At 34.9% G+C, this 72,089-nt stretch overlaps 2 protein-coding genes and 1 long non-coding RNA gene across 3 annotated transcripts in view; 2 read left to right on the top strand and 1 right to left on the bottom strand.

The window, feature by feature from the left end:
• LOC123538354 (ankyrin repeat and SOCS box protein 8-like) overlaps positions 1-15,316 on the top strand; it is an 18,486-nt gene extending 3,170 nt beyond the window's left edge. The window contains exons 3-4 of the mRNA XM_045322390.2: positions 1,030-1,133; positions 12,130-15,316. Of these exons, the coding sequence (XP_045178325.2) occupies positions 1,030-1,133; positions 12,130-12,756 (731 nt within the window). The 3' untranslated portion in view covers positions 12,757-15,316. The remainder of the gene's footprint in view (positions 1-1,029; positions 1,134-12,129) is intronic.
• Positions 15,317-23,146: 7,830 nt separating this feature from the next.
• Positions 23,147-34,351, bottom strand: LOC123539005 (cadherin EGF LAG seven-pass G-type receptor 1-like). Its single transcript, XM_045323459.2, has 5 exons — positions 34,143-34,351; positions 30,362-30,608; positions 28,113-28,234; positions 26,403-26,471; positions 23,147-25,207 (listed from the first exon to the last, which is right to left on the bottom strand). Exons 1-5 carry the CDS (start codon positions 34,204-34,206, stop codon positions 24,978-24,980), a joined length of 732 nt encoding a protein of 243 aa, XP_045179394.1. The 5' UTR covers positions 34,207-34,351; the 3' UTR covers positions 23,147-24,977.
• Positions 34,352-34,577: 226 nt separating this feature from the next.
• LOC123539426 (uncharacterized) lies at positions 34,578-39,519 on the top strand. Its single transcript, XR_006683974.1, has 3 exons — positions 34,578-34,943; positions 38,699-38,772; positions 39,164-39,519. It is a non-coding gene; the product is annotated as an uncharacterized LOC123539426 (long non-coding RNA).
• The last annotated feature ends 32,570 nt before the right edge of the window (positions 39,520-72,089 follow it).

Raw genomic sequence — 72,089 nt, forward strand, 5'->3', positions numbered from 1 at the left:
ACTCTAGAGGTCACAATTTTGACCCAATCTTAATGAAACTTTGTCAGAATGTTACCCTCAATAAAATCTTGGACATGTTCAATATTGCTTCATCTGGGATTAAAAACTAGGTCACCAGGTCAAATCAAAGGAAAAGCTTGTTAACACTCTAGAAGTCACAATTTTTGTTAACACTCTAGAAGTCACAATTTTGGCCCAATCTTAATGAAACTTGGTCAGAACGTTACCCTCAATAAAATCTTGGACGAGTTCGATATTAGGTCATGTGGGGTCAAAAACTAGGTCACTGGGTCAAATCAAAGGAAAAGTTTGTTAACATTCTAGAGGCCACATTTATGACTGTATCTTCATGCAACTTAGTCAAAATGTTAATCTTAGTCAGAATGTTAATCTTGATGATCTTTAGGCCAAGTTCGAATCTGGGTCATGTATTTTGTTGTATTTTATAAAACTCTTTTTTGTTCATTGCGAAACTATTGTATCTGCATGTTATTGTAAAACAGATCAATTTAGTTAAGTCTGAGATGGATTTATTTTCACTTTTAGACTCTAGTTATTGGAATATAATTGAAAGAGAAACTATTTCAAATAGAAACTGCTGCCAAACTTGGTCCTATGGATGGATGGGTGGACCCTTAGTATAATTATTTTTATGAGTAGTCTCTGATTTGTTCTGGTTTTTACTGTAGTAACTTACTAGAGATACAAGTTCTTAAATCATGTCAGTTAGCGTAATTGTTTTAGTAAGTTTAAATGTTAATTATTTCTTTGATTAACTTGGGTAATATGAACTAAATTCAACTTGTATTTAAGAAATAATAAAATTAATGTTTTCCTGTATTTTCTCATTGAATAAAATATAGTGAGTAGTTCTGATGCATAGTTACTAACTGAATCAAAATTGCATTGAATTTTTCAAATTCAAATGATGGACTGATTTTATTCAAATATAAGAAATGGAAATATTAATATTAATTATTTTGATTCTAACATTTTCTTTAAAAATACCCTTTACGTTTTATTTGACAGGAGCAGATGTAAACAGACTTCATGGCACTCTACTACCCCTACATTGTGCATGTATGGTCAGTGACAGTTGCGTGTTGAGGCTGCTGTTAAGGAAGGGTGCTAAGGTATTTATCTATACTTTCAGAGAGTTATAAATGTTATATTTATTGTATTCAGCTCCATTTATTGAGAGATAGAGATACTTTGGTTACCTTCCCTTATGGTTAGAAACCTCCAATTATTTTCCCATAGGTTTCCATTATAACATTATGGCGTGTATGGCCTTCCATAAATTGAAACAGGTATAATATCTAATCACATTTCTTTTAAGCACTATCACTATCTAACAGTGATACTTTATTTGAGTATTTTTCACATGAATGAGGTGATGACCCCCTTTTTACATTGTTTGTATAGTGGGAGAAAAACGTTGGATAAAACTTTTTTCAATACACTTAAAATGGAGCAAATATTGTCAAAATGTATAATAAAATGCTGCATACACGCAGTAAAAAAATTCAATCTAGAAAAAAAAATTCTTCCAATGTTTGTTTACATTACTGACTAATCAGAACAGACAAGGTTTAGCGCAATACTATTGTAACATCACTTTTTACCAAAAATGACTTTTTAATAGTTTTGAGATCACATATATCAATCACATAACATGTAAAAGTTACAGAGTTACATTATATTTATTGGTCATCAAAATTAAATATTTGCTATACTATTGCAACATCCATGTTAACTACTGCTTTACGCAAGACTGTTGTAACAAATGTTACAATAGTATTGCCACCCAAAGTAATGTTTTTCAAAAAAAAACATTTTTTGCAATACTGTTGTAACTGATGTTACAATAGTCTTGCAAATTTTCTAGCTACCAAAATATACAATCGTTTCATTACATTTGCAATAGATCTACTATTGTAACATCATTCAGTCTTCTAATTATGACATCACAAGTGTCAAAATAATAACATCATAATATGCATTGTTGTTGTTGTCATTGTATACTTGGAAAAATATATAGCTGTTGTCTTGTATAGTGACAGATGAAAATCTTTCAATATTGGAAGAAATCATAAGTGAATAAAAGGTAAGTTACACATATGAATACATGAAATATTTCTATAAGATATTATTTATATACAGTAAATACTACCATTAAAATTTTATGATTGGGTTCATATTTTTGCATAGCTTTTAAATCCAATGTGTACTTTAATATATTAATGTTACTAAGTTGAGAGCTATTGATGCTTTCTCTACCGCTCTGTTTTTATGCCCTTGGTAACTGTTCATCTGTCTGTCTGTTTGTCTGTTACAAATTTGTCCACTCAATAACTTTTGATTGAATGAATTAATAGTTTGAATTTATTTTTGGTACACAGCTATATATCCATAGAGTGCAGGTTAAGTCCAATAACTGATGACAGAGTTATTGCCCTTTTTTGCCTTATGAATGGATTAATGGATTGAATGTAGTTTTGGCACACTGGTATAAAAAGCAGGTCAAGTTCAATTTATGCTTAGATTCAAAAATTTTTGAATGGGTTATGGCCCCTTTTTGACGTAAAATTTGACAAAAATGCCTTGTCCGCTAAATAACTTTTGAACAAGTTCGCGGATTGAATTATTTTTTGTACATAGGTATATATCAATAAAGTGCATGTCAAGTATAATTTTTGCTTCGGTTCGAAAAATTTTGATGAGTTACGGCCCCTTTTCATTTCTTTCCCTAACAGAAAGTTTAGTGCGTGTATACACAATGTTTTTCATTGATAAAATCTAGTTTATTTGATTTTATTTTCTGGAAACATAATGTTAATTAATAATTTCAATTAATTTTAGGATGTTGTCAGTCCAGGCATCAAGTCATCAGGGTGACCAAAGGTTTTTTGGATCTGGCAGGCAGTGTACTGCTATGTCCTACTGTGCCATGCTATACACAAAACTAAAGCATCCATCAAGTTGGTGTAGTGGGGATCTTGATGAAATCCGTCTAAAAGGGGACACTCTCTATAAAGAATTCTCTGCTGATTGTTACCTGCTAGTATCACAACTTCCCGTCAAGTATGAGGGCTATATCTTCAGGCCAGATAAAAGTTTAGGTTGTGTAGTTGGAAGACAAGTGACAGAAAGTTCTTTCCTTACATTATATAATGCGCTGAAAGAAATTGACAAATTGGCTTTCTTCACTGTAGGCTGTTATACAATGAGCATCATGTATTGTAATGTGAACAGCAATTATAAGGTGTTTGATTCACACCGTCGCAATGTATGTGGAATGTCCTATCCAGAGGGGTTTGCTACCATGACCACACACAAAAATCTAGAAGATATCTGCACATTTATTCAACACTTGTGTGCAACTTTGTTTGCGAAAAAAGATGATAAAATGTTTGCAGTGACATGTGTTACCTTTCATGAAGATACAGACAGTGAAGCTAGTTTGTCCTTTGATGGCTTTTCAGAAGTAAGCATCAGCAGTGGAGAAGAAGCATGCTGACTGTACCTAGCAAGACAAGTCTCCTCTTGCACAGTTAGTGACATTTCAGAAAATGATAGGGATTTGTCAGAAACATTGAGTGAGAGTAATTCAGATGTTGATAGCATGATAGACGTTGTAATTAGTGAAGCCATAACAGATTTGAATAACTAATTTATTAGTCCCCTACTGGTTGAAAACCAGTTTTGGGGACTATAGGAATGCTCTTTTCCGTCATTCCGTCATTCCGTCTTTCCGTCATTCCGTCTTTCCGTCATTCCGTCATTCTGTCTTTCCGTCATTCCGTCATTCCGTCCGTCCGCAATTTCGTGTCCGGTCCATAACTCTGTCATCCATGAAGGGATTTTAATATTACTTGGCACAAATGTTCCCCATGATGAGACGACGTGTCATGCGCAAAACCCAGACCCCTAGCTCAAAGGTCAAGGTCACAATAGGAGGTCAAAGGTCAACAGGGCTTTTTTCCTGTCCGGTCCACAACTCTCCCATCCTTGAAGGATTTTAGTATTACTTGGCACAAATGTTCCCCATGATAGATGATGTGTCGTGCGCAAATCCCGGACCCCTAGCTCAAAGGTCAAGGTCACAATTGGAGGTCAAAGGTCAACAGGGCTTTTTTCCTGTCCGGTCCATAACTCTCCCATCCATGAAGAGATTTTAATATTACTTGGCACAAATGTTCCCCATGAGGAGACGACGTGTCATGCGCAAAACCTGGACCCCTAGCTTAAAGGTCAAGGTCACAATTGGAGGTCAAAGGTCAACAAGGCTTTTTTCCTGTCCGGTCCATAACTCTCCCATCTATGAAGGGATTTTAATATTACTTGGCACAAATGTACCTCATAATAAGACGATGTGTCATGCACAACTTTAAGACCCCTAGCTCAAAGGTCAAGGTCACACTTAGCAGTCAAATGTTAACATAGCATGAACAGGGTCTGTTTCGTGTCCGGTCCATAACTCTGACATTCATTAAGGGATTTTAATATTTCTTTAGTACAAGTGTTCCCCATGATGAGACGACGTGTCATGCGCAAATCCCGGACCCCTAGCTCAAAGGTCAAGGTCACAATTGGGGGTCAAAGGTCAACAGAGTTTTTTTCCTGTCCCGTCCATAACTCTGCCATCCATGAAGGGATTTTAATATTACTTGGCACAAATGTTTCCCATGATGAGACGACGTGTCATGCGCAACACCCAGTACCCTAGCTTAAAGGTCAAGGTCACACTTTGAGATCAAAGGTCAAGAGGATTTTTTTCCTGTCTGGTCTATAACTTTGTCATGCAAAGCAGGATTTAGATATCAGTTGGCACAAATATTCCCCTGGATGAGACAACATGTCATGCGCAAGAACCAGGTCCCTAGGTCTAAGGTCAAGGTCATATTTAGAGGTCAAAGGTCAAATTCAAGAATGACTTTGTACGGAACATTTCTTCTTCATGCATGGAGGGATTTTGATGTAACTTGGACCAAATGTTCACCACCATGAGGCACCCTTGTTTTTTAGAATTACGTCCCTTTGTTGTTACTATAAATAGATTTTATTGTAACTTTTTTATTACTGGCGGTAGAGAAAAATCGAGACCACTTTTCTGTGGTACAGCATGCATGTTACATCCAATTTTTAGGTGTATTTTGACCTATCTCTACCTGGTAAAGAGTTTCTTGTGGACTTATATTATTATTTTTTTTTTTCTTTTTTTTTTTTTTTTTTTTTTTAAAGATTAATTTCCCTTTGTTGTTACTATAAATAACTTACATGATAACATTTTTATAATCAGCCAAAAAAATTCAATATGAAAACAACTGTGGGTTTTTATATATGCACATTTTAATCCAAGTGTGTTGTTATAATGTTATAACATATTGTATATGTAGTACAATATTGTTTATACATCATTGACAGATATCAGTTCATTATGTTATACTGCAGTAGAAAAAATCAGGTGCCTTCCAGTAGGGGACTTTGTATTGCATGGCAATACTTCATTCACTTGTTTGTTTCAGGAATTGATCTGGATGTGTTAAATGGTGGTGTAGGATCAGAAGATATAGTCAGTGAGAATGGGGTTGGGAATGGTGGTGTAGATTCAGAAGATATAGTCGGTGAGAATGGGGTTGGGAATGGTGGTGTAGGTTTCGAAGGTATAGTCAGTGAGAATGGGTTGGGAATGGTGGTGTAGATTCAGAAGATATAGTCGGTGAGAATGGGGTTGGGAATGGTGGTGTAGGTTTCGAAGGTATAGTCAGTGAGAATGGGGTTGGGAATGGTGGTGTAGATTCAGAAGGTATAGTCAGTGAGAATGGGGTTGGGAATGGTGGTGTAGATTCAGAAGATATAGTCGGTGAGAATGGGGTTGGGAATGGTGGTGTAGGTTTCGAAGGTATAGTCAGTGAGAATGGGGTTGGGAATGGTGGTGTAGATTCAGAAGATATAGTCGGTGAGAATGGGGTTGGGAATGGTGGTGTAGGTTTCGAAGGTATAGTCAGTGAGAATGGGGTTGGGAATGGTGGTGTAGATTCAGAAGGTATAGTCAGTGAGAATGGGGTTGGGAATGGTGGTGTAGATTCAGAAGATATAGTCAGTGAGAATGGGGTTGGGAATGGTGGTGTAGATTCAGAAGATATAGTCGGTGAGAATGGGGTTGGGAATGTGGTGTAGTTTTCGAAGGTATAGTCAGTGAGAATGGGGTTGGGAATGGTGGTGTAGATTCAGAAGATATAGTCGGTGAGAATGGGGTTGGGAATGGTGGTGTAGGTTTCGAAGGTATAGTCAGTGAGAATGGGGTTGGGAATGGTGGTGTAGATTCAGAAGATATAGTCAGTGAGAATGGGGTTGGGAATGGTGGTGTAGATTCAGAAGATATAGTCGGTGAGAATGGGGTTGGGAATGGTGGTGTAGGTTTCGAAGGTATAGTCCGTGAGTCTCATGGGGTTGGGAATGGTGGTGTAGGTGCGACAGATACAGTGAGTGAGAATGGGATTGGGAAAGGCGGTGTGATTGTGAAAGATAGAGTGAATGAGAATGGGGTTGTTGGATTTAACGTCGCACCGACACATGATAGGTCATATGGCGGCTTTCCAGCTTTAATTGTGGAGGAAGATCCCAGGTGCCCCTCCGTGCATTATTTCATCACGAGCGGACACCTGGGTAGAACCACCGACCTTTCGTAAGCCAGCTGGATGGCTTCCTCACATGAAGAATTCAACGCCCGAGTGAGGCTCGAATCCACATCAATGAGGGGCAAGTGATCAGCGACCTTAACCACTCGGCCACAGAGGCCCCCGAGAATGGGTTTGGGAATGGTGGTGTAGGATCAGAAAATATAGCGAGTGAGAATGGGGTTGGGAATGGTGTAGGATCAGAAAATATAGTCAGTGAGAATGGGGTTGGGAATGGTGGTGTAGGATCAGAAAACATAGTCAGTGAGAATGGGGTTGGGAATGGTGGTGTAGGATCAGAAGATATAGTCGGTGAGAATGGGGTTGGGAATGGTGGTGTAGGATCAGAAGATATAGCCAGTGAGAATGGGGTTGGGAACGGTAGTGTAGGATCAGAAGATATAGTCTGTGAGAATGGGGTTGGGAATGGTGGTGTAGGTTTCGAAGATACAGTCGGTGAGAATGGGGTTAGGAATGGTGGTGTAGGTTCCAAAGATACAGTGAGTGAGAATGTAAATGAGACTAGGGATGGGAAATCATGCAATTCTGATGCAACATTATCGTCTAATCATGAAGGAGACCATGGTGTTTCTATCACTGACTATGAATCTTACAATAATGACAGTGATAGTGATTATTCACCAAGCTCTCTTCCAGGGTCAGATGAAACTGACACTGACAATGATGTGCCACTGGCCCAGACAACATGCATATTCATTATGTCCCTTTGAAAAGCTAATAAAGCATAACTTTTTTCATTGAAATCCAACAGTTAAGTATAGTAAAACACTCAGTGTTACACAGTACTGATACTGGAATTTAAGCTAGCAAGTTTATCTTGAAAAAGAATTATTAACCATGCTGAATATTCTTCCTTCAATAGTGTAATAAATAGTGGATATTACATGGGTGTCTTTTCATACTGAATTTATTTAATGAGTTGAATAAAATAATAAAATGCCGAGCATTTTATCAATTTTATTCAACGAGTTCAATAAATTCAATGTGGAAAGTCACAAATGTCATATTCTTTTTATCACATGTTAGCCTTTCCTTACTGTTCCCTATTTAGTCAAAACAGATATCTTGAGATATAACGGGAACAGTATGGATCCTGAGATCAAATTGCGCAAAAGTGCTGGCTAGTTTGGATCCATTCTGGTCAAAAACACCATATATATAATATATATTTTATGATCTAGTCATTAGAATGTGTATTTATGATTGTAGAGCAAAAGTTTGATTACTATAATAATGCTGTTATGAAATTAAATTATAAAGAGTTTAATTTGAATAAAATATTGTGTTATTACAATGTTGTTTTTCTTTCTATTTGTAAAAGAAATAAAGAAAATCAATCCCAGATACTTTCCTTTATTAGTAATAACTATAATTTCAAAGAAAGCCAATGATAACTCAACAATTAGTAAGTTTCTGTTGATAATTTACTTACTTTAATTAGACTTACAATAGTCTTGCAGATATATTGTTAATGAAAAATTATTCAATATTGTATGCAATACTATTGTAACAGATGTTACAATAGTATTGCACTAACATTTTTATTTGAAAATATGCAAATTTAGAGGCAAGACTATTGTAACATCATCTTTTACAAATATTTCATTTTTAGACGAGTTGATTAATAAATTACAATTTGTAACATCATAATAAACATTTTATGGATATAAATGCCAAGTATTTCCTTATTTGGCTGAACAATGGTATATTAAGATAGTTTTTTGCCTTTCTTGAATAATTTTGAAAAAGAGGGTTACAACAGTATTGCGCTAAACCCTCGAAGTATTACCTTATTCCTAGGTATACAGTTACCTTATTCCCAGTAAGTTCTCTGTACTTTTTTGTACCCTCCAAACAACGAAGTTTTGTACCCCCGAACAACGAAGTTTTGTACCCCCCGAACAACGAAGTTGTAAGGGCTGTGTATACTGGCTTCATTTTGTCTGTCTGTCCATCTGTCTGTAGACACAATCTTGTGCGCAGGGTATCTCCTCATCCCCTTGACACAGTTTAATGAAACTTCACACAAGTGATCAGTAACAATAGTAGTTGTGCATGGTGCATGTTAGGTTCTTTCATAAATTTTTTTTGCAGTTACGAGACTTTGTTTTTATGCCCCCGAAGGGAGGCATATAGTTTTTGAACCGTCTGTCAGTCTGTCGGTCTGTTGGTCTGTCAGTCTGTCCGCAATTTTCGTGTCCGGTCCATATCTTTGTCATCGATGGATGGATTTTCAAATAACTTGGCATGAATGTGTACCACAGTAAGACGACGTGTCATGCGCAAGGCCCAGGTCCATAGCTCAAAGGTCAAGGTCACACTTAGACGTTAAAGGTCATTTTCATGATAGTTGGGCGTGTCCAGTCCATATCTTTGTCATCCATGGATGGATTTTCAAATAACTTGGCATGAATGTGTACCACAGTAAGTCGACATGTCATGCGCAAGACCCAGGTCCGTAGCTCAAAGGTAAAGGTCACACTTAGACGTTAAAGGTCATTTTTCATGATAGTTGGGCGTGTCCGGTCCATATCTTTGTCATTCATGCATGGATTTTAAAATCATTGGGCATGAATGTGTACCACAGTAAGACGACGTGTCATGCGCAAGACCCAGGTCTGTAGCTCAAAGGTCAACGTCACACTTAGACGTTAAAGGTCATATTTCATAATAGTGCATTGATGGGCGTGTCCGGTCCATATCTTTGTCATTCATGCATGGATTTTAAAATAACTACGCATGAATGTGTGGCACAGTAAGACGACGTGTCGCGCGCAAGATCCAGGTCCATAGGTCAAAGGTCCTAAACTCTAACATCGGCCATAACTATTCATTCAAAGTGCCATCGGGGGCATGTGTCATCCTATGGAGACAGCTCTTGTTTGTTACTATACTATATACATAGAGTCTGCATATGCAATCTTGTGCACGCTAAATCTCCTGAAATCATGCACACAATTTAATGAAACTTTATACAAGTAGTAACCCTAGTTGTGCATGGTGCATGTTAGGTTCTTTCAGATTAAAATTCTGCACAGTTATGTGACTTTGTTTTTTGTTACTATACTATATACATAGTCTTCATATGCAATCTTGTGCGTGCCTAATCTTCCGAACAATTGCACACAATTTAGCCCGCCCGCTTAGCTCAGTAGGTAGAGCGTTGGTCTATGGATCGCGGGGTCATGAGTTTGATCCTCAGGCGGGGCATATGTTCTCTGTGACTATTTGATAAACAACATTGCATCTGAAATCATTAGTCCCACAACTCTGATTCATGTGGGGAAGTTGGCAGTTACTTGTGGAGAGAAGGTTTGTACTGGTACAGAATCCAGGAACACTGGTTAGGTTAACTGCCTGCCGTTACATGACTGAAATGCTGTTGAAAAACGGCGTTAAACCCAAAACAAACAAACAAAATTGCACACAATTTAACAAACTTAACAAAAGTGAGTGAGTACCAACCATACTTGTGCATGGTACATGTGAGGTTCTTTCAGAAAAATATTCTGCAGAGTTATGGGACTTTGATTTTTTGCTTGACTATTCGAAGAATAGGGGAGCTATCCTACTCGCGTTGGCGTGAGTGTCACATAAATGTTAAAGTTTGCGTACCACCCCAAATATTTTCGAAGTCCATTGAGATATTGCTTTCATATTTTGCATACTTGTTGACCATCATGACCTCAGTATGAATAAAGGAGGAGGCAACTCTATCAAGCATTTTGACTGAATTATGGCCCCTTTTCGACTTAGAATAAATTTTAAAGTTTGCGTACCACCCCAAATATTTTCAAAGTCCATTGAGATATTGCTTTCATATTTTGCATACTTGTTTATCATCATGACCCCAGTCTGTAAAAAGGAGGAGGCAACTCTGTCAATCATTTTGACTGAATTATAGCCCTTTTCGACTTAGAATAAATGTTAAAGTTTGCGTACCACCCCAAATATTTTCAAAGTCCATTGAGATATTGCTTTCAGATTTTGCATACTTGTTTATCATCATGACCCCAGTCTGTAAAAAGGAGGAGGCAACTCTATCAAGCATTTTGACTGAATTATGGCCCCTTTCGACTTAGAATAAATGTTAAAGTTTGCGTACCACCCCAAATATTTTCAAAGTCCATTGAGATATTGCTTACATATTTTGCATACTTGTTTACCATCATGACACAGTACCGCCTCGGTAGCCTAGTGGTAGAGCGTCCACTTCGAGTGTGGGAGGTCATGGGCTCGATCCCTGGCCGTGTCATACCAAAGACTTAAAAAATGGTACTGGTAGCTTCCTCGCTTGGCGCTCAGCATTAAGAGGATAGTACTAGGACTGGTCAGCCCAGTGTCAGTATAATGTGACTGGGTGGGGTATCATGTCCCGTGTCTACGGCGTGATATTCCAGTGAGGCAGCACTATAAAGTTGGGCATTGTGCTCACTGCTACAAGTACTCAGACACCGTCGTTTATATGACTGAAAAATTGTTGAAAAAGACGTTAAACCCGAACACACCCACACACCATCATGACACCAGTCTGTAAAAAGGAGGAGGCAACTCTATCAAGCATTTTGACTGAATTATGGCCCCTTTTCGACTTAGAATATGCTTATTGTAATGTTAAAGTTTTACTCATTGCTTATATTATACTATCAAGCACTGAGAATAGTCGAGCGCGCTGTCCACTGACAGCTCTTGTTATTACTGTACTATATGCATAGTCTGTATACATAGTTACAGTCCACATAATTATGCAATCTTGTGCGCGTCAAATTGCAATGTACAGTGTCAGTGCCTGTGGGGGGTACATTCATCACCTTCAGTGATAACTATAGTTTGAATTGGTGGTCTCTGACCCTATGGAGAGATAGGGATACTTTATTTACCATAATTTGTGGAGAGATAGAAATAATTTATTACCTCGATTTATGTTGAGATAGAAGGTCTTTGTTTACCTCCATTTATACAGAGATTATGGAGAGAAAAAGATACTTTATTAATCTCCATTTAAGGAGAGCTATAGTGTAATAAACATGAGAAGGTAGTTAAACTCTTCTTTGCAGGTTATAAGTACCATGAGTAAGAAGTTACACACTTAACTTGCTGGTTAATAAGAGTGAAAAATTTGCAGTTAAGCTTTTTCTATAAAATAACGAGTGCACTGAGTAAGCAGTTATGTTTTTTCTTGCCGATTAACGAGCGCATTGCTGGACACAATGGATTTTGCCTTTGCGACCAGTGTATATCATGATCAGCCTGCACATCCCTGCAGTCTGATCATGATCTGTACTGTTCGCTATTCAGCCAGAATCTTTTTTGGTAAGCACTCCTTTTGGTACTGTCCAAATTGGAAGATGGAAATGTTCATGAAAGAAATTCAGCAGGGTAATGGTTAATGAGTGCGTTGAGACAATTATGCTCTTCCTTGCAGGTGAACGAGTATGATGGATACGAGAGGACAGCTCTTCATTATGCTGCTGAGAGAGACATTTTCTGTGTAGAAATGCTGCTAGAAAACGGCGCCAACATCAATATAGGCGATGGAAATTATGACACTCCGCTACACTGGGCCACTTTCAAAAATAATATACAGTGTGTGAAACTATTACTTCAAAGAGGGGCCAAAGTAGATCCTCTAGATTTTAACAATGATACTCCGCTGGCGTGGGCTGCTCGGAAAGGACATACAGAGATTATAGAAATCCTTCTAGACTATAATGCTGATGGTCATATCGTTAACAACAAAGAAGTAAGGCCTGTTGAAAAGGCAGTTCAAGTCCAAACCAGTGGTCTCAATACTGAAAATGATAACAGAAGTTTGGACCTTTTATTAAAGGCGACATGTAAAATGACGGTTACAGAATCTCAGAGACAGACTATTAAAGAGGATAATCGGCTTGGAGAATTGTTGGCAGCTAGGTTGGAAAGGCCGTGTTCGTTGCAGGGGCAGTGCCGTTATTCTATACGCAGGTCGCTAGGATACCGTTACCTGCCCAATGTTATACCAAAACTACCTGTACCAACAAGATTACGTGATTATATTGCTTTGAAATGTTGACAGTATTATAGACACCTTAAGAGATATGATGCCTGATAAAAGGGATGGAATTGGTGGCAAATGGACTTGAATGAAATTGTAGACCTGGGAATTGGATCTCAAATTTAAAGCAACTCCATAGTTTGCAGTTTAATAAAAATGTTTATCTAAGGAGAGAAATGTAAAAATAATTGTAAACCTTTATCAAAATTCTTGAAAAAATGTTAGTTTTGCATTTATTTTGATTTGAAATGGTCCCTGATTAAGAAAGGCAGATTTTTGAACACTGGTTATTTTTTGCAGCATTTTTTTTGGCTCTTTGATAGAAAATGGCCATGTATGTGCTGAGAAAGTTCACTGTATGAGTGTTGATAAGTACCTGTGTGTAAATAATGTGGTATTTCACTAATTACTAAGTGGGTCCGTGTTGGGGTTTTTGGTTTTTGTTTGGTTTAATGTCACATTGACACGATTTCAGGTTGAATGATGACTATCCAGTATTTGTTGATTGTGGAACACCCAAGGTGCCCCTCAGAGAGTTATTTCAGGCATGAGCAGGTACCTAGGTAGAACCATGGACCTTCAATAAGACAGCTGAATGGCTTCCACACATGAAAGAATTCTTTAGCAAAATCTAGGTTTCAAACTTACAGCAGTAAGAGGCAAGCCATGACCGTAACTACACGGCGTTAGAGGCCCCTTGCAAGAAAGTTACTGATACAAGTATTTGATCAGTGTTTTGAGTGTTGCATCTACTTTGGAGGGGGCCTTCACGGCAGAGTGGTTAAGGTCGCTGACTAAATCATTTCCCCCTCACTGATCTGGGTTCGTGCCTCACTCGGGGCATTGAAATCTTCATGTGAGGAAGCCATCCAACTGGCTAAATGATGGTTGGTGGTTCTACCCAGGTGCCTGCCTGTGATGAAAAAATGCAAAGAAGGCAGCTGGGGATCTTCCTCCACCGTCAAAGCTGGAAAGTCGCCATATGACTGTGTTGGTGCGATGTTAAACCAAACAAAAAATCTACTTTGGAACATCATGCATTATTTTAATTTTATTGATATTTTCCATTTGCAAGTACATCACAAATATTTCCACATTGCAAAATTAACCTGTTATAAATACGGTAATTGATTAACTACCATGATATGGTCATTCTGAGTTTCCATACTTCAGATTTGTTGTTCTTTTACCAGAATCTTGTTTAGTTTAGTCTGAAAGCTTGGCTTTTCCAGATTTATGCTAAACTAATTTAGAAAAGGTTTTCTTTGAAACTTAATTGGTAATGCACTAGAAAGAAATTTTATAGCGATTCCATGTTTTATAGGAACTTATTATCTACATGAATTCCCCTTTAGTCAGTAAAGTGCGAAGAAAAAACTCAAAATTGTTAGTAAAGCTGTCGAAATTTTGTGACCTAGGGCCATCTTGGCCCTCTTATTAGATGATAGTATGTTTAGCTGCATATAGCTGGTAAGGTTTGATTGTTTAGGGGGAAAAAACAACAGATCTACAGATAGAATTAATTCAGAACATAACTCATTGAAAAAGCTTTACACTTGTTCAGAAAAAATCCTTACAAATGAAGATTTTGAATGAATACTAATTTTGTTTTCCTATTGTGGGTCTATGGGAAAAGTACAAAATTTTGATGACATTTTTCATGTATTAAAAATATCCTTTCAGTGTGGATATGAAGATAAATTTTGTCACTTCCAGTCACAGGATCCAGTAAAATATGAATGACTGTGTATTTGATATCCTGTAAATTTTGATATACTAGTTCATGTTTTAAAAGAGCGGTGTCAGAGTTAGAACTTGATTTTGTAATATTTATTTGACTTAATTTTTAAAAGCATTATATTTCATTGTAAGAAAAATAGTATTATTGCAAGTGTATTATTTTTGGATGTCAGTAGGTTAAAGGTAAAGGTCACAATGACTAAGAGACTGAATTAATATCCAGTAAATAACTGGAATGCACAAGGTTACCGACAATTTAATTAAACAGCAACCTTGTTCAGATAGCATTATGTTTAATGGAATCAGAATAGTTTCAGTTAATTGTGTCGTAGATATATTATTTTATCAGCAGCTTTAACTATAACATGATTGTGTATGGTCAGTAGATGATCTCTGTTGTTTTGGAGGTTAACTGTCAAGATCATTGTGACCTTGAGACTAAAATGGTTTATGGTGTATAGCTGAGAAACACTTATGCCTATTGTGATCAAACATGTATACATGGCTATAGATGGTCAGTTGATAGTAGATGACTCTTATACTTTTGGGTCTAAGGTCAAGGATACCGACCATACCTAGGCATACATGTTTAACAATCAGCTTGTGTTATTTCTTTAATTTGGTAATTTGAAAATTATATTTGTGATTGTTTGAAAAGTTCCGATCAAATTAGTTAGAAACCATAACATTTTGTACTAAAAGAAATTGTTGATTTTACAGTGTTTTTAATTATACTTTGTTTCTTCCTTTGATGTATATAGTAACTGTTATATTGTTGTTAAATTTGTTAAGAGTACAAAATCTTGATTTTACAATAAAATGGAAGTGGTGTAAGTTATGAAGCTGTCCCTTTTCTTTTGCTTTTAAGTACTGGTATTATTTTTTTTGTTGAAATAGCATCGTTGTCTTAGTTCAAGTTGCTACACATGCTTTTTGGGAAATAGATTTTAGTTTTGAGTGCTTTGTTGGCAAATAAAACATGACTTTGAGTTTAGATGCATAGTAATCTAATCACAAAACCGTGTTTTATTTGCCAACAAAGCGTGCAAAACTAAAATCTATTTCCATTCTAACATGTTCACACACCAGGAAGGGATACTAATATGGAATCCCGTGTTTATAGACACATTACTTCCCTTGGCTGCAAAAAGTATGTCTTTTTGTGAAACATGTTTTAATCGGCATGACAATACAGGGTAAAATCCTTCTTTGTTTATTATGCCCCCCTTTGAAAAAGGAGGGGTATATTGTTTTGCAGATGTCGGTCGGTCGGTCTGTCGGTCGGTCGGTCGGTCGGAATGTAGACCTATCCGTTTCCGGATGATAACTCAAGAACGCTTGGGCCTAGGATCATGAAAGTTGATAGGGAGGTTGGTCATCACCAGTAGATGACCCCTATTGATTTTGAGGTCTGTATATCAAAGGTCAAGGTCACAGTGACCCTGAATAGTAAAACGGTTTCCGGATGATAACTCAAGAACACTTGGGCCTAGGATCATGAAAGTTGATAGGGAGGTTGATCATGACCAGCAGGTGACCCCTATTGATTTTGAGGTCAGTATGTTAAAGGTCAAGGTCACAGTGACCCAGAACAGTAAAACAGTTTCCGGATGATAACTCAAGAACGCTTAAGCCTAGGATCACGAAAGTTGATAGGGAGGTTGGTCATGACCAGCAGGTGACCCCTATTGATTTTGAGGTCAGTATGTCAAAGGTCAAGGTCACAGTGACCAGGAACAGTAAAATGGTTTCCAGGCAATAACTCAAGAACGCTTGGGCCTAGTGTCAGGAAAATTGATAGTTAGGTTGGCCATGACCAGCAGATGACCCCTATTGATTTTGAGGTCAGTATGTTAAAGGTCAAGGTCACAGTGACCCTGAACAGTTAAACAGTTTCCGGATGATAACTCAAGAACGCTTAGGCCTAGGATCACGAAAGTTGATAGGGAGGTTGGTCATGACCAGCAGGTGACCCCTATTGATTTTGAGGTCAGTATGTCAAAGGTCAAGGTCACAGTGACCAGGAACAGTAAAATGGTTTCCAGGCAATAACTCAAGAACGCTTGGGCCTAGTGTCAGGAAAATTGATACTTAGGTTGGCCATGACCAGCAGATGACCCCTATTGATTTTGAGGTCAGTATGTTAAAGGTCAAGGTCACAGTGACCCTGAACAGTAAAACAGTTTCCGGATGATAACTCAAGAACGCTTAGGCCTAGGATCACGAAAGTTGATAGGGAGGTTGGTCATGACCAGCAGGTGACCCCTATTGATTTTGAGGTCTTTAGGTCAAAGGTCAAGGTCACATTGGCCAGGAACAGTTAAATGGTTTCTGATCTTCTTGTCCAAAACCATAGGGCCTAGGGCTTTGATATTTGGTATGTAGCAAAATCTAGTGGTCCTCTACCAAGATTGTTCAGATTATTTCCCTGGGGTCAAATATGGCCCCACCCCTAGGGTCACATGGTTTATATAGCCTTATATAGGAAAAAACTTTGAAAAACCTCTTGTCCAAAACCACAGTGCCTAGGGCTTTGATATTTTGTATATGACATCGTCTAGTGATCCTCTACTAAGATTATTCAAATTATTCCCCAAGGGTCAAATATGGCTCCACCCTGTGGGTCACATGGTTTACATATACTTATTTACAGTGTGCATATAATTTCTGTTCCTTGTGCAATTACTAAATGCATCAAGGGGGGCATTTCGTGTTCGACGAGCTCTTGTATAAAAGAAACTCTTAAAAGTGTTAGAAAGGATAATCTATTATGTTCACCTTTCATTCATCATCACGACACAAGTGTCCATTTTCAGTTTGACTTTTCATCTGTCAGCGATTTTATTGTTAACACTTTGTAGGCCAAATTTCTTTGGTTATTAATAAAACCCGGACCAGCCCAAAGAACGGAAATAGCCGATTCCTATTGTACGGAAACCGCCAGAAACTTACGGATGGAAGGCTAATATAATTACGAATGATATCGTGTCAATATAATCTTAATTCTGCCAAGATAAAGTCTTTTGTTTATATTTATAACCATCCGTAATTATATTAGCCTTCCATCCGTAAGTTTTCGGTGGTTTCCGTTCAATCGGAATCGGCTATTTCCGTTGTCTGGGCCGGGCCGGGTTTTTATTAATAACCATTTCTTGACCAATCTTAATGAAACTTACCCTGATACATGTAGGCGTTGTCGAGGGATATGGTTTAAATGATAGCTAAAAAACAGACTGAGGTTTTGTCCTTGATTTTGTCAGTATGTCATATTTTACATTGTTTCGACATAGGAGAGCTCAGACTGAATTTCTTTAATAGTTTTTATGAAACTTACACAGAATGTATATTGCACAAATTAAAACAAATTGTTTTAGCTCCGATGTTCAGTATCCCTGACATAATTGTCCTCTTAATCAGTTGAATTAAAGAACTTACATAACTTAGAATAAAAAACTAAGTCACTAGGTTAAGTTATTGAGAAACTTCTTTATTATTAAACTTCATAAATAGTCTTGAGGCCACATTTCTACCAGGTACAGATGTAATCTAGCATGAATACTGCTCGATATCCTGGAAAAAAATGCTCGTACGTTGAAATTGCAAAAAACTTTTTTTCCAAAGAGTATTTTTACTGATGAAATTTTGCTTAGTTTAGCTGAAGATCGCAAAGTCTTGCAAAGTGTCATTGCAATCTGTGCTAATTTGAAAATGGCAGATCAAAAATATCTTTGTTTTACATGAATTTCGTTTGGCCTTAATTATAACAAGACGGATCTAAAAATTTTTGCCGTATGTTGTGATTTGATCTACCATATAAGCTGCTGTTGAAAGAAATTGCATTAATTTGAAAGGATATACGTTTAAAGGTTTTGGAAATAAACAATGGACGTTTTTCTACACACCCTGGTGTTGGCATCACACCTTGGTTAAGTTTTGTATGCAAGTACATTTGGCTGTATTTAGCATATAGCTTTGAAACTTATTTTTTCTTTTTCTAGGTCAATTATCAACCTCACTAGGTGAAGTCCCATAACTCTGACATGTATGATATGTAATTTGGCCAAGTTATGCCCCCTTTTGGACTTAGATGCAAGTTACTATCTCCAAAACTAATGCAGATACTGAATTGAAGCATCACATGTGTCATTGTGGTTATGAAACTAGGTGATAGCACCAAGTCCCCTAATTCTTGACATGCATTTGCCAAATTATGCCCCTTCTGGACTTAAAAAATACAGTTTTGTATGCAAGTACATATAGTTATTACTTTAAGGCATATAGCTTTGAGACTTAATTTTTTCTTTCTCTAAGTCGAATTCCAATAACTCTGACTGGTATTTTGGACAAATTATGTCCCCTTTTAGACTTTAAAAGTCCTGTTAAAGTTTTGTTTGAGCGGACATACTCTGAGACGTATAATGTTCGTACTTTATTGTCTTTTTGGTTGAGATAAAAAAATTGTTATTTTTGGCTTGTGAACATGATAGAAACCACATTTTGCAATCAACTTTAATCAAACTTGCATAATATCTTGGTTCCTTTCGAAAACTGGCCAGATCCCATCATGAGTTCCAATGTTACGGCTCCTCAAAGGGCCAAAGTTTGATATTTTTGGCTTGTGAACACGATAGAGACCATATTTTGCAATCAACTTTAGTCAAACTTTGCGTTTCGGTTCTTTTCGAAAACTGGCCAGATCCCATCATGAGTTCCAATGTTACGGCTCCTCAAAGGGCCAAAGTTTGATATGTTTGGCTTGTGAACACGATAGAGACCATATTTTGTAATCAACTTTAATCAAACTTGCACACATCTTGTATTGGCATAATATCTCAGTTCCTTTCGAAAACTGGCCAGATCCCATCCTGGGTCCCATCATGGGTTTGCTATTTTGGCTTTTGCAGCCATATAGAAACTTCATTTATGGTTTGATTTGATACAAGCTTCAAATATCTTCAACAAGGATAAATCTTAGATTCCATGATGAATCTATCAGATCCAGTCATAGATTCTGGAGTTATGGTCAGTGATTGACCCCTGAAATAGCCAAAATTTGTTAGTTTTTACCTTTTGAAGACAATAGAAGTGACATTTTATATTTGATTTTAACAACATTTACACCCAACTTAAGTCAGAATAAGATCTAGGTTTCTTTCGAAAACCGGCTTGATTACTTCATGGGTTTTAGAGTTACTGCCCCTGAATCAAAGGGAAAGCTTGTTAACAATTTAGAAGCAACATTTATGACCCTTTTTATCATGAAACTTGGTAAGAATGTTTTATCTTGATGATTTGTAGGCCATGGTCAAAGTTGGGTCATATGGGGTCAAAATCTTGGTCGCCTTGTCAAATCGAATGAAAAGCTTGTTAGCACTTTTGAGGCTACATGTATGACCCTATCTTCATGAAACTTGGACAGAATGTTTATCTTGATGATTTCTAGGCCTGGGATCAATAACTAGGTCATCCGGCCAAATCAAAGGGAAAGCTTGTTAATACTCGTGTTCATTTGATGTGCATGAAACTTGGTCATAATATTTATCTGCATGAAATATCACAAACTAGGTCACTAGGTCAAATCAAAGGAAAAGCTTGTATACACTTTAGAGGCTACTTTTTGCTCCAATCTTTCCGAAACTTTGTCAGAATGTTTGTATTCATGTAATTTTGGACAAGTTCGAATCTGGATAATGTGGGGTAAAAAACTAGGTCACTAGGTCAAATAAAAGAAAATGCTTGTTTACACTCAAAAGCCACATTTTTGGTCCAATCTTAATAAAATTGGTCAGAATACTTGTCTCTACGAAATCAATAGGTAAATCATGTTTACACTGTTATGGTGTGTTACTCGGGTGAGCAACATGCCCTATTGTTAGATTGATCTGATGGCAAAAATTGAACCAATGAGTCTTTTATAAGTCTGACTAATTTCAGCAAAATTTCCATCCCATACGCTATTTCATAATCCTTTTCTCTACAGTTTCTTTAATAAAACTCACCATGATATACACAAGATCTATATATTTTGCTGTTAATAATTGTGAAGTCACCACTTTGCTTTCCTACATTTATCCATACTTTCAACTGTTTAGTGGATTCAGATTATCAACTGTTAAGTGAATTCAATGTTTCTACTTGTGCAATGGATTCAGTGTTTCAACTGTTTGGTGGCTTCCGTGTTTCAGTTGCTCATTGGCTTTTGTGTTTCAACTGCTCCATGGCTTCAGTGTGTCATCTTATCAGCGGATTTAGTGTTTCAGTTGTTCGGTGTCTTCAGTGCTTCAACTGTTCAGTGGATTCAGTGTTTCAGTTGTAAAGCAGATTCAGTGTTTCAACTGTTCCGTGGAAGCAATAACTGTCCAGTTGATTCAGTGTGTCAACTTTCCAGTGGATTCAGTGTTTCAACTGTTCAGTGGACTCTGTATGTCAACTGCTGTGTTGGTTCAGTGTCTAAACTGTTCAGATGATTTCGTACTTCAACTTTACTGTTAGATGGATTCAGTGTTCATTGGGTTCAGTGTCTCAACTGTGCAGTGGATTCAGACTTTCAGCTGTTCAACTGATTCAGTTTTACAGCTATTTGGTGTCTAACCTATTCAGTGTTTTCAGTATCTCAACTGTCAAGTGGATTCAGTGTTTCAAGTGCTCAGTGGATTCAGGTTTCAAACTATTTATTGGGGACAGACTTAAAACAGTTCATTGGATTAAGTCTTTCAACTGTTCGGTATATGCAGTGCTTTAGCTGTTCAGTGGGTTCAGTGTTTCAACTGTTCATTTGATTTAGAGTTTCTACTGTGTAACAGAATCATTGTTTCATGTGTTTAGTGGATTCAGTGTTTCAACTACTCAGTGGATTTGAGGTTTCAATTGTTCAGTGGATTTAGTGTTTCAACTGTTCAGTAGATTCAGTGTTTCAACTGTTCAGTACATTCAGTGTTTCAACTATTCAGAGGATTGAGGTTTTTATCTATTCATATGATACACTGTTTAAACTGTCCATTTCATTCCGTGTTTCAACTGTTTAGTAGACACAGTGTTTCAACTGTTTAGTGGATTTAGTCTTTCAACTGTTCAGTAAACTCAGTGTTTCAACTGTTCAGTGGATTTAGTGTTTTCACTATTCAGTGGATTCAGTGTTTCAACTGTTCAGAGGATTGAGGTTTTGCTCTATTCATATGATACACTGTTTAAACTGTCCATTTCATTCAGTGTTTCAATTGTTTAGTAGACACAGTGTTTCAACTGTTTAGTGGATTTAGTCTTTCAACTGTTCAGTAAACTCAGTGTTTCAACTGTTCAGTGGATTTAGTGTTTTCACTATTCAGTGGATTCAGTGTTTCAACTGTTCAGAGGATTGAGGTTTTGCTCTATTCATATGATACACTGTTTAAACTGTCCATTTCATTCAGTGTTTCAATTGTTTAGTAGACACAGTGTTTCAACTGTTCAGTTGATTTAGTGTTTCAACTGTTTAGTAAACTCAGTGTTTCAACTGTTCAGTGGATTCAGTGTTTCAACTGTTCAGTGGATGTAATGTTTCAACTGTTCAGTGGATTCAGTGTTTTAACTGTTCAGTGGAATCAGTGTTTCAACTGTTCAGTGGATTCAGTGTTTCAACTGTTCAGTGGATTCAGTGTTTCAACTGTTCAGTGGATTTAGTGTTGTAATAATGCAGTCCCCTTCGAACCATAGACTCCATTCAATCTTTTTTATTATGAGAGATTCATTTTTCTTTTATTTTTGATAAATCCTTAATCTTGTCCAACGTTTTCAACGTTGTGAATGGTTTGTTCGGATAAGGAGTGTTGGTGAAAGGAGTGAAAGGTTGGTGGTGGGGGGATTAGGTAACGTGTGTTTCACATTTGTAGCCCGACAATTCGAAGAATAAGGAGAGCTATCTTACTCAAAATGGCCTCGGCGTCACACCTTGGCTAAGTTTTCGTACCAGTCCACATTTTGAAAAACCTTTTGACACATAGCTTTGTGTACAATCATCATGTCCAGTTTTAAATAAAAGTACATAACTTAATCAAGGATTTTGTCTGAATAATGGCCCCCTTTAACTTTTAAATTTTGGTTAAGTTTTTCTTACTACTTTATTTTTTGTGTAAACTGTTTGCCATATGGCATTGAAACTTCTATCACTTGTTTATCATAACAGTCTGTATCTGTAGGCAATAGTACATAACTCTGTCAAGTATTTTGGCTGCATTATGGCCCTTTTTGGACTTGGAAATAGATACAGTTTTCGTATAAGTCCACGTTTTGTCCAGACTATTTGATATTTAGCTTTGAAACATCAAACACGTGTTCAACGTCAAAATCTCCATCTGTAGTCAAGGGCATGTAACTATGTCAAAGATATTTGGCTGAATTTCGTCCGTCCCTTTTTGGAATTCTTGGAAATAAGTAAAGTTTTTCTTATCAGCCCCTGTGGCTTTGTAAATTGACCACTTATTTACCTCATAGTCTCCATATGTAGACAAGACTACATAACTAGGACAAGGATGTTGCTCTGTTGTGTCGGAGAACATACGCCTCATCCAGGGCTCGAACACACGACGTCGCGATCCGAAGATCTATGCTCTTCCTATTAAGCTTAGTTGAGTTAAGCAGGCGGGCTGAACTAAACAAGAAAATGAAAATCGGACAAAAATAAGAGAAGGAAATTGTTTATAGTATATTGTTTTATTTCTTCACAGAGACACTTATACAATATGAAGTGCAAAATAAAAAAAAAAATCTCTGGTTAATCATTGCATCTGAAATCAAAATTTTAGCAAATTTATGTACACCTGACTTTAGTCTCAAGAAATAGAATGACTGACTGTTTAGTTCCAAAAAATATATTTTCTTTTTAAAAGTTGAGTTGCAAGTGTCGTCTTTAAGCAACATATTAACTGTGTATTTTGCTGAAATAAGAAATTGATTTTATTGGTTTCAGCAAGTTATTTACATATGCAACTTAATATAAATATACAAAATAAATAACACTAAATAACTCAGAAATGACTCACACATCGATACAGTAGTATCTCATCATAGAAATCATTCCTTTAACTAAAAAAGTGAAAAAAAAAAGGAGAAAAAACAACAACAACAACTCACACATGGTACTAAAGGGAGTAGGCCTTCTCGTCTGGACATTGATTCATTGCACAGTTCAAATTATAACCCTTGCTGCAAATACGCTGAAGCAAGATGGATATTACTTTTTATATTATAATTTTGAAATAATCCTTGTTGACCTGTCTTTAGTGTAAAAAGATGCATTATCTTTGCATGGAAATCAAGGATATCAATGTGGTAAGTGTCGTCTGCTATATGAAACGTGACTAATGTACAATTTATTTGACCTGTCAAAATATTTCATTATATTTTGTTCACGCCTTAATAAGATTAACATGAAAGCCAGAAACATGTTTTGACAGGTCAATGAAATAGTACAATAGCGTGCGTGAAGCTTCATGTTCGGTTTAGTTTTATTCGGATATACTCGGTATTGAACGTCCGCCTTAGTCATGGCACAGTTGAAGAATTTACAGATTGCCAAGGGTTTTTTTTCGATAATAGACCCTTTTACAATGCTGTTGGCTTCCCTGGTGCTTTAGTGGATGTTTTGGTTTTAATGCGCATGCGCTCTATACGTGTTGCAAAAGAATGAATCTGTCTGATCCAATTATAGGTTCCGAAGTAACGGCCCCTGACTGACTCCTGAAAGAGCCAAAATTTGTTAATTTTTAGCTCGACTATACGAATGTTATGCAATTAAGGTAATATATTTTGCCTTGTAACTCACTAAGGGTAATATTTGCTTTGTAATGCAATGAGAGATATTTGCCTTGTAATGCAATGAGGGTAATATCTGCCTTTTAATGCAATGAGAGTTATATTTGCTCTGTAATGCACTGAGGGTAATATTTGCCTTGTAATGCACTGAGGGTGATATTTGCCTTGTAATACAATGAGGGTTATATCTGCCTTTTAATGCAATGAGAGTTACATTTGCCTTGTAATGCAATGAAGGTAATATATTTTGCCTTATAACTCACTGAGGGTAATATATGCTTTGCGATGCAATAAGGGTTATATTTGCCTTGTAATGCAATGAAGGTAATATTTCCAAACTTTAAAGGCCATCTCACCTAGAGTACTGATATATAAACAGAACATAAATTTTTACACGAATTACTTTCTTACGGGCATGGTTTATGCAGAATCTCTTTCTAAGTTGATTAATAAATCTTGCCATCCAAAAAGCAGCGTTTCACATTTTATTGAAGTGTGGTCCGTAAACTTTATACTTTATGTGCTTAATTTAGGGATGTGGAAAGCATCAAACATTTTTTGAACACAAAGATGTCCGAAGATGACATGTCCAAAGATGGCCGTTTTTCTGAAAGAAGTTAAGTAATTCGAGTGGAAGTTAAGATTGTAACTGACGCACATATCATTCTTTTAAGTGTGATTTTGGTTGATTTCGAAACTTTCGGGACAATTTAATTCAGAGAGATAACAAGAGCTGTCAGGATGGTCAAGAGACTGACAATGACAGCTGTTGCGCTGTTACAGCTCGAAGAAACTGTTACAGAGACGGTTGTAGTTGCAGTGGCGGTGCCATCATCAACTTCGACTTGCAGAGGATAGCTTGATGTTGTTGCCTTGTCAAGTGTGTTTGCCACACGAATTTCAGATCCAGCAATAGTGAAGTCGCTGTCTGTATTACCGCCTGAAGAGTGCAAAAAAATCAAATTCACAAATATAGTATTTATATACGCATGGCAGCAAAGTGCGATTTTATTTAGAAAATATATATTGTATATACAATGTATACAAATCGTTAAAGTTTTAGTAATTTAGATGTATATAATGTTTTGTCATATACCTTTATAATTGTTGTTAAAATTGTGCGTGTATTTCAGAAGGAAATACGAACGGGCAGGAAAATCCGAATTGCACCTTTTGTATTGTATGTTGCTGGACAACTTCAATTTGATATGCATGATCTGTCACAACTCCATGTAGCGCTCACAAAAACTACGCTCAGCTCTATTTAACATCGGTAAACACAAATTTTCGTTCGGTAACAAAACAACAATTAACAATAGCTGTCCGTTAGACAGCCAAAGTTCGACTTTTCGAAATATTGTCCATAAAGCAGGAAAATATTACCCAAAATGTTAAATTATCAAAAGAGGTTTAAGTTCAAAAGGAGACATAATTTGACCAAAATACATGTCAGAGTTATTGGACTTGATGCTATCAACTAGTTTTATAACCCCCGGTAAATATCTTCATTTGTTCTGCAGATAGTAACTTGCACGCAAAACTTTAACCGGAATTTTCTAAGTCCAAAAGGGGGCATAATTTGCCCCCGAAAAACATGCCAGAGTTATGGGACTTGATCCAGTGAGGTTGGCAATTTATCTAGAAAATGTAAAAGTAAGTTTTAAATCTATATGCCTTTAAGTAATAACTGCATGTACTTGCACACAAAACTTTAACCAGGATTTTCTAAGTCCAAAGGGGGCATAATTTGGCCAAAATGCAGATCAGAGTTATGGGACTTGATGCTATCAAATAGTTTTATAACCCCGAAGACACATGTGAAGTTTCAATTAAATAACTGCATTAGTTTTGGAGATAGTAACTTGCATGTAAAACGTTAACCAAAATTTTCTAAGTCAAAAAGGGGGCACACTCGAGCCTAAGACAGCATTCCACATTAAGACCCTACTGTATGCCCTAACCTAAAGTTTATCAATAATGTCAGGGACTCTAATGGAGTTTGTCAAAATATCAATTCTTATTTAATTCAGACAATCAACAAGACATGTAGAAATAACATTTTTGTTTTCTTAACAATTATGAAACGACCAGAATGTCACTGACCAATCAGAATTGAGCTGTATTGTTATACCTACCGGTAATAGAGTAAGAAAGTGAGTCTCCAGTGTCCTCATCTGAAGCGCTTACTGTGTACACTGAAGTGCCTGTAATCATATAAAGGAACATACAATTTAAATTTAATTATCATGTATATTTCACTATAAATAGTAACAAAATTGTATAGAACAAAATCTTGCTACCCGTACCAGAAACTAGAAACGTGCACAAAACCTCTCGTTCTATTCCATTCACTGACCTTAGATATGTTTCAGTAAATGGCAAACAATATTCATGTATCAAATGACATAAGTGCGTTTTCTTTAGTTATTGGTATCCTTCACTGACTTAGCATATATGGGTAAAGCCATATCACTATAGTTGTATCGTTCCAACAATTCCCTAAGTCACTTCAGTCACGTTAAACAAATGTATGACATTGCGGTACCACAGTCACATATACGGCGCGGATAGCTATGTCTAGCTACGGATAGAAACGTAGTAATCCGTATCGATCCGTACCTGAGCCGTACGGATTGGTACGGATCGATACGGATTACTACGTTTCTATTCGTGGCTAGACGTAGCTTTCCGCGCCGTATGCTTGACGGGGGTATTAAGGTTTGTCGCCGCAAAAGTGAATTATGAAAACTTTTTGTTATGACCGAACAATTACGAAGCAACATACGAAGGGTACATAATGGCCGTGAAATAACTACGAAAACAAATGAGCCGCGCCATGAGAAAACCAACATAGGGCGTTTGCGACCAGCATTGATCCAGACCAGCCTGCGCATCCGTGCAGTCTGGTCAGGATCCATGCTGTTCGCTTTCAAAGCCTATTGTAAGTAGAGAAACCGTTAGTGAACAGCATGGATCCTGACCAGACTGCGCGGATGCGCAGGCTGATCTGGATTCATACTGGTTGCAAACGCACTATGTTGGTTTTTTCATGAAGCGGCTCAAGAGTTTAATGACACAAAGCAAGCTTGTTTGAATGTACATTTTTTATAAGCAAGCAAAAGAGACAAAAATGCGTTTTAGAAAAAATAAAACACTATATCGACTTTGTTTACAATTGAATTTTAATAACTTTTCGAATCACAGAGCACAACCAGTCAAACGTACAGCAGATTTGGTTTGATTAAATCTGCTCCGTTAAAATTACTGCCATATTAGACAGCCTGTTCAGCCCCTAGCACCTAAGTCTTGTCATGGAAATGAATTGAAATGACTTCATTATTCGAAGCAAAAATCCATGCTGGAGTCACTGAAAAACTGGCACGAGATAGATTTAGTGGAGGTTTATCATAGCTATATCCACGTGAGTCAGTGGCATAGTGGTTAGCAGGTTGGACTACAACGCCAGCGGTCCGGGTTCGATGATGTCCAGACTAGTGCTCAGTGCTGGGTGATTTACTTAAATTGGTACTGTTTCTAGCAGTATTGGCCTAGTCTGGCTGCTGGGGAGGTAAATATGATGCATGCCGTGGGCTCAGCTTGAAATAAGTTGTTCCATCCATTCCAGGCGGGGACTTCCGTTTACTACCCATCCTTGTATTACTGAAGATACTTATCAATAAGCTAAAATTCTCGAGTATAAACTTACAAAAATCATGTACTTATTCTAGTCATTATAACATTCATTATTATCATTAATCTCATACGAATAAGGAAGAAATCACATTGATCTGAAAATACGCAAAATACCTCAAGTTTTCATAATAATGTGTCTCTTGTCCACTTACCTGCAGTAGATCCGTCTGTTGCGCATGCGTCGTAGGAGGTAGCGCTCCACGTTGGATCATCATTGGCGTCCGTTACTGATACTGTAAGAGTCGCGGTCGATGACTGTGCACCATCTACAACCCTAGAGTAAAAAAGGTACAGAGTGTCATCTACAACCCTAGAGAAAAAAAGGTACAGAGTGTCATCTACAACCCTAGAGTAAAAAAGGTACAGAGTGTCATCTACAACCCTAGAGTAAACAAGAAATATCTTTAAAAATGATGGTCGGCGAATTGTAATAAGGAAAGAAGTTTATGAATTTTTCATCTAACATTCATCTTTCATCTAACATTTTTCAAATTGCAAAACTAAACACCGCACTTTAACAATTTAAATGGTTCTCTTTTAATTTTTCGCAAAGGTTTCGTAGGGTTGCAATTTTGTTTCGTTTATCCTTAGACGAATAATTACAGCAGTAGTTTGATGAAGATTCATGAAGCGGTTCATGAGAAGAGGTCATTAAACGTGTTTATAATTTTAGCTAAATTGGTCCCTATCCCCATTTGTAACAAAATAGCAGGAGACCTTACGATATTGTTACACATCGAGTTTGATAAAAATCCATTACATTTTAGTGGTTAATGCGAAGAAAGGCATATCTACTTTTAGCTATAGTGGTCCCTAATAGGGCCCAAGTTCCTACATAAATAAATTTGGAAGAGGACCTTATAATGATGCTCCAGACCAAGTATGACAAAGATCCACCAAGCTATTCATGAGACGCTGTATAAAGGCATTTCTAGTTTTAGCTCTAGCAGCCCTTAAAAGGGGTCAAATGTCCCAGCTGAACAAAGTTGGCTGCGGGCCTAATAAAGATGCTACAAATCAAGTTTGATTAGAATACATGAGAAAAAATCAATTAAAGGATTTTTTTATTTATTATTTTTATTTATTTCTAAAATAGGCCAACTGATCCCGCTTTAACAAATGCATATTCGCTATTCATGAATCTTTGGACAATGACGTCACACCTATAAAAAAGTGAAGGTCAAGCAAAAGATACAATTGTAATTATTTCAATATTTCTGTTTCATAAGCAAAGTTTGACCGTAGTCATATCACATAGATAAACTGTATGCAGCGTACCTTCATTTCTGTGTAATGAGATTCAGTCATTATATGGCATATACATAATAAAACAGATTTCAACTGAGTTCAATATTTGCATACCATACTAAAGAAAAATATTCATATATAATAAATCAGTTAAATAATTTATAACAAATATATCAAGGCAAACAAGTACTCATTTTAATATGCAATCTGAATAAGTCACAAAAGCAAGAAACCTTTTCATATACAGACGACAATTGTAACAAGGAACATCTTTTAAAAAGCACTTCTCTACATAAAAGACTCTTATCACACCCTTATTCATGTGATACGCAGACCGTATTCAGCTCTTTCTTTAATTTGATATATGTTGGTATTTGAACAGGTTTTTATCATATTTATTAAACTTACTTATCATTTTGAGATATATCAATATTCTTGCTAAATATACTGAGCCAAAGTTAGCTTTAAAACTGTGAACAGCGTCGTTTAGGATAAACGCTTTGTCTACATTTCACTCAGCGTAGCACAATCAACAGAGTGAAAGAAATTGACACTCTCGTCCAATCAGGCAGAGTGTTGCATAAATCTTCCATTTTGATAAATTATCTATAATGCGTTATCAAGTAGTTTGATTTGCAAACTGAAGTCACGTGGCATAGGTAACGAATTCGTTCTAAGACGGCGTTCGCCGAAAAAGGTACACTTTGTTCCTTATTCAATAGATAACCTGCTCTGATCACGATAGAACACGTTGTTTTCCACCACAAACCTGCGCATTAAAACAACAGACAGATAGGCGCATGTTCGGCGAGGAACGTGCAGGAAAAGACTAAAGGATCAAGACTTCACCTAATCGTTGCTAAGTGACCATAAGCGTATTATCAGCACATGTACACGATGCGAACAACTTCTGACCGGCCGACTGACTAACATCAGCATAACATAATTCACCTTTTCGAAACAGATATATACTAAAACCCGACAACAACAAAAGAGACACACACGCACGCACGCATAGTCACACTAAACAATTCAACAATAAATCAAAACACCAGTTATAAACATATATCTGACTTAACAAGTAGTTACTTATGTATTAAGATTGAATGAAAGAAAATAAAAATAACAAATAAGCACATATGAGTATACTAACTTAATTAATATTGTGTAGGTAGGAGTCGCTTCGTGGTCGAGTGAATTAGCAGTTGTAACCGTCAGCGCGCCACCTGTTGACAAGCTGAAAGGAGAACCTGTAGTCACCAGCGTGTAATCTCCAATAGTTTGTCCAGTTGAAGGAGTAGCAACCACTGTTTCCACTGCATCTCCTGCTCCATTGTTTTCGGCTACACTTGCTGACCCAGTCCCTCCTGATGGAGTTGTCCAAGCAATGTCAGCAGCATCTTGAATGAGAAAATGGCAAGTTATGAACTGTGTTAAAAGTTATTAAGCATTTGCCTATCTGAAACACTGTTTCTACAAAATATGTACATCTAATGTAACTATCATTTCTGAATTTGTTTGAAATCGGAAAAAGTTCGACATTTGACATTTGACACTGACATAGGAATAGAGAACAACACTGGACATTCGAAACAGAACGACACTAGACACTCAAATTGAGAACGACATTGGATATTCAAACCTAGAACGAAACTTGACATTTTTACAAGAACGAATTTTGGCAATCAAACCCAGAACGACATTGGACATTCGAAACTAGGACGACTTTAAACATTTAAATTCAGAACGACCTTGTACATTCAAACCTAGAACGACATAGAAAATTTGAAACCAGAACATCGTTGGATATTTAAACCCAGAACAACTTTGGATATTTGAAACAAGTACGACTCTGGACATGTAATTTTAGAATAACATTTGACATTCAAACACAGAACGACATTGGACATTCAAATTGATAACAACATTTGACATTCGAAACTTAAAAGACCTTGGACATCAAACTGAGAACGACATTGGAAACAACAATGGACAGTAGAATCCAGAACGATGTTGCACATTAATAAAAGAACAACAGTGGACATCAAAAACAGAAACGACATTTTTGGACATTCAAATGTCGTTCATTTTTCAATGTTTTGTGTCGTTCTGGGCTGGAATGTACCTTGCTGTTCTTGTTTCGAATGTCCAAAGTAGCTCTGTGTTTGAATGTCGTTTGCTGTGTTTGTTTCGAATTTCCGAAGTCGTTCTTGTTTCAAAATGTCAAATGTTGTGCAGTGTTTGAATATTCAATGTCGTTTTCGGCGTGAGTGTCCACGTTGTTCCTTTTGGATAGCCCAATGTTGTTCCAGGTTTGAATGCCATTCTTTCTTGATTTTACTGTCCAATGTCGTCATGGGTTTGAATATCCGATGTCGATCTGGTTTTAAATGTCCAATGTCGCTCTGGGTTTGAATGTCCAATGTCGTTCTGGGTTTGAATATCAAATGTCATTCTGGGTTTGAATGTCCACTGTCATTCTTATTTCGAATATACAGACTTTTCCATGCAAATTACATTCTGTGTTTATTATTCATTGAAATTATGTAGAAATCGGAAAAATGTTAGACGTTTTAGATCTAAAATATTTTTCATTGTTAAAAATAATGCAAAAAATCATATTGCTTTTGCTGATAAAATAAAATAAAATAAAATAAAATTGTCAAATCGATAGACCGTAAAACATAATTATAAACAGGTCAACGACGAAGGGTTAGAAAGTCGCTATTATGAAAATATCTCGGCCGTTCAACACAACACTGGTTCGCTTGTAATTTATATATGAGCCACGCCATGAGAAGACCAACATAGTGGCTTTGCGCCCTGCATGGATCCAGACCAGTCTGCGCATCCGCGCAGTGTAGTCAGGAATCCATGCTGTTCACTTTCAAAGCCTATTGCAATTAGAAAAACCGTTAGCGAACAGCATGGATCCTGACCAGACTGCGCGGATGCGCAGGCTGGTCTAGATCCATGCTGGTCTCAAAACCACTGTGTTGGTTTTCTCGTGGCGCGGCTAAATTATTCTTCATCGAAGTTCTTATACCAGCTTATATGTTTGCATTTTCTGACTTGAATATTATCTTACATTCAAAATCCTATCGGTACTGTTTTGTTTCACTGAAATCGCCGAGGAAAATATCCAACACGCGTTTCAACGGTTATACGATATCTTAGAAGAAGAAATAAAACACTGGTCATTTTACTTACAAAAGCGCCGAAGACATCGTCTGTTTTGGGCAATATCTTTAGTATTTGATACATGTTCATGTATGCGTATATCAATTTCAATTTAATGATACCTTTGGAAATAATCTATAATTATCTTTTTTTGCGAATATCACGGAAAAAACTGAGAAATTACTTTAATGAAAGATAGATTTGACAAACATGAATCCAAATGGTCTTCTGATTAATAACTGAAATGTTGCTATCCCAAAATTCCCCCTTTTAATTACTTTAATCATATTTTATTGCTTTTTTTAAAACATGTAACATAATAAGTACACAATAGAATAAATATCAAAGCAGGAACATGAATTTTTTTTAAAGCAAATGGGTCGGACCACAAGTTATACCAACATTAATGTCTTTCCCCTTTTAATCGTATACAGCTTTTAAGCAAACTGGAGACGATCCCATTTTTCCCTTTCTAAGTAATCCCCTACCCTTTTCTTGAATCAACAATACACCTTCCTTTTTAAAGAAAACTTTCCTTCTACATACATATGACTTATAATTATTGCATCGATACACATGTGATAAATTTGATTGAAAACTGAAAATTATACTTAGTGATTCTACATAGATATACATGTGTTGTTGCAATTTATTGCATTGCTTTTTTAACACTGGATTAAAGTATATATCATATGTATGTGTCATGAATGTAAAGGAATAAACGTGATTATCCAAATAGGGCCTCAAAAAACAATAAATGAAAAAAAAAATAAAAAAAAAAATAAAACAAATAGATAAATGAAAAATATAAAATAAATAAATAAATAAATAAATAAATAAATAAATAAATAAAAAGTTAGCGTAATGAAATTGTTTTGTGTTTTTTTTTAATTTCATCTGTATTTCTGTATTTATTTGAGAAATGAAATGATTTTTTTTTTGTCGGTGTTCATTCGAAATGAACGACAGAACAGTATCGGCAAATTCATGTTCAATTTGCCGATCCTATTCTGTCGTTCATTTCGCATGAATACCGAAGAAAATAGTTTCATTTCTTATATTTACATTATATTTCCTTTCCATTTGTAAACAAGATAATATTATAAATTACACATATTTTGTGGCATTTAACATTAAAATCAGCTTCCCGGCCATTCTGTTCAACACACGGAGTAACTGCGACGTCATCTAAGGAACGTTCTCCCTGACTATACGCGGACGTCGTCAAACAGCGGTCGGTTATAACTAAGCAGCAATGACGTAAATTTCGCGCCTTTCCTTTTGCTGTTCATACGAAATGAACGTCATAATTTTCAATGGAAAAGAATAGGACGAATATAAATATTTAACTGTACATGATCATCTCGTTGTTTGATATGATAACACCCTAGAGCTATCGCTTCATCTATATTTTTGACAACGCATTTCCTGTCGAAACATAAAAAAATCTATTTTCTTTTACTTTATAAATAAGTCAATTTGACCAACGTCTCCTATTACTATAAACGACGTCGACGTCAAAGCTTTATTACACTACTGTATCACATTTTATGTAATGGTCATTACTACATTCCCGCGACGTCAAACATGTGATGATATTAATTATTCTATTGCTCCTACCCCGTAATAAAAATGTCACAAAATATATAAATTTATATTGATATATCTACAATTATACAAACAATCCTAAAAGTTGTAAAAGATAAAACATAAAACTAATTTAAATATAAAATATAATTAATAAGGACACTTACCTGCAGTATACAGCAGCGCAAGAACTGGTAGAAAGTTTACCAGAATCCTTGAAATTAATTGCATAATGATAAAAAAAGTGTTGTTCTACCCTTTGAGAAAAAAATCGTTATGCCGCTTCTTCAATTTCCGAGCTTTTTTTATAGTACCTACCCCGGCTGTTACCATGGCCAGGCTAAACATTGGAGACAACATTGTTGTTGCCATGTTCGCAGCCGTTTGTGGGTATGAAACATGTTTAAACATTTATACAGATTGGAAAAAACACCCGTAAAACGGTGAGATATAATTAATGGACACATAAGAATCGGTTTTTTGCAAGATTCCTTAGCAACAACAAGACTAGAGACGAAACTTGATTGGTGTATTGTAGCGACGTTTCTGCACATGCGCCTTGATATCAAAGATCTGTATTTCTCATTTCTTTGACTAACAGACCTTGCAACATTGATGAAGAGTAAAAATGAAATTATATCTTAGTCTAGAAAAAGTATTGAAGCATATAATAACTATACCAAAGCATTGTTAAATAAAATTGAACCGCTCTTTAACATAGTTATAAAGCACCATCTGCAACTATATCATGCGACGGTATTAAGAGTTTTATTTTTAACCCAATAAGGATGTTAAACGACACTTCATCTTATAACGTCTGTGTTGAAAATTAATCTGGATTTATAAATATATAACAGTGATATTCGTAACATTTTTTCAAGTAAGACACTGCCAATATAGGTATAAAATGTACAGTACAGTAACATTACTTTAAGGAGTACGAGAAAAAGAATTATCGCTAATGCATGGTAAGAAATTTTGAAATATTCATGGCTGTCTTTCAGTTAAATCCTTTATGTGGAGACTTTGATACCCCTCATCAATTTTTATTAGACGTGACTAGGTATATAAACTAGCAATAGGCATTCAAAACTAAAGTTTATATGATAGCAGATATTTGTTAAAAAATCCATTCATTGAAAACATCAATTTCAAAACCTCAGTTTTCCAGGTACTTTTCTGTATAATGTTAATTTTATCCCAGTTAAGGAACCAGGTATAAATTTGGTCAGAATTAGAAATTCCGTAAAATTATTTCGTCCAAATTTTATGCCTTATAAAAGAACGTTGATGGAATAACAAGTAAATGTCGGTAAATGTCTTGCGGCGTGACATAGTGCTTTATCTTAAATATTTCATCAGTATAAGATATTACTATAAAGCTATAAAATAATCGAATATATGAGCCGTGCCATGAGAAAACCAACATTGTGGGTATGCGACCAGCATGGATCCAGACCAGCCTGCGCATCCGCGCAGTCTGGTCAGGCTCCATGCTGTTCGCTTTTAAAGCCTATTGGAATTGGAGAAACTATTAGCGAACAGCATGGATCCTGACCAGACTGCGCGGATGCGCAGGCTGGTCTGGATCCATGCTGGTCGCATACCCACTATGTTGGTTTTCCTATGGCACGGCTCATTATCTATGCTGACTAGATATATTATACTAGTTGTGCATGTAGAACTGGGTTGTGTGCTGACAGCAATTGGTAAAAATATACTAATACATGTATACATATCGACGTTGTCGATCGAAAATCCCGAAAAATAAAAAGGTGGTTTTCAGGAGAGGCAAAAAAACCCCTATTTTTTAGTGTTTCCCTCCTTTTCTAAATCAAACATAAAATACCGAATAATGAATTTTTCGGATAAATTTCTGAAAAAAGTAAACGACACAGAACATCCATACTTGCAATGCTAATTGGTATTTGGATGAGCTACATGCTTAAGTATTGAAAAGTATTGAAAAGACACTTGTAACTTAAGAAAATGCTGAAATTCGCTATTCGGCTTTTTCTCCCCAATCAGCGAAAACAATCTTCATTTTCTATTTTTCTCATTATTCGGTATTTTATTTCTTTATGTTTAACCCCGTTTCCCATTGGCTAATTGACCCTAGATTTGGAGAAAATAAAGAAAATAGGCATTTTCGTTATTCGGGATTTTCGAAAGACCCCGTCGAAATGTAAAATTCCTAACCGCGTGCCCTTTCTCCTGCGTAGGCTTACATTTAATTTTGGTAGTGATAAAGCTCTGAACAAAAATGGTTCGAATTCCATTGTGAAAACTGCCATGATTTAACACTTTCTAGTGTATTCAATTTTTGTTTTCAATGTATTCAAATTTAAGTTTTACCGTTATTTTATTGTTTTATTGTTTCAGTGAAAAACTCATTTATGGCGCATGAATTCCTTTTCAGTTAGCCACATAGGTATAAAAGAAGACCAATTCTTTCTTACTTTTCAGTTTTCATTATACTCTACGGGGCTTTTCTATGCTTCATTGTGTCTGAAAGGGCGGATCGACCATAATTAAAACTTTACATTTCATTGTGGATGTACGTTTGACATTTTGATAAGACAGTAAATTGAGCAATAAAACCAGGTCACAGCTGGGTGATATATTGATGTGATTTTGCTGTACCATTCATTTCTCTTTATTTTACATCAAATTTTCAAAATTTGGTAACGACATGTTTTGAACAAAACAAAAAAATCTCTCTCAAAAACAGTTACACTCAATTCATAAAATAAACAATTTGAGCCCAATTGTTCGAGACTTTAACAGGCGATTAAGCTAACGGTTGGTTAACTTTTAAGGTTATTTTTCGACATTTCAGAACTGACTTAGAAAAAACAAATGTATGAGGTAAGAATTATGAACACTGAAAAATCTTTACAATGAAATCAAAACATAAAAGTGTTTCCCATCAAGTCTAGTATTTTGAATCAAAAGTTAACCGGAGGTTAGTTTAACACCTGGTTGAAGTTTCGAACGACCGGGCCCTGGCAGCAAACACTATATGAGCCGTGCCATGAGAAAACCAACATAGTGGGTTTGCGACCAGCATGGATCCAGACCAGCCTGCGCATCCGCGCAGTCTGGTCAGGCTCCATGCTGTTCGCTTTTAAAGCCTATTGGAATTGGAGAAACTATTAGCGAACAGCATGGATCCTGACCAGACTGCGCGGATGCGCAGGCTGGTCTGGATCCATGCTGGTCGCAAAGCCACTATGTTGGTTTTGTCATGGCACGGCTCATATATACTTCAGTAAAAGACGGGCACCTGGGTACCGGCTTTCCCGTGAACCAGCTAGATGGTTTCCCCACATGGATAATTCTGTACTCCTATATTAAATTTAGAACATCCGGGAGATTCAGCATAAAATAGTTTCAGCATGAAAGAGATAAAGCATAGAAGATGTTCAGCACAAATAGATTCAGCAGAATAAATAAAATCTGAAAAGTAGATCCGGAAGCATCGAGAACAAGGCAAACAGTGAAAATTGCAGACTCGGTTTGATTGAGTCTGTTCATGAGCAGTAATGGAAAATGCAACACTGCCCACGCCCCTCTAGCACCGGCTTAAGGTAGTTCTGCACGTTTGGATCGAATTTTTTTCTACAATGTAAAGTTTGATTAAACTCTGATTTTTCAAAACTTCAGAATATACCTAGAAAATTCAGCAAATAAAAATGATAGGGTCGAGTGCTTTATTTTTAGCTAGACTGTTTTGAAAAATTTGGACCTCCCGCAATTTTTCATAATGAGAGTCTATGGGAAAATAGCAATTTTCACAACATTTTCCCGAATAGAAAATTTTCCACAATGTAGATTTTAATTAAACTTTTCACAGTCGTAAATAAACATATGACCTATGATGTAGTGAAATAAAATGTACAGGTCCATGTGCTTATTTTTGAGATATTTGGCCATGATTAAAGTGAACCGCCTATTTGAAGCTAATTTTAATACATTATTTTGAATTGTTTAACGTGTCAGATGTTTTAGTATCATATTTTAACTTTAGAAAAATACGGAGAATGTTACGATTTAATAGATTTATTCACAGGTTGCCTGTAATTCATAAACTGATTTTCATTTCCGTATGCCGAATCCAGGCTTTATTCTACATTTTCCGGATAAATGACGTTACGCCATTACTTCCGGTTTATCAAACGTGCAGAACTACCTTAAGCAGTATTCAATCTTCAAATCTAAATGTGTTGAAATCAATGATCCCGAAGGACCAGAAAATATAACAACACTGAGATGAAGTCGGGGTGACTTTTTAGTCGGCTGAAATGTTAAGAATTTTGCTAAATTTAATGCGGAGAATTTCTTGGATCTCCATAGCCGAGTTGATGACGTCACTGACTTTGAATCACTTGCCCCACACCACTATGGGTTCGAATTCCCTCTTGAGCCTCTTGAGGTGTTGAATTTTTTCATGTTGAGAAAATCGTACAGCTGGCTGGTCTACCCAGGTGCCTATTCATACCTGTAGTAGTGCATTTTGGGGTACATGGCGACTTCATTCGCCTTTAAAAGCTGGAAGTCACAATATGGTCCTATGTTTTTTTTAGTTGTGACGTGAAAACCAAGAAAACAAGTCAGTTAATAAATTTAAATTTCTATTTTACTCACAATATAAGTATAAATACATCCAACATAGTAACGTAAATTATTTTGTCAACGATGCCAATATATTTTTGTATTGCAGTGATGGCGTTACTGAAACTGTGCCAAGAAAGGTGTGGCTTCAAAAATACTACTTACTATTCCTAACTATTCAAGGTGAGTTAAACCGTGTGTGCGTGTGCGTGTTAAGGTTATACGTCTTTTTCTAAATTTTATTCAGTCATATAAACGACAGTGTCTTCCTGCAGCTGTTAGCGCAAAGCCAAACTTTATGGTGCTCCCATTCTGGAATATCACGCCGTAGACACATGATATTGTGCCCCATCCAGTCACATTATACTTACACCACGCTGACCAGTCCTAGTACGAGCCACGGGACAAGGGAGTGAACCTATAAATCCTATGTCTGGATGATAAGTTCTGATTTTTGATGAATTTTTGTAAATACTGTAATGTATTTCACATTTTTACAATTGATCATTTCGAAGCATTTTATAGACGTTTAGCACATGGCTGTTATTTTGTATATATATTTTAAATATTTCAGTTTCCGACCAACATAGAAGTGTAAAAATGTGCAAAATTCAGATGTGTGAAAGTGTGAAAATTGTCAGCTTATTCCACTCGTTGTAGAGAAAAATCTGTGCAAAAATTCTGGTATGATCTACATTCTACTCCTGCATGAAAACTGACAGAATATGTGTTTTATTAAAGACAAAATCTTACAAACATAGTAAGCTAGACGTTCAGTTAGTTGACATTATTTTGAGTATGGAAAAGTGGCTAGCTATATATTGCCGAATGTTTCGAAAAGAATGTTACTGTTAACATTCAGCTGTTTGGTTGCCTGAAATGAGAAAAAAAATGTATGTATTGCATGAAACATAACTAGAATAAACCGTTCCTTTTATTTGTTTATTGCTCTAACTTTAGAACAAAAGGTCGTCTGCTACTTTGTTTATTGCTCTAACTTTAGAACAAAAGGTCGTCTCGCTACTTTGTTTATTGCTCTAACTTTAGAACAAAAGGTCGTCTGCTACTTTGTTTATTGCTCTAACTTTAGAACAAAAGGTCGTCTGCTACTTTGTTTATTGCTCTAACTTTAGAACAAAAGGTCGTCTCGCTACTTTGTTTATTGCTCTAACTTTAGAACAAAAGGTCGTCTGCTACTTTGTTTATTGCTCTAACTTTAGAACAAAAGGTCGTCTGCTACTTTGTTTATTTCTCTAACTTTAGAACAAAAGGTCGTCTCGCTACTTTGTTTATTGCTCTAACTTTAGAACAAAAGGTCGTCTGCTACTTTGTTTATTGCTCTAACTTTAGAACAAAAGGTCGTCTCGCTACTTTGTTTATTGCTCTAACTTTAGAACAAAAGGTCGTCTCGCTACTTTGTTTATTGCTCTAACTTTAGAACAAAAGGTCGTCTGCTACTTTGTTTATTGCTCTAACTTTAGAACAAAAGGTCGTCTGCTACTTTGTTTATACGTTTTAGTATTAATTAAGACAGTTATACTATGAGGGGTTTCGTTTTACTTATGTTTTATTTTAAAAAAAAAATAGATGATCGAGTTTGAAAGCGTTTGATTTTCATGTAGTATGCCATTTTTGATACCTCAAACCTCAAACAATAAGATCTGACGCATTTGTCATTTCAACAAATAATAATAATACTAAATATAATAATAATAATAATGATTAAGATAAATAGATGAATAATAAATAAATAAATAAATAAGAAAAATAAATAAACAAACAAATAAATAAAATAAGAAATAAATAGATACATGAATGAATAAATAAGTAAATAGATAAATAAATAGATAAATAAATAAATTAACGGTAGCTTCGTTTCCTAATTTTCGCCGATCTTAATGCTTCAATGATATCTTAGTCTTCAAATGATACGTCCATAAATTTACGGGAATTAGCTCGGATCATTAACAGTTGCATTAGCTTATTCACATTCGTTTTAATAATTCCTCTTTGTGTTTGGAGAGGTTTTGTACATCTATCCCTCTATAAAGTGCGCGAAAGCGCTGAACATTGCTTATCAAAACGAAGAGAAGCACGGTGTTCGAAATATATGATATGGAACTGAAAACTCGGTCACGAAGTCAAATCAAAAAAATTTGTTATTACTCTAAATGCACAAATTTACTTAACTTTTAAAACGCAGGGTCATACTGATTTGCTGTATAAAATGTGGTCAGCTTTGAAGGTCAAACACATGGTCATAAAGTGAATTTATAAGAAAAAAGCTTTGTTGACACTCTAGAGGCAAAATATAAGACACACAATCGTGATGTTCTTGATGTTTATTCAATAAAAGCTTGATCAAGTCTGAAACTGGGTCAACTAGTGTTAAAAGATAAAGATGTTTCCATAAAGTCTAGATCAAATAAAAAGGTGTTATTCTGTGTCTTAAACTAAGTGATTAGGACAATTCATAGAGACATTTTTTGCTGACGGACAGTCTAACGTACAGACAGATGAACAGAGACATAGAGAATAATAGGTTAGTGCCGTAGATGAGAAAGTTTATCTGGCGAGGTGGAGGAGGTTATCGGGTGAGCCGAGCCAGATAAACTTTCTCCATCTAAGGCACTAACCTATTATTCTATTTATCTTGTCATTACTTCATTTTTCGATATTTGGCAAAATATATTTTACAAAAATAAGTGTGCGACAGCCGTTTTAATGACGTCATATTCGTAATGACGTCACTCATATAATGACGTAATCACCGACAAAATCGCAATAACTTCTTCGTTTTTGAATAAAAACTCATTATTTGACCACTCATTTTCTTAGTTCGGACATTTCCAACACAATGGTGATGATTTCAATGCAAAATTTCTTATGACAACAATATCGATCATAAGGTCACATGATCAACTGACCGTATATCACTGGTCACATGATCAACTGACGGTATATCAAGAAAGATATACGGCACCCTGATATCGGGTCGAAAATACTGCAAGTGACAGGATAAAAATCTTTATCTTAATGAGTTCGACCTTAATACCGCCACAGGTACGATTTTCCTACTGCAAATAATATAATTAAATAATGTTTAGATAAGCTACTTGAAATATCGAGAGTCCTCAATGTTTACACTCCACTTCCTTCTAGTAGACATTTGTGAAATTTTTCATTTTACATCTTGGTATTTTATTTTATCTATAATTACCTTGGTTAACTAGGAAGCACGTTATAAATCGTTGTTTCCAAATAATTAGATACATATAATTCAGCGAGTGCCTATTATCGTTTAGAGGTTAATTATAGGTGGCAAAAGAGTACCGACACTTAAGACGTGGGCTTGATGTGACATATATTTCTAACTTTTACAAGGATAGCCTAGTATGGTTATGCAGCTGAAAATAGCCATCCTATCAGCCTCAGTGAACCTTGCTTTTTTGGTACCTTTCATTTTCCTTTGTTTCTGTTTAAGATACCGATGCTAACGTCTCGTTATGTAGTATAATTTACATACTTTTAATATCCTACAACAACTTTTCAACATTATAAAATCTTATTTTCTTTGGTATCTAAAGCCAAAAGCCATCGACATCGCTATGAAGCCAGCCAAGACTGTGGTTGCTTTGTTTTCCTATTTTCGAGACAATGTCAATGATATTTTGAGTTGTAAGAAATGAGAAACTCACAGAATATCAAAACAACTGAACTATAAATCTTAATCGGTGTTTCGGTGCTGCATTCTACAATGTACCGTAGATGCTGCACCGAAAGCACTTTTTTTTATCATAATGTGATGTCGTAGATGCAGCACCGAAAGCACTTTTTTATCATAATGTGATGTAGTAGATGCAGCACCGAAAGCACTTTTTTATCATAATGTGATGTCGTAGATGCAGCACCGAAAGCACTTTTTTCTCATAATGTGATGTCGTAGATGCAGCACCGAAAGCACTTTTTTTATCATAATGTGATGTCGTAGATGCTGCACCGAAAGCACTTTTTTATCATAATGTGATGTCGTAGATGCAGCACCGAAAGCACTTTTTTGTTATAATGTGATGTCCTTTCCGTATGAGAAAAAAGTGTTTTTATTATAAGCAAAACTTATCTTATAAATATTTGGTCTGAAATCTTATTTGGGTGTAGAATTTTTCATGTCAAGGAAGGGCGCTGGCTCTATCTAGATGCCTACCGTTTATGAAATGACCTGAGGGGTGTCAGAAACCTTCCTTCGAAAGTTACCATATAGCATATAACTGTGTTGATGTGACATTAAACACGGGGCAACAAAATAAATCAGTTTGTGTAAATAAAAGTGAACCTGTAATTTTTAATAGTACTCAGATATTAAAAAAGAATTTATAAAATAGGTGAAACCATTAGGTAATGTAAAGATTAATAAATGATAAGATTCATTAAAGCCTTTGAATAATTATAAATGTTGATATTAAAATATCATTCAGGAATTATCTTACAACTTGCTCTCAATTATTTTGCCCCTCTCACGTTAGACCATTTTCATGCATATGCTCTTTAACAAAAGGTAATTACTTACGTATGATGATGATGATGATGACAATAATAATAATAATAATAATAATAATATCTCCACATATTGTCTTTGTAGTATGTACATGTATAGGGTTTAAAGGTTGCACTGGATGATGTGTTCAAATTTCCGTAAAAATAATATAAATTCATATAGTATTCTCCATGAGTATTTGTGTCAAACTGTGTGAATAGAGAAATGAAAATACCATGTTCATTTTTTTTTCTATTTTCCATCGTTTTAAAAAAGTCAGTTTAATAAAAGCCTTGATATGGAAAGGAAGAACCGTATCAATAGAAGGTATAACTATTTTCAACTTGACTTCAGTCTTACTTGTCTAACATGTTATACATGTTTTAAATGACATCTCATCTGCTTCGTTTTAGACCATTCTGTGTGCGTTGTTAAATCTTCATAGTTTATATAAATTCTATAGTCTGTAAGTTTTAGGGACGTTAAATGTTTTGCCGCAAACTTCAGTTTATGTTTTGGTAGGTGTAATATCTAGCTTGGTACATTACGTTTAGCAAATGATGGTCTCATCCCTATTGAGTAGATAGTTATCTAAATATTGAATGTGGTACCGATCTTTTTTATGCCCCCAGTTTAAGGGGGGGTGGAGGGGGGGGATATAGATTTGCCCTTGTCCGTCCGGACGTCCTTCCGTCCGTCCTCCGTCCGTCCGACCTTCCGAGAATGTTGTGTCGCGCGTAGATTCAAAAGTATTTGACGTAGAGTCACAAAATTTTACAGGAATGTTGGTCAGCATGTGTAATTGTGCACCTGGGCTTTTGCGTCTGGATTCATTCAGTTATGTAGTAGTTATGGCCCCTGACTTAGTTAAAAATTGGTCATTTTAATGTTGTGTCGCGCATAGCTCCAAAAGTATTTGACCTAGAGTCACTAAAGTTTAAAAGAATGTTGGTCAGCATTTGCGGTTGTGCACCTGGGGTTTTGCGTCTAGATACATTCAGTCGTGTAGGAGTTATGGCCCCTGACCTAAGAAAAATATTGTGTCCTTTGTCATGTAGTGGGGGTATCTGTGTCCCATGGACACATTTCTAGTTTTGTGTATAGAACACATTCCGATGATGGTTTCCAATACAACATTCTTGTGGTTGATGTTGATATTTTTATTAGCATTTAATAACATATTACTTTATATATGCTTCAACAGAAATACGTATACCTTAGGACCAGATCAATTGATTTGGCCGTAATTGGGACAATACTGTTACTTTTGTTATTACTTTGTGAGAATTTCATTAATATGTAAGTATTTGTCTATGTCTCACAGCATGCACACCATTGTTAAATATTAAAATCTACATTTGCAGTTTAAATACTATATAGTCTAATAGAAGTTGAAATTATTAAAGAAATAATCTATATCAGTATATCGTTTTTATTATTCCAAAATGTCTATGGGTGCCATTTACTTATCTTATTCAAGTCGTGTTTTTGTTGTGAATGGAATTTCCGCTACTTCGCTTGAATTTCGTATTACTCGCATTTTCTGTTAAATAGTCTCTTTTTAAACTTTTTCTGGATTTATCTTTTACAAATCTTTTCCGTTTCTCTTTAAAGCGTGTGTCTTGCATTATGATCGTGGTTGTTACATTTTACTGCTATTTATCATGCTTACACATAGAGCTAAATTATATAGACTGTTTACGCGCATTGATCAATTGTATTTGGTAAATTTTCTGCAATTGTGTCAATATTTTCGTTACCATTTATTTATACTATCAAATGTATCTTTCTCTGAAATCAAATTTTGCATAAAAGGGGCCAAGCTTTTAGCTTCGTCTATCTTAAAATAATTTGTTTTTGCCAAGACTGACGACAGGAGTTCACAGTATATTTTATAGCTGGTATTATAAAGCATAATCCCCGTTGTGATTAGAAAATTCGTTTGAATACTGGATGACAAATTCTGATGTCAAATCGTGGCCGTTCATGAGTACAAGTAAATAATCTAGGACAACTTAACCATCTAATGAATGATAGGTGTTTCGCGTATATTCTTGTCCCTATGGAACTGTCCGTTATAAATTATGCCTGACGTAGCCTGACTAAAGTCAATCAGTCGCCTTCCTTGATTGTCAAGTACGGTATCTTTAGATACACGAAAAGGTATATTTAAATTATTTAAAATATCATTGTTATTATCGAGATAATTAATCGAGACTTTATTTTTGAAATCACCAGAAACGAACCATTTCCCTTACAACTTGTATCTTTTTAACCCAATTTCAATTTCATTAAAGAAATCAAAACTACCAGTATTACCAACCGTGGAATTATTTTGTGTAATATAAGTTCGGCATGTATATATAATTTCATCAGAACAAAATAAGGATTTATCAATTTCAATTCGAATAATTCCATTTTACAGGGTTTTAATATTTCTATATAATTTTGTATGTTGATTTTTATATTGTTCATAGATTGCTCAATTTGGTCAATATCTGGAAGAGATTGTTTAATCGTTTTTACGATTAATGATACTGTCCAGCTAGATGGTGCTAGAATTCGCAAATTTTGAACATTTTGGAAGCAATGATGATTGTGGATTCAGCGGTTGTAACCCTTGCATAAAAATCTCGTTGTAATTAAAAACAAAACTGGAGATGAATTGAGCATATTATTCATAACTGCTTGCATAAGTCTTGTCTATTTAATACGAAATTTAATAAATAGTTATTTCTGCTTTAGAATGATGGTTGAATCTCAGATGGAAATAGATGGTTTTGTGTTATCAAAAACTTGCTCTGCGTTTTGCAGTTTTTTCCGTCTATTGATTTGATATTTGTTTTTTATAATCTCAGATAACACATAACATTTTCAAATGTAATAATTTGAAATAAAAAGAAACGTCCATAAAGATGTTTTCTATGACCTTTGATCGTATAGTCATTGTTTACACACTTTTTTTTCAGTTGTGTTTTATTCTATGAGTACATATAGAAATATTAAAAAATAAAAAAAAATGAAGCTTGTTAATGCCAAAATTCATTACCTTTAACATTTATTCATTTTCATTCCTGCAATTTCTATATATAACTTTTACATGTATTTTACTCCATTATAAGACGCAGCACAGGCAATAATTAGAGGTTAATACACGACAGAGCTGGGCCGGGAGGTGATAATCGGCCCGGAAAATGAATAATGGCCCGAGGGCTTTAGCCCAAGGTTCATTATGAATTCCGGGCCGATTATCACCTCTCGGCCGGGCTCTGGCGTGTTTTAATGTCTTTAATACATCTGTTTGGTTGCACTATACAAGGGGAGTAATTACAACTCCTGATGCTAATACTTTCCGAAATATTATACATAAATTCGTATTTATGTATCTATCAAGCTCCTCAAATGGTTCGCCTCTCTAATAATTCAATAAAATCATATGTGTCATTTTCCGACACGTTTATAGCAACATTCAAGTTTAACAAACGGTTTGCTAGTTTTTAACGACTCCAACGTCCGCTCGCCCGCCATGTTGAAAGCGCATTGACCATGATGACGTTATACGTGGCCGTTGGTTTTACGCACACGCGTTCACCGGGCCGATTATGATTATGAGTTTTCGGCCCGGGCCGATAAGTGATAATCAGTGCGTGAAAGCAATAACCTGCTGAAAACGCATTCATTTTTGTCGCTATATATAGTAACATATATATTAAACCCGGATGTCAACTTTGTTAACAATAGTTTTCAAGGGTTAAATATACAAAAGAACAAACTTTTAATTTTTCTACAAAAAATAATAATACAAATGAAAACATATTGATGACAAATTTATAAATTGCTATATAATATTAAAAATGATATCAAGCAAAACGAATGTTCAAATTTAAGTCATTTTGATACACAAAATATCACTAATTAAAAGCAGTCAATATACACATAACTCTTAAACGTTTCGTGCGTCATCTTTTGAATCCTTTAAATCGGACAATTTGAAATAAGTTAATGCTAGATACGACAAATCACTTTATTTAAATCTTGCTTTCTGTTGAAACCGTGTTCTTGAAATGTAGATACTTCTCTGGGTTCTTTGTCATTTTTACGTTAAATTACAAGTATAACACTGCTTCATATTTATGAATATATGGACAGTGCAGGAAAATCGTAACAAAATAAACAACAACAAAATTTCAAATCAATCGCATCTAATTTTAACGATTTTCAATCTATATTGATCGCCTGGATGCCATTTTTAACTGCATGAAACGGTAGAGTAAGGGTAAATATCAGCATTTATATTGTTGAAGCATAAAAGAATAAAAAGCACGAAATCAAAACATAGCATGCACTAAATATGTTGTTAACTCATTCAAATATTTCTGTAGGTAACTCGTGCAACAATTTCTGTTGGTAACCTGTGCAAAGATGGTGAGTCAACTGATAACTACTGTCTTTAACTAAATCAATAGCATACTTCTTAATAATTCAGAAAATTAATCTGGGTTTTTTATTGATAGATGTCATGTAATACTATAATCGTGGAAAGAATGACGTTCAGACATGATAATATCAGTTCTACAGAGAATGTAAATCAGCAAATGGGACAATTCAATGTATAATTAATCTTAGATTAAGGTATACACAGCATATCGCATGAAGACACGAATCGAAAAGATATAAGACAAAGCAATGGCTTGTATATGGTTCAGGAGTAAAACATCATGGGGTTTTACACATGACATGTCGTCGTAAAATCAATTGGTAAAGCACTGACCACGTCGTTTACTTTTCGATTATGGCACTGTTCTTTTTTTCATTAATCCAAATTGAGAGCTTTATACAAATAATGAATATAACAAAAAAGTAAAAGTTTGAATTTCGTATTTTATAAATGACACCAAAAACTTTCGTGTAATAGCATTTTCACACGCAACATTTGTTAGCATTTATTCTACCCTTAGCCTGCTGATGGCAAGTGTTTCTTCCTTTGCGGCCAGTCTGCACTGTGAACACTCCTTCAAATATTATATGGTATTGCCCAAATTGAATGATGGATCAGCCCATTTTCAAAATTTAGCAGGGTAAAGGTTAATTAAAATGGGACATCATGCGTACAACTTTACGATCGCATGGCAATTTTAATTTCCGGTTTATTCGCTTTGTAAAAACATGTATTAAAAAGCGCATGATCCGGTACATCGATTAAATCAAATTCAAATCGTTTCATCCACTCACCCGTTTTATTTTACTGCTACATGCACTTAAAAAGACGAAGAGAGAACCGCGTAAGGTATAGAATAGAAGAAAACGTGATGACAATAAACATCAAAGTTTAGGATGACTAAGTTTTTGATGTTATAATGGTGTCAGTGGTACAATCGAGTATTTCTTTAATCGTGCTCTTTGTCTTTGTTATAACCTATTACACTGCCGTTGTTTGTGCAATACTATATGTATGTAATTCATCATCTGTGCACCTTAACAAAATGTTCAATATTGAATGACTATCCTCACATTGAATCCCTTTATCTGGTGCATCTGCAGTCTGAGATTTCTAAAGTACAAATGACATAAATAAAAACAGGGTTATTGTGACCGTACCTGGATTTGCAATATTGTGTTTGACTCGAGTGAATTTTGTCAAGTTTGTGTCCCACCAGGCGCTCGCACAGAGTGCGATCCGTCCTGGCAAAATCCACGAAAGTCGAATGCATCCTGGCGGATCAAGGTACTGTATTAATGCCCCTTTTATTATATTCATATACCTATTTTAGCCTCATATCAGCTGAATAAAACAAGAAAAAAACAAAACTGAACACTCGTTTGAAATGTGGAACTATTTCATACATTTGACGTCAACACGCCGTGTTTACGTCCACTCTGATTTAATTTCATCCATATCCGATCTGAGTTGGATACAGTGTTTTGGATTCGTAATTGTATATACCTTGTATCTGAAAGAGAAGAAATCGATATAACAAAGCAAAACATTGAGGCGGTGCATATTCATTGTTAAGCTCGTTAATGTCATATCCATTCGATTAATGTGTTAAATGTATGTATATGATAAACAATGGGAAACAATTATAGATTGGTCAATTTTTACAAGGTATAAATCCCACACTATAACTCAAACGATAACAGATTTGATAAAAATGACTTTTCTTCATTAAAACGTTTAAATTGTATAACATTACAGTATGTACTTAACTTCTGTTATTGACATCATTTTTGAATTCAACGATGCATGACAATCATTACAATCAAACAATAATATAAACATGATGTCGTTTAAATTATTGTGAGGGAGAAGTATATTGGTAGTGACATTGCTTGCAATGTTACGCAAATTCAAATGTACAATCTTGAATTTGTCTTTCTATTGACATATGTTCTTCAAAGTAATAAAGAAGCAGCTAAACAAAAAAAAAAAAAAAAAAAAAAAAAAACTTGTACTTTTCAAATGATTTTTTTATTTTCAATTTATTTTAATTAGATTTAATCGAAGCTGAATCTCTTTGCAAAGCTGCAACTATAACATGTTAAATGAAAAATAAATTGATAAAATACATTGGTTCACTTTTATCAAATATTAACAACCATCTATTGATACAACGTTATTGCCGATTGCTTCATTATTACGTTACATTGGCACCACACTGTGAAAATAAATTGGTTTGCCCAAACACTCGGCAATAATTATTCCACGAATACAGACAGCCCTTGGCCCAGTGCCAACATCCAGGCATGTAAGACTTGACGGCACATCCTTTGTACTAGCTGTTGCTAGAAAATCTATATTGATCATACCCGGTACATGCAATATGTGCTTTCATCTTTATCACTGTGATTGGGTTTATCATCAGTCCATATTGATTGCCTATAAAACAATGGAAAATGTTATGCTGTGCTACATGAAACACTTTTTGCCGAAGCAATTTGATCTGGGTAAGTGTTGCATGCACAATGTCAATAAAGAGGAGGAATTTGTAGCCCTGCTTAGATTGAATAAAAATCTTTTGAAAATAATTGCAGACGTTTTAATGTATAAAATCAGTCATGAAATGTGTCGATAGTAATCACATTTTCTTTCGTGCGGCCACCAAGAATTTAGCATCAAATATTCCATGATATTGTTTGTTTTCTCTTTTACTACATGGTTAATTTTTTTTTTTTTTGTAATATATTATTGTGTTTTATTACTTAGGGGCATCATTGACAAATTCCTTAAGTTTTCATTACAATATCAATATCACCTTAATCACGCACATGTGTGTTATAGTGTTCTGACCCATGTTAGTGTTGACTGTTTCTTGCATGTACTATACAAAGAATACAACAGAACATTCATTTCTCATTTTCACCACACTGCTTTAGAATATCAAAAACCATTTTTCTATCACCGAAAATTAGTCCAAGTCATAGCTTTAAAAAGAATTATATTAAAGAACGCAACCAATGCTGGGTTTGAATTAGTCTGTTCACGACAGGTTATGAAATGTGCCAACGCCTCAGAAGTTCCTTAGCACCGGCTTAAGCGGAAATCTTGAATGAACTCCATGTTTTAAAAAGCAAATGAATTCTTGCATACCAGACGGGGATTTCCGTTATTTTTTTTTCCGGTGCTGGAAAAATCCAGCTTACACCCAGGGGTGTAGGGTGACTCTCGTACTTTAAATGACGTATCACGAACTAAGTATAATAAAATTCCAATTCCTCTTTATTCCTGATAGTATTTTTCTCGATTTAAAACACGTTATTTCATAAAACATTCATAAAGTTACGCTGCAACTGAAAAAGCAAAACCGGAATTAAACATTGTTATTTGTATTTGAACGTCATGACGTCTTTCCTGTTTACGGACGTTGCTTTCCCGCGCTTTGTTAAAATACGCTGCTATAAGAAATAGTTCTAAAACGAAAGCCGTTCGGGTGATTTAATTTTATTATCATTTCTTGATATCGGTATGCAAGAAAAAGATTCTGTCACTGGTTATAGGTACAGATGGGAATATCCGGCTCTCGGGTAACTGTTTAGGCGGTAACTCGACTGGAGCCTCGTAACCGCCTAGACAATTACACTCGAGTCCGGAAATTCACATCTGCACCTACAACCAGCGGAAGAATCTTATAATATAGTACTATGCAGCCAAAATGTAAAGAGGAAACTTTCAACGTAAGAAATTGTAAAGTAGATGTATGAATTATGTTGTATGTCGCTGAAAACGTTTTAACCCTTACCATGCTGATCACGGTTGTTTCTGATTAAAATCTGCACTGCTCGCTATTCAGTCAGTATCTTTTTGGTAAGCACCCATTCTTACAGTTAATGGTACTGTCCATATTGAAAGATGGACAAGTTCATTATATAAATTTAGCAGGGTAAGTGTTTCGGTGGTAAACCCGTAATGATAATCGGGAATGTCCGTACGATTATGTATTCTTTGTGTGCAATATCGGCATCATTCGATCGTAACAGATTTTCCCCGATGATAGCCGGAGAATACCGAAGTCGCATACAGAGAATACGGAATTGAACGGAAAGTGCCGATTGTCATTACGTGTCCACTGCCTTGATATTGAACAGTTTATTTGCATGTGTATTATGATCACAACGTTACCATATATTTATTTTATGTTTTTCGGTGGTTTATCGAAATATAACGGTGAATTACATCCTGATAAACTCACTGGCCACTCAGTGAAAATTATCAAATCTGATACCCGGATTAACGTCAAAAAGTTTACCGAGCGTACTGAAAGCCGGAAACAATATGACGATGACGTCGTTAAAATGACGTCATCTTTGCGATGCTTCCTGATAAAATTTCATAAAATAAACAGAAAAATTGTTGGTATCGATGTAATATCACGGTAATTTCACTCGTGAACACCAAAAGTTGTTATTTTCACTTGTGGCTGCGCCACTCGTGAAAATATCACTTTTGGTGCCCACTCGGTGAAATTATAACTAGATATTACACCGAAACCAACAATTATCCTCCATATAATTATTTCATTATATGTTTTTCTGTGAATTACCGAAAAATTAGAGTGAAATATAGCTTGTATTTTCACAGTGAGAAATAACAAGCACATTTGTAACAAGTAAGAAACTATAAAATGGGTTAGTCAGAACATGAAATAGAAGAAAATTTGTTTGTTTTACATGTAAGATCTAAATATGCTTCACTCATTGATACAATATTCTGTACTTTCACTCGTGGACACCATATGCTTATTATTTCACTCATGGCTACGCCACCTGTGCAGACATTGCATCTGGTGTTCACCAATGAAATATATGTTTCACCGAAACAAACAAATACTCTCTATATACTGCAAGACTGGAACGAAAAAGTCGTGCTTTCAGTCATGATTAGTACTTACCGTTTTCCCTCATTCGCTACATAAATGACTAATATACCCAATGCTAGCAAATTCATAATTCATTTTCACGATATAGGACAACACCACTAGATCTTTACAATTAGATATATATGCTAATCTATTAATTTTCCACTAATCTCACTAAAATATTAACTAATAAAATCTTTGAGAAAATTCTTTGGAAGTTTAGAACGTAACCAAGCAAAATGATAACCGGTTTAATTTAGTCTATTCACGAGAAGTAATGAACTGTGCAACGCGAGCATCGACTTAGGCGGAATTCTGTTGTAGTAAAACTGGACGGACCCGATGATCCCACAAGACCAGAAAGCGCAATCTAATCTAAGTACTCAATAGGAACAAATTCTAAATCAAAATCGATTAAAAATAAACAGTAGTCATTGGAGACAAAAATATTTTACGTAATGCACATTGACACAAGAAGCACAAACTGTGTCATAATTGATCAGCATGCATCCTGAGAAATATTGCTTGTACTATAATACTTTTCGATTTGTCACCAGAAGCACGCGATCGCAAATGCCAACCTTTCAGAAAACATGTCGTCAAATATACATCTGCTGATTGGTTGAAATATGCGCTGCGCTGTGACTGATGGAGCGTGTTTTAAGAATAATACTGATCATAACGGCATAACTTAGGTTTTAATCATAATTTCATCTGTTTATACTTGTTGTCCTAGCGGCAGACATGAACACAGGGACCTGCTTGTTTTCTATTGTTTTGAAATATCTGGCCATAAAAATAGCAGGGACTGACGGAATGGTATAGATAAGAAGCCAGAAAAAAGTAAATCGCAGCCATAAGCTATGTAACAAAATATTACACAATGCTCACTTGTGAAATAAAATTGATATTTCACTGAAACAAACAAATATCCTCTATATCTTAGAATCAATTGGGTTAAATTTTGAGTTTATTGTTTGAAAATACTAACGTCCGTAAACAGAGGTGACGTCATGACGTTTCAATGACGCACAGTAACAAAAGTCCACTTTTATTAGTTTTATCGTTTTTAGCGTAACGGTATGTTCTTACCATAAAATAACGTATTTTGAATGGAGAAATATACTGTACGGAACGGAGAGAAATTATCAAGGTACTTGAATTTTTTCATATAAACTATTTATCAATGCAGGATGGCTAGTTGTCATTAACAGCACGAGAGTCATCTGGCATTGGGTGTGCCAGATGGGTTTTACTAGCATGGATTAAATCAACGGAAACGCGAGTCCGGTGTGCAATAAAATACTTTAAGTCAAATATTAGATCATTTTAAAATTCCTTTCCGATATGACGTTATCTTTTTTTTTTGCCAAATTATTTCCTCATAAGGTGTTTTTCGAATTACTAAAGTCTTGACATTTTGATTAATTTTTGCGACTTTTCAAAAATTTTGTTGTAGTCGTAAGGAGTTACGGTTTAACATCAAAGGACAAGGAATGCTTGAAAGTAAGTTAATTTTATATGAAAGTCATTCTCAATCTTTTCATAACGCTGATTTTTAAAATCAGACCACAATTGAAAAAGATATGGAAGTTTGAAATTTAAGAAAAGACCATGAAGGTAGCCATTTTGGTGTTTTTATGACGTCATGTACACACTGTTGAATTCTTCATTTAGCAAAATAAAAGAGCTTCTAAATAGATGTTTTTCATAATTGTATTGAAATTTTGTAACATTAATAGCAGCACATCGTGGGCACACTAAATGGAAAAAACGTCCTCTCTGTAATTTTAAAGATATGCATTGCTAAAGTAACACATGATGGTTTAAAGGTTTGTTTAGTTACATTGATTAAACAAAAAAGTGAAACTATTAAGACAGTATTTTCTACATCCAAAAAATGCACTTTTGAGGCTGATAATTTGTTCCCATTGTATTGAAACCATTCTACGTGAGTAATTGATTCCGTACAGTGTTAAAGAAGAAAGGAATTATCGGCTCATTGCCAAATTCTAAAATGTTTAAATGATTAATTATCTCCTAGATAACATGGGTGGATGGGTATTGATTCAAAGTTTCTATTGATCGAGTACAGAAGGCAGCTCTGCAATGTGTTGACCTAGTTAACTCCGCTGTACCTTTTGTCCTTTTTGTTGGGAAATATAAAGAGAGAATTTCCCTTCGGAATATATGACAAAAAAGGAATGGCTAAAAAATTGCACACTCAGACCTTCGGAACTTGTATTCTTGCATACGAGACGGGGATTTCCGGTATTTTCAGCGGTGCTGGAAAAATCCATCTTACACCCCAGTGTAAGATGACTCTCGTGCTGCAAATGGCGTATTACGAACTACATATATGTAGAAGATTTATGTAATAATTTATATATACTGAATAAAAATTCAATAGATTGACTGTTCCTATTGGTTCCTGATAGTATATTTCTCGATTCAAATCACATTATTTTATCAAAATTTCATAACGTTACGCTGCAATTGATAAAACAAAACCGGAACTAAACGTTGGTATTTGTTTTGAAACGTCATGACGTATTTCCTGTTTACGGACGTTGCTTTCCCGCGCTTTGTTTAAATACACTGCTACAATAAATAGTTCTACAAAGAAAGCCGTTCGATTGCTTTTATTCTTATTATTATTTCTTGAAATCGGTATGCAAGAAAAAGATTCTGTCACTGGTGCAGATGGAAATATCCGGCTCTCTGGTAACTGTTTAGGCGGTAACTCGGCAGGGAAACTCGTTACCGCCTAAACAGTTACCCTCGAGGCCGGATATTCCAATCTGCGCCTACAACCAGTGAAAGAATCTTATATTCTAATATGACTTACAATGCTTTAATCATCACAACGATGTTATGTTGACGTAACGTAAACGTGATATTTAGCGCCATGTACGCATCAAGAAATAGCGCTTTCTAATTTCATGAAATATTTTACGTAATAACATGTTTTAAACGGCATGTCACATTGCACAAATGTTTTGATTAATTTATACACATACTGAATTAGTTATTCGCTTTGCTGAATAATTCGCAATAATTTTCGCTCGAACTGAATTCTGCTGCAAGACGTTTTACCGTTTCCGGTCCTGGCGTGTTTTAACAAATACCTGCTATTGGCGCCATGCTTGCGCGAAGAAACAGTTCCATCATATTTGATATATATTTTACAATAAAGAACATATTAGAATCGAAATAATTTATAGCAAAACAGTGCTTTATCACTGTGCCCTCTCGAAATTATTACGCCCGACGTATAACCGCCCATCGTGTATAAATAGTGATAAAGCACTGTTTTGCTATAAATTATTTCTTAAATATATGCACTAATTGAAACTAATTTTACTGCTCATATTTTAGCAGAATCTTTCATATAACACTGATATTACATTAATGACATATGTCACTCATTTAGTTGTTAAGGACATCTTATAAAACTGTGAGAAGATCCGTTGAAAGCGTCAGAATGTAACGTTGCAAAATAACAGCAGACTTGGTTTGACTGTGTCTGTTCATGAGGGGTCATGAAATGTGCATCACCCCTCATACATGTCATACCCCCAGCACCGGCTTAAGCGGAACTTTATCATAGTAAAACTGATTGTTCTCCCTGATCCCAAAGGACCAGAAAGTATAAATGTACAGAATTTACAAACGAGTGAATTTAGTTATATACGGTTGGAATATCATGACAAAATCATATATGTTTATTATGTTTATTCTGTTGAATTGTGATAATATTTAATTTCATTTGATATTTGACGACATTTACAGAATTAATGATTGTCGAATAAAGATTCTTTCAACGCTTGCAGGTAAAGATGGAAATTTTGAGTGTTGGACAGCGTTACTCAATTTCAATTACCAAATTTACCACATTTCATGTGTATACCTTCTGAACTCAGCAGAGATTACTTTTTGTACAAACAACATCAATATTTGAGCCGTGCCGTGAAAAAACCAACATAGCGGCTTTGCGACCAGCATGGATCCAGACCAGCCTGCGCATCCGCCCAGTCTGGTCAGGATCCATGCTGTTCGCTGACGGTTTCTCTAATTGCAATAGGCTTTGAAAGCGAACAGCATGGATCCTGACAAGACTGCGCGAACGCGCAGGCTGTTCTGGATCCATTTTGGTCGTAAACCCTCTATGTTGGTTTTCTCATGACGCGGCTCTTTTAATAAAATCATGTATACAAAATATATGCCCTTACTTAGACTCAGTATTGCTATATTTTCAGGTCCGTTGGCATCATGGAAAATATCAAAGTAATAGAATTCCACTTAAACTTTCATTTATTATCATGAACAGACTTAATCATGGTCGCGTTCTCTGACTCAAATGGATCTTTTCACAGCTTTTATTCTGTATATGGCAACAATGTATAAATACCATTGTAAAGCAAAGAATACTACACATGTAGACACCGATTGGGACAGTTGGAGAGCTATGCCAGGAGCTTGAGATAATGTTCTTTTAATACAATCTAGCCAACTGATAAGCATTGAAAATATTTTAATTCTATTGGCACATGAAGATCAGTGGCTATGTTTCTATTAAACTTGATAAAATGCTTTTAGTGACGTAGAAAAGAACATTGTACTTATCTAAAACTAAATAAGAGTCTAATAGACCTGATACATACTATAATTGCTTAATAATTGTTTTTCAAAACCTAACGAACATATATTAAATTCGAAGTTGGTTAATAAAAGTGAACGATAACAACTAGATTATAAATTGCATTCTTTGTTACAAGGGTAGAGGATTTAATTGCATTAATCAGAATACATATCATTTCAATAGAATAGATAATGAGGCAAATCCTTATTAAATGACTGCTTTTAACGATGGGGAAACTATATCTAAATGTTTTGGTGTGTAACCAAAATAGTTCATGACGGAAGAGTCAAAGAAAACAGCAAACAGCAACAAGCTGGTGAATAGTTTTGTCACACTTCGTAACGCAGCAGTGATAGACTAAACACTCTTAAGCACAAAGTCGTCGGAGCATGATTTGCGCCCATCGCCTGCGCGAAAGCATAGGGTGATCACTCCTAGCAGATGCAATTTGCATTTCATTTACTTTTGTGCAAATAGGTTCACTCCATGGTCATGTGAACCAACAAAAGAATTCTCCACGCCTTTTGCTGGTAGGGAGCTATTCTTGAAATGTAAAAGAATGTATATATGAATTCTAAATGATCGGAAATTCTACTCAAAATATACTTATATAAATACATAGATGTGTATAAATATATATACAGTGTAACTTCCAAAAATCGAACGACCTCCGGACCAGCCTAAAAGTTCGGTATTTGGAAGTTTCCGGAATTCAGAAGTCTGAAAGTTTGTAGGCAAAGAGGACGTGGTGCACAAGAGTTATGTTTTCTTATACGTAGGATGAAGGAGATTATTATCCTTTATAATTTTACAGGTTTATATAAAGTAATTAACTGATTGATTGATTAATTAATTACAAACATTAAGGATAATAAATACATAAATAACAAATATAAAATAATGCAACATATATATAATAATAGCATTTATGCAAACATTTTCTAGTTATTTTTACCATCTTTAGAGTCCCGAGTTCGTCAATATTTAATTAATGTTGATAATGCATATAATAGTTTAATCGATGTAACTAAATCAATTAAAACACTGGTCTTTCTTTCATTCAAACAGAAAGAAAGTTTTTCAAACGTAAGATATTTAATTCATCACATTTTCATAAATTAAATACAAATGAAAGTAATCGCCAATTACTTTCTTACTTTTGCATCAAATGATCATTGTGATAATAAATAAACGACCGCTGCTAAAAGATAAACAAAAGAACATATTGACAACTTGCCACGGGCGTTTATGGATTAACAGGTGACACTTTTAATCTGGCAAATATTTTGCTGTTCGGTTTTCGGAAGTCAATTTTATTGTTGAAATATAGACGGTTTTCAAAAATCGTCCGGTTTTCAGAATTCAGAAGTTCTAGTTTTCAGAGGTTAAAAATATATAGAAATAAGAACAACAGAAAAAAAAAAAACAACACAAAAACGGGACCTTGAGTTTTGTGCGGTTTTCAAAGGTTTTCAGTTTTCAGAAGGTCCGGTTTTCGGAAGTTCCACTGTACCAACATCCAAATACACGCTTCACCATATTCAAATATAAAAGAAATCTGAAATTCACATAGAATTATTTAACATATTTTCGCATTGATATTGAGACGGGATAACAATGTGACGCCATGACGCATTGCTCGCGGGTAAACATGAGTTATTATTTAGTTTAAACCACTGAAAAATACATTAATGAAAAAGAAAATCTGTTTTACACGTAAGACTGAAATGAGCTTCACTCGTGGACACCATATTTTACATTTTACTCATAGCTCTACCAATTGTAAAAAAATCGCTATTGTTCATTTTTGATCTTACACTGAAACAGACAAACATACTCCAAATAAAAGTGAATATATCAGTAGCCTGCTCAAATAGTACCTTGTTTGAAGTATTTGAAATAGTTAGGTATCATTTGTCACACATACTATCAAATAAACAATTATTACTAAGTATATGATGATGAGGTAAATATCTAAGTATATCTTCCTGCCGAAGATGATATTCACTAAAGCCGATAAACTTGGACTTGAATATATTCTTAAAGTAAGTATTTTATTTTATGACAAAACTGAAAAAGCAGTATGACAATTATTTAATACAAATTTGTTAAAATCAGAAAATATGTTGGTTTCGACGAATAATTTCTCCGTTAAATTTGTTTAAAAAAAGATTTCTTTTGCGGCGGATATCATTTTCTTTGGCCCTCCATTTGACTAGCTATCGACCGAAGACCAGTTATCAACCGATGAAATTATTAGAATTTACCATGCTTGAAGTAACAGTGGTTTACCGTTTTGATTGCATAGAATTACTGTAGTCAGAGTAAAAGAAAAAAAAATACGAGACCGATCTAAGATCGAATGAAAGCGTTGTGACTTCTTTTTTTTCTAGAACAAAATATCCTAAGAAATGTTCCCATTCGAAGAAAGAAATCCATCTGTTAATTAGTCTATCAATATATACACGTACACATATATGTATATGTTTAGGTAATGAAAAGAAATAGCTATGGTCATCATCTCAAGTAAGGAGTTAACATATTAGTTTTGTTTTGTGTTTGCGTATCACTACTAATCAAAAGTTCATATTTTCATCATTTATACCAATGAGATCGAGATATAGCGTTTTATCAATTGTCCTTTAAGATCAAAAATCATTATTTCATATTGATCATTTTTTAATAACATCAACATTGTACTGTTAAAACGAGAAGTGTCTTTTTTCATCATCAAACTATTATCGATTATTGCTTCTAATATCAATCTATACAACAGTGTCTGTGCAGTATGGAATAAAATTCTATCGGGTCTTTTGTATTCATACACCTAACTTATCTCACTAAAAACGCTTTCCCCAATAAACTGAACCCACTGATTAATGGCATATCAATTTAAGCATTGATTTAAAGATCGATATATTCCAGCAGGATATAAAAATGATGATCTAGGTCCAAAGTTACCAAATTGAGTTTTATATTTGAGCCGCGCCATGAGAAAACCAACATAGGGGGTTTGCGACCAGCATGGATCCAGACCAGCCTGCGCATCCGCGCAGTCTGGTCAGGATCAATGCTGTTCGCTTTCAGAGCCTATAGGAAATAGAGAAACTGTTAGCGAACAGCGTGGATCCTGACCAGACTGCGCGGATGCGCAGGCTGGTCTGGATCCATGCTGGTCGCAAACCCACTATGTTGGTTTTCTCATGGCACGGCTCATTTAATATCAAGTCTCAAGTCTCAAAGCCAAAGCCTTGATTGGGCTTGAATCAAGTCCTGTAACTGACCAATGACAAATCTTAATTCTAAGACAGGCCTCTAAACTCAGGTAAATTACCATTGGCCCTGCAGATTAGATTGTGTGAGCTTGAATCTAAAGGTAAGACGTTTGCTTTACAGTTGAGATTCGTTCGCCCGAACTCGCTCGATAATTCGAACTCATCCCTTAATTTGAACTCATCGTGAGATCCTGGCAAAATCCCCAAATAATTTAATATATTGTTTAATTGCTCGAACTGCCGATAACTCGAACAATTTTGTCCGGTTCCGTCGATAAAGGTATTAGAAAAACTCTAGATAAATCGATCAAACCTGAACATGAGGGACCATCTGAAAGAATGTTTTAATAATACCTTCACATAATATTAATATTTAAATGTCAACAGCCTTGCATTGGTAAATCGAAATTGCATGCGTTAGGAAAAAACCAAGCAAATATTTTATTGTACTTCCTATACACGACTGTTTCAGAATAATTCAGGTAAAATTCCTAATATGTCTGTAATAAACCGACAAGGAAATCTGTATTAGAAAAGAAATAGAGAAATAAAATAACTTATAAATACACATAAATACACTTTTAATACGTTGATGCTTGCCCTCACAACACTGAAATTAAAGAACAACAATAATAAACAGATAGTTCGGAAGATTTAAGTAGAAAAGTTTACCACTGCTAGAAATCTTGTGTTTACAGTCCTATATAATAGAATACAAGGACAGTAAAGATTAGTGACTTCATAAAATATTTGCTTGTAATACTGTTGTCTTAAGCATTTTGAGGTCGCATTCCGTTCCAGCTCGTTTTTATAATCCCCAGTTCACCGCAGAAATATTCATATCATAATTATTATGGTCATAATTTATCAATACGACCGTCATGATCGATTGGCGGTTAAAGAAATCAGACAAAACATGAATCGAGTCGCGTGGCTAAAAGCTTAGAGAACAGGAAATTAAAACATTCCTAATAAAATCAGTGACGCGTTAAGTACACTTCAAGCCGTGACCGAAAACAGCACTTATTCTATTAAGTACTTTTTATTATGTGCAGCTGTCAATTAGGACCAAACGCATGGTCAATACCCAGGCTTTTTTTTATGCTAATTTAACTATTATTATTGAAATATTTTTGAACGAAGCAACAGGGTTTTCACTTTAAATTTGCCTTTAATGTAACAGTGTTTTGTTTACATTTTAATGACCTGTGACAAAGGTTGTCGGAATATTTATTGGAGATTGTTACATATTGTACTATAGGTAGACCGCATGTAATCATAGAATTAACCGTCTCATTGATTACACATAAAGGAACATCATTTTGTTAATAGAAAATCCCTGCTAACATTTAAATGACCTTTGTGGGGAAGGTCAATTTTGAAGCAAATATCAAACTGAATTTAAAATGATCTAATCCATTACATTTACACGTAATGCTTACCAAAACTATGGGCATATATATTTGACATCATATGGCGTATATTGGGGAGAATATCAATTTTATTCCGGACCTTTATAGTGGCTTAATTAACAAAACTACGACAATATTTTTGTTAATGACAGGTAATAACGTTGGAGATCCTTATATACTCTAGTTATTTATGATTTGCTTTTGTGAACATACCATTGTTTGTAATTATATTTTCGATGTTAGCGTATTTTGTCTATATTTATGTACGATATAGATTTAAGCGTACGCTTATTACAAGGGAGAGACTCCTGTTTATGTTAAAAATTATCCCGATAAGATTTATCTTTCTTGTCCATTGGATACATAGGCTGAAGTTATATATTCCTTACAAAAATATTTTTCATAACATAAGTTTACAGTATGAAATATTGTATTGTAAAATACCACATTATCGATACTTCACATGATCCTTCTAATATCTTACAAATAAAGAATTTTTTTTTCTAACTATATCTAACGGAGGATACTAAATCCTTGCGTTTTTTCGGATTTTCTTTTTTTCTAGTCGTTTCAAAGAATCGTGATCTGTTTTGTAGCATTGTATGTTGTGCTGATCTGTTTTGAATATTCGCCCGACCGCCCCTCTGTCATTCTAACAGACCCTCTCGTGCGATTTTTCTGTAAATTATTACATTTCTTTTGTTACCGATGTTCTCTCATTTTCCGCACTTTGTGACACTATATCCTAATGGATAAGATTTAAGCTTATCGAGAGTGGCAATCGGGTCAAATTATAACAGAGAACAGTTGAACACGAAAACCTACTATTTTAGACAAAGGTATTTTGATATTTCTGCGATTACTCAAAATATTTTTATGTGAATGTAGTTTAAACTTACGCTTTGCTTATGTTGGCTGCCTTCTCACTCATTATTCTGCTTTTACGTCACTATATGCACGTAACATGTCAGCAGTCGTCTGATGGAGCTCTATTACATCAAATAAATGTGATTATGCCAATAACGGCCTTTATTTAGGTGTTAAGCATGCGTGCAACAACTTTATGATCTTCGCTGACGTCGTTGATAAACATAAATGTTGTACAACTTTGCAAAACCCCTGGTCCGTCCAAGTTATATATGACTGAGTGCCTGTCTGAACATTTTGCGTACACCTTACGATTTCCACGAGTCAGTTTGATATCTTCTTCACAGGAAATATATACTACATCGTAAATAACGTTTTGGATACATACGGTTAGGTGAAACAATTCGGGCACTAGACAGCGACCTAAAAGGCCTTAGTCATTACTAAGGGCAGGTCCGGATCCGGAAATATTTGATGGGTGAAGCACTAGTTTAGAACGAAGGTGTCACCAGCGAGACACATACCTCCGTGCAGCAGTAGGAGTCAGAGTGTTCTCCACTTGCAAAAGCTTGAAATATAAGTAAGTAGTGGTGGCCTCTGGTGGATTTTTGATCTGAATTTTGAAATAAGTATTCTTGCCAAAATAGTTGGGTGCAACGAGTATAGGTCACTCCGCGGCTCAAACATATGCATTACTTTGGACGACTTTTCAAGATATTCAGGTTTGTCTCAGAACACTTTTAAAAACATATCAGGATAAGTCTGTGGAACCAATATCATTAATTGTTTAGTTGTTCCTCTATAAAATGTTCATATTCATTGAGTGCTTTTATAAACAAGTACTGTCAAGAAGTCACGAAAGCTCTGACCGACAACTGAAACTGAAAACATTTTTGCCTGACTGCCTAGCTGTGTGCCTTTGCTTGCTTTTTCCTCTTTGTGAACTTGTAATACTTTGCATTTCTGTACATGACTGATGATAGACAAACGGATGTAGGTTTTCGTTTTACACAGAATCTTAGAAACAAGATTACTTTTTTAATTTTAAATAATTAAGTAGAACATATTCACAAACAAAACGTGTTAGTATACAGCATCTTCTTAGTTTAAAGGGAGGTTCTTTATGTAACACTGATCTTTGAGCTAGAAGTCTGAGTCATATGTTTTACATGTCATCTTGTTATGACGAATATTTGTGCCACGTTATGAGGCTGCAATACATTCATAAAACGTTACAGACAGACAAAGTTTAATTTTGGACTGCTTAATTGTATCCTTGACTATTATTTGAATCTAGCATGTGTCACATCGAATGACAACATTTAATAACCGTGCCAAGTAATTTTTAGATCCACTCAAAAAGTTATTGACAATGAGAAAAACATTATTTGAATCTCACTTTACAGCACAAAGGTTACTTCTCAGCAAAAGAACATGATAGAAGCAATAGCACATTTACACTGAAACATCATAAAACGTTTTCTATAAAAACAAGTACGAAGTACTTATACTTTTTCAACAAGATTATTTTTTTAATTTTGATTAATCATCTTCTGGCACAATATGTTTTTCAATTCTCTGAGCATAGTTCTAGATAAAAAATGTAATTTATTAAGTTACATTTTTTATCTAGAACTATGCTCAGAGAATTGAAAAACATATTGTGCCAGAAGATGATTAATCAAAATGCACTTTTCTTAACCTCCATATATTAATGCCATTAACAATTGTGAGGTTTCAAAGTATTTTGCAAATTAATATAAAGCAGGCTCTTCATGCATGGCAAATATTTCTTTGCCTTTTTTCTTATTTCTTGTTATTTCTTTTCTGATTCTCTGAGTTTGAGTCTTGAAATATGATTACACATTTTGTAAGTATTGACTGGACACATATTTTCCAGAAGAGTACACCTTTCTTAACTTCTAATGCCCTAAGCAATTAACAATTGTGAGATTTTAATGTATTTTGCAAATTAATCTTGGAAAGATTCTTCATGCATGATGCATATTTTTCTTTCTCTCTAATACTTGATATTACTATTTGTCTAATTCTCTAAATTTGTGGAAATATGATTTTACATTCTGTAAGGTCCATCAAATAGTTCAGTTTTTGTTGACCTATGCTTCAAACACTTGTGGCCCCTTTGATGAGCATCTGAAATGAGAAGGTTTAGATTGCTTACACTAGTATAAATCTTATAGGTTTCATTTGTTCATTAAAGAATACAAAATGTAAAATGTTATATCCTAGAACTATAACAATACCAGTCTGACAGATATTATCAAGAAAATGTCATGTAAAACAATACCCTACACAAGTATTAAAGACTAAGACGTATGAATTTTAAAAGAATATATATATATTTGTCTATATGTCTTCATACATCGTCATTTTCAATTAACACTATGCACATGATCACTTCATGCAGATAATGTATACTTAATTTCTTTAAATTGTTTTAAACATTGAATAAGCCTACCAAATGTACAAGTGTATTAGTGATTTTTAAAGTGAAGGACATAACTAAAGAAAAAGAAACCTGAAATAGAAGTCTGACAATATGCAAATGCATACTTCAAGTTGATAATTTCATATCAACTTACATTTCCATTGTGATACAGTATAAAACCTGTAGGAGGAGAGGAAGGACAAAGGAAACTGTAATATTTAACTTAAAGTCCAAAAAAGGGCCAAAACTTTAGAAATGGGTCACCAGATGTAAAATTCAATATAGTATGTGTATGTCTGCTGCCTGGCCATATAGTATACCATGATCCATTTGAATCTGATGGAATCTGCAGAGGGAGTTTTAATACACAAGATATCAATTTAGCTGTAATTTAAAAATACAAAATGGCATATTAAACGAAGAAACAAATAATCAGGTTTGATAGTCCTGACAATATTTGCATGTCCGCTTCATGCTGATCATGTGAACCAAGTTTCATTTGAACCGGATGGAAAATGTAGATGTTTAGTATATACTTGAAAGAATTTAATAAAAGCAGCACTAAACTATCCTGTATTTTTTTGATGTCTACTGTTCATGGTCTAGCAAAAGCTCCATTACGCTGCATTGAGGGTTTGTATTCACATATCATACTGTAACTGAAAAACGACCAACATGTACATATATATACATGTATACATACATCTTTCTTTCACAATTAACTGTAATTTCTTTTTAAAAATCAAATTGCTGACACTGTATATTAAAACAAGTTTGAGAAATACATAAATCTGAAATCAATTATTATATACATGAAATAACTTAATAAACCAGCACTAAACTATCCTGTACCTTTTTGAGGTCTACTGTTTAAAGTCAAGCCAAAGCTCTATAAGGCTGCATTGAGAGTTTTTATTCACCATATCGTAACTGAAATAAAAGACCAACATGCACATTTATATATACATAAATCTTACTTTCACAATAAGCTATATTTTTATCTTTCAAATTCAATTGCTGATACTGTATATTAAATGCAATTTTGAGAAATACATAAATCTAAAATCAATTATTATAATTTCACTGACATCTACCTTTACAAAATGATGTATACAGATGGCAAAGTATAAAGCCTTCTTCTTGGTAATTATAGCATTCATGATCCCATTATTTACATCTTCGTCTGAAGTACATGTACATGTATAAGGAAATTAACATTACCTTAACAATTTCTATGGAATCTTGACAAATCTAAATTTATTCATTTTAAAACTACTCAGGTCGCTTCACTTTTTTAATTAAACGAGTTTATTTTGAAGGTCTACGGCACATTGGACCAGTTGATGTACAAATGTAGTTGAAAAATTCATGCATGCCTTGAAAAATGATAATTATACCATTTATTAAATAAATCTGGTGTAATATATGTTATTGTCATTCAACTTGTATTTGTTGATACTTTAGTGCATGACCATGCTTCATTCAGGCTCTTGTCAGCTATGCAGAGGTATCCTGCCTTTGTCTTACTGATAGACATCGTTTATTTGTGTATATAAAAAATTGACATTTATACGTTTCTTTGCTGTTGGTCGTCATCGTACATTCCTTGCTGAATACGAAATGTGCGCACCGAGCACAGGTTCCTGCAGTTAACAAATCTAAACCATTATTTCTACGGTGTAGATTTTCATTCATCTGAAACAAACACAAGACGAATAAAATACATGGTAATTAACGTTATTTAAAGGGAATTCCTATAGCTTTTATGCGCATCTTTCTGCGCAGCCTATACTATCTATGGAAAACTGAAGTGAAGTCAACATTTGTTGAAACATGTAACAGACAATCTTAAATATGAGGAATCTTGAATAAAATAACATTTTGTGATAAGTTTTATCAGTAATCAAATGTTGATACTGGTTTATGTTGTATTGACAAGTTTCATGCCCGACATGTATCTTGCCATTTTTGTGGTTGTGTTTTCACATCGCATTTTAGTACAAAGACAGTGTTGTTCATATAATGTAAGACAATTGCCTTAGTACTGATGCGATAATATCACCTTTCAGATTATTTAGTATTCAATTATAGAAAGAATTAAGAATTTTTAATACTTTTTTTAACTTCTAGCAGATATACATGCAATCAATTTTGTCAGGTTTGCGCCATTTTCGTCCGAACAGGTGTTGTATTCAAGCGGTCTTAACATAAAATTTAGCCTGGTGGCCCATACATTTTTAGCTATTTTTACGCTTACAATACAATTATTTATACACAAGAAAAACAGGAAAAATTTCTATGAAACAGTTTTTTTCAAAATTAAAAAAAAAATTCTTCACCAAGGCCATACCAAATTGATTTGTCGTTCGTCGGAACAACCGCATCAATGATATCATTCCCGAGAAAAAGAAAAAGAAATTCACCCGCCCGCACGTACATAAAAATCGCCGAAATTTTTTTTTTTTCTGATTACGCGGTCCGGAATGATAACGGTAAACAGGTTTTATCGCTGTTTTGATGCGTCAAAGGGATATTGATCGGAACCCATGCGTTCGTAATACATGTAGCTGATGACACAAACTCAAAAAGGCAGACATTATGGTGTTGTTCATCATTTGTTTTAAATCTGAAGTGTCTGTGCTAGTGCCACACATGACCTTCGATGTGCCGGTAGGTGATGAAGTAGACACGTTCTACGATTGTTCAAATTATACAGTGAAAAGAACAAAGCCCGACTTGTAAGACGTGCACGGCCACGGGGTTTCAAATTGAAAATATTTGGATTAAACATAGAAATATTGTTCAGATAAAGTTTTCAAACCATTTGTTATCAGTGTGTTTAGTTAAATATTTCTAGAGCCAAAGCCAGTGCTTTCTTAAAAAAAAAGTTTGTTCACAGATCCTGACTGATCCATCACATTAATTGTCTCGAGGCCCAAATCGTTTTGAACGTAACTTCTTTAGTACGGCAGTAAGATATTCTATCAAAATGCATATATTCATTTTTAAAAAATGTTTAGCTTTTCAAATAAGTAGTGTAGATATAAAAAATAATTTCTGTCGTATTGTAACCCCAATTTTCTCTGTTTGTATATTAATTGGCTGTGAATTGATTGAAAGAAAGAATCTGAAAAAACAGACCTTCCCAACTCCAAATTTCTTGGTCAATCAAAGCACAACAAATAACACTTTTAAAGAGTGGCCATATTGGGATCATTTTTTGTCCGTCTGTTATCATTTTTGACTGAAATGAACCTCTACCACAAAAACTTAAGCTAAGCTTATCTGTTAAGAAATTATTCCAATGGATTCGAGCAATGTCGAAGCATTTGTGTGCCCAACTCCATTTGGTCTCATTGGTCAAGTGATTATTACTTTCCCCTCACCTCTACCGTTTGGAGTTTCACTAGGGGCACAAAATTGCTCATGTGTCGAAGCCATCTAAACTGGGTTTCAGAAGATATGTTATTCCACTTGGGTGCCTGTTTTGTCTTAAATATTCCTTTTCCTCTGCCGTTAAATGGGCACGCCTTCGGAATAATGTAGAACAATCAAAATTAAAAATAAGACACCCACCCCTCAGTAATTATAAATACAAAATAAAAACAAAGTGATTCAGTGATCAGTTTTAGCAAGAATTTATTTGCAAAACCATTCATTTAGTCTTTAAAACATACAGAAAGCTATCTACTGTCTTAGTCACACTGTAAATGTTTACGTTCTGTGTTATTCTTAAAGAAATGTTAACTTCATATATAATCATAACTGCAAAAAAAAAAAAAAAAAAAAAAAATACCCGCTCGCTCCATGTAAAAGCTACCCGCCTCTGAAAAAGTCAAAATTGAGAAAAAAAAAAAAAAAAAAAAAAAAAAAAAAAAAAAAATTTCGCTCGCTCGCTCCCATTTTTTTTGAAAATTTTCCGAAGAACTATTAATCAATTTGGTATGGCCCAAGGGTATTTTTCACTGAATTTTTTTTTACAAAAGTGAATATGAAACAAGACTTTTTTCATTTGTACCCATTATTGTAAGGATATAGTATTACCAATATGACAATGATATCAAATAAGTATAAAATAAAATCTGTTAAAAGAATAAACCTTATTGTGCTGTATTAATGTATATTTTGGTTGGTATTCATAAAAATGCAGAAAATTATGAAATGTTGAAAAATCGCTGACAGTTTCAGCAACAGTGGGTGTGTTCAAAACAATTTTTAACAAAAACAAGCCTGGTGACCCATTGTTTTTATTTGTTCATTGTTTTCAGCACAAATTTTCCTTTCATATATGTGAATTTGAAAAAATTCTATGAAAGGAAAAAAAACTATAGGAATTCTCTTTAAGCAATCTTAATGGATTTTTTTTAAATTCAAAGCTGACCAGCTGATTCAGCCTCACGGCACATGTTTTATGCAACCGTTTTCTGGCCCTCTTCTTCCTTAGAAAAGAGATTTACTACTTTTTTACATTTTGTCAGTTTGAAAGAATATACTATACTGTCATAAACAAAAAGTACATAAACGATTTATTTGCTATGGCAGTAACCAATTCTGATCAATTTACTATCTATGATACAACGCGCCAGTTTTGCATCTGGCTAATAATAAACTCTGGTGATAGTGATAGGAACACGCACATGTTCTCCACACAGGTCATACATTTGATAAAGTGGAGCAGTGGTCTAGTGGAAAAGGTGTCGGCCGCTCAATCCAGAGCTCGTGGGTTCGAGCCCCACTGGGGTCACGGCCATGACTTCTCATATGACACCAGTGCTGGTTTTTCCAGGAAGCGGACTCGAGAGTGGTTACAATAACCTTGAAGCTTTCATCATAATTGAGCTCAAACAAATTAGTATAAACTAAACGCAATGAATATGACTGGGCAAATCGTTTATCAACATTGTTTAGAAGTCGTTGCCAAATAATTAATTTATACATAAACTTGCACTTATTGTCGTTCCTACCACAGCATTTCGACCTGTCAAAATAGAGGCCTTCTGACAGAACTGTCATGTAAACATCCGAAATAAATAGTCCAAATTTATTCCACTTTCATATGCGATACATTTTTGAATTATATTCATATGCTTAATGTATCCCATGTAAATTTAGACATAAACTATTGTTTAAGAAACCTGTCTATATACGTTAAGCGCCGAAAATTATGATCTCTATAAGGCTATGTGCTTTAGCCTGATCACTTTAATACGCACAAACACAGACAAAAAGAAGTGCTGAAATTTACATTTTATCCTCTCAATTACATTGTGACAGCAACCGTTTTTAAAAATAAAATTAACACATCTGACTTTTATGTGTATTGTCTAATGAATCTTACTTTTCTCGTTAGCCAGACATTAAAAAATAAAATTGAAAGTTTGCAAATCGAAATGACCAAATTTTTATTCACGACATACATTGCAGTCACAAAAAGCCATTACAAATATTAAGCGCTAAGAAATAATTAAACTCAAAATCTGCATGGTATTTCTACGCGTAGTTAGTTGATAACATTTCACTTTTATCTATATCTCAAAAGCAGATATATTCTACTAGATAAACAATGAAATGCTTGTGTATACGGTAAAATAGAAAGTAGAGGTAATTAATATGCGCGTACTATGAACTCTGATTGACCTACATGAAGTTTAGAATTTTAGATATTTGTCTGTTACCGTATACTCTTTTTATATCGCATCTATTCAAGATTAAAGAAACAAGTTAAGTTAATATATGGTAAATATTTCATGTTAAACAGAATATATTGTATTACCGGTAGTATAACGGTATATTCATGTGACACACTACAGGCGTCTTTTGAATTTTGAATAAATGTGTTTTGAAATACTACGAAACAATGCACAAAATCAATTAGTATATGATTTTAATTATAAATTACCGGTCGATAATTTGTGTTTATGTCAAGTCTATTGTCAGCATATATTTCTGTTGTCATGTAGTAAAAATACAATGCGTTTTCTGATGGTTGTTAAACGATAACTGTGACATTCAGTAAGTGTATAAGATAGTGTTTGTCGACGTTTAGTTTAACATCCTTATCTTGATTGTAATCTTAACAGCACCATAGGGCAACGTTGGGCAGCTTCGACTGTTCCATTCAGCTACTCTCTTTTGACAGATCCAGTGAAAAGCAGATAATTATCCAAGGGTATCCGATTATGATAAGAAAAATTGCAAAGCATGCATTTTATATGAGAAAGTAAATTTACAAATCTTTACAAAAATAACTGATAAAAATGTCATCGACTTAATTTGTCAACTAAATATCTTAATAATTAAATTACAATGAAATTTCTACGAATTTTGGAAATATCAGCATGAAAGATTTATTGTGTTTTACTCCAGGGGTCTTCTTTCTACATTACAAATACAACAATTTGATTAAAGTCGTCTCATTTAAAATGTATTCTAACAGATAGAATATCTTGCTATTTTAACACCTAGAATAAAGTCAATTACCAAATGTATTATATGGCTCAAATATGACTCCAGTTTCCCGAAAAAAAGAAAAAAGAATTGCAACTGATTGGATTCTCCCCTGCCTGAATGTGTAATTACAATTTGAGATCACTCCAATAGACTAAAGTGAAAGATGATTATCAAATTAATATTTTATTCTTTGAACATGGAACTGCTCCTACTTCTATTGCTTTAGAACACTGATTTCATTGTTTTACGTTTGAATTGTTAATGAAATACAGTGTCAACTACATTTTTTCCTGATACTAGATTACGAACTTCTAAATATTTCTAAATATTTGAATGACAGTAACTCTATAGAAAATAGCTATTTTCCATGGAATTAAATCATGGATATACAGTCAGTTTCTTGTACATTTTGCCAGTTGTTTTAAGAGTAAGATTTTAAAATGAGTACGATAGACCAGTTAGATTTTAGAATGAGTAATACAGACCCGCTATATGGATAGCGGAGATTTACGGATCGA

Source organism: Mercenaria mercenaria, chromosome 18, assembly GCF_021730395.1.
Source record: "Mercenaria mercenaria strain notata chromosome 18, MADL_Memer_1, whole genome shotgun sequence".
In the NCBI taxonomy this organism is placed as follows: Eukaryota; Metazoa; Mollusca; class Bivalvia; order Venerida; family Veneridae; genus Mercenaria; species Mercenaria mercenaria.

What these genes read in the sequence shown, in the direction of transcription:
- LOC123539005 (XM_045323459.2), bottom strand. Translation starts at nt 34,206, where the DNA reads ATGCAATTAATTTCAAGGATTCTGGTAAACTTTCTACCAGTTCTTGCG. An exon ending in TGCGCTGCTGTATACTGCAG is followed by an intron (nt 30,609 to 34,142) that starts GTAAGTGTCCTT and finishes TTCTCATTCAAG; the next exon opens with ATGCTGCTGACATTGCTTGG. An exon ending in ACTTTCTTACTCTATTACCG is followed by an intron (nt 25,208 to 26,402) that starts GTAGGTATAACA and finishes TGCACTCTTCAG; the next exon opens with GCGGTAATACAGACAGCGAC.